The sequence below is a fragment of the Lissotriton vulgaris genome, chromosome 3_1 (assembly GCF_964263255.1).
Source record: "Lissotriton vulgaris chromosome 3_1, aLisVul1.2, whole genome shotgun sequence".
Taxonomy (NCBI): Eukaryota; Metazoa; Chordata; class Amphibia; order Caudata; family Salamandridae; genus Lissotriton; species Lissotriton vulgaris.
Genome location: NC_141689.1, coordinates 1,995,367,968 through 1,995,440,056, shown reverse-complemented (window position 1 = coordinate 1,995,440,056; position 72,089 = coordinate 1,995,367,968).

Below are 72,089 nucleotides of genomic sequence, written 5' to 3'. Positions count from 1 at the left end.
GATGGCATTTTGCCGAGTCCCCAGTGTAGCACTTTCCTGTGACTGCTCGCGCACACATGGTCATAGGTCCTTCCCTGGAGGAGACTGCCTCCATTCTCCATTGTCTTCGGGACAACTGGAACGGTTGAATCCAAATGCCCAGCGGACCACGTTGACATTCATGGGTCAAGATGCGCATTCCAGTGCAAGCTGATGTTTCACGGGAGACAGTCTGAGCCAGAGTGACAACTCTTTTCAACCCGGGAAGAGATGATTTTCAACAAGTACAAGTTTATACAGACGACGAACAGCTCCATACACAGCCCCTAAACAAAAAAGAAGCATTTCATTTAATATGCCTTTTCACCTTTGTGCTTGTTTGCTGCTTTCTAAACCACTGTGCAGTCCCTGTTAATGTTTTCTTTGTGAGGCGGTTTATGTTTTTTCCTCGCCACACTGATGTCCTTTCATTGTGAACTGGAGCTTAGGGTGACCAACTGGCATGGCTGCAAATTCAGGACGGTCAGTGGAAAAATTCAGGACAAAGGATCAAAATTCAGGACGAAAATTCAGGACAAAAGGTCAACATTCAGGACAAAAATTTGGGAGAAAACATGTTTTATAGACATAGAGGAAATCGCACAATAATATATAAGTAAGGCACTTTCTGCAATCAAGATTTGTGCTAATGTAACAATAAACATTACATAGTAATTTTTTTATTTGTATGTTTAAATCTTACTTTTAAATGTACAGTGCAAACGCTGTTCTAGTCCCACGACATTAAGAAGCACTTCGCTAAATAGCTTTCTGTATTCATTTTTACTCAGAATTCTTTTACCTTGCATATTTATTAAGGGATATTATTTTCAGGCACATTAGAAACTGAACTGAATACTATTTTAAAAGTGGTTCTCACTTATACCCTTCGCAAATATCCACCTTGACCATGTGGTAAATGACCTATAGATTGTGGTTTTGCACAAATGATTGCTTTGCCTCCGACAGTTATTTTAATTTTATTTTCTGCAGTATGGCACCAAAAAGCAGAATGCCTTGCCCTAGTCTGACGCAGGAGTAGGCACACCACATGCTGTCACTACAAAAGGGCCCATTGTCATTCTATAAGTGCTAATCAGCTGCAGTCTCAGAATGACAATGGGTCACTCCACAGTCTGCGCGAGGTCCGGGAGGGGGTTGCTGCAAGCAGCCTTTTCAGATTAAAAGATAAGTACCACAGGCCCAGAATTGAAACTTTTAAACTCATGGGGCCTCTCACAGGGGAACAGCATACCTTCCTGAAGTTTCCCAATTTGATTTTCGTATGATGTCTGTAAGGCGTCCTGGAATTTGGGGGCCCCTAATTACGGATGCCTTACGGACATCATACTAAAATAGCGGATGGTCCGTGAATTTTACGGACGGTTGGTCACCCTAGAAGAGCTATTGCAACAGCGGCCTACTTGTGAGAGGCATGACGATTGCAATATAGAGTAATGGCGAAAGTTGCATCCAATAATTAACTGAGGTAGATAGATCCCAAGCATACCCACTTGGGGAGGCAGGATATATGAATATGGCCTGTGCATAAAGTGAAAAATAAATATCAGTCATTAATTAATAAGAGGAGAAGCACTGCGGTAGATAGAAATTCAAACATTTACATCGTACAGAGCTAAGGTGATACACTCTTGGCATGACAATTATGAAAAAAATCTTCATCTTCAAAATCGCGATTTAACATATGAGAGAGCACCACTTAACAATCTAACAACTCTACACACTTTAAAACCAGTGCGCTATGAAGATGGTAATAACTCAAACGGGTGTAGGATCACAGCGACAGGATGAACACTGTCATGCACAACTTTCAATATATTTCTAAATTAACTACAGTTCTCATTAAAATCAGTGAACAAACATTAAGTGACATTACATGCTGGGAACTGGTCTTAAACAGTGAGTGGAAAATGTGATGTTTCCCTGTAATCAAGGTTGGAAAAGGCGAAATGCTTTAATGCTGTCCACTTTGGTGAAATAAAAGACATGCATCTACTTTCAAGAAGGGCAGGTTCTTTATTTTTGCTATGCCGTGCATTACATTTCCCAGTTAATACAAAACGGCTGGTTCACCTGGACTTCGCACCCCCAACACTGTCCCAACAGTGCCTGAACCAAACCTGAACTGCCATCTGGGTCACATATTGTTGGAAGTTACCCTCTTTTGCGTTGTACGCCCAGATTTTTTGCCTTGACTATTTTTGTTTGCTCTAGAACTCTGAATCAATTACCGCTGCTGACTAAGTGGTAAAGTGCATGTGCTCCCACTTTCAACATGAGGAAATTGGCATACACCTAACTACTAGGAACACAGTGACCCGGGAGCTACACCATCGGCGCACACATCGCGTTTCAGATCGCACGAAATATAAAAAAGGATTAAGAGCTATTTTCTCTCCACCCTTCCCTCCGCTTCAATTTACCGACTTGGATGGTAGATTGGGGTTATCCGCTCCACTACTGGTCATTTAAAAAAGCTCCTGGGATTTCTGTCAGATTACACGTCTACGGCAGTGTCCGTCTCTACTTCCATATTCTCACTTGAACTGGTCAAGGGCACCACTGGGTCGGAAGTATCACCGGCAGAGCGACGTTCGGCGTATACGCAGTCATTTTTGAGCCCTGAAGATTCGGGCAAGCGATAAAACACGTGTCAGCTGGCTGCTGTTAAGTACATGAAAATTAAAGAACGGAAGACTACCTTTTGTATTTTGGAAATGACTGTTTTTCTGCAGCTTTACCTGTATTTCTTGTTGCGTGTCTAACTACCTATGTTTACTTGGATATCAGATGTGTGTGCATAGGGTTTGCGTTTCCTTGAATCCTTGTGTTTACCAGCTTGCTGGTTTAACCTATGAGTGGTTATTGGTTTTTTCCACTCACCTAGTTGCACCACCTAATTGTACTTTTGTGCATCTATTATTGGCAGTGCGCCCATTGCTCCGCTGACACTAAAAACCTTTCTGCAATAACTTTAGGCCTCTGGGCACTTTAGTACTGGTGTCCAGTGTAAAGTGTGCGTGCTCTCTGTATTACATATGGTAAAATTGGCCTGCTCTCCCATAGGAATGCATTGGGGATTCCCTGATAAGTGTTTCAGTGGTAATTCCTGATATGAGAGGAGCAGTGTGGTCAAGTTTAGTATATTTAGAATTGTAATAATAAATGATGCGCAAAGGTGTGCGCAGATTTATTATAACTATTTCAGAAATGCCACTTTTAGAAGTTGGCAGTTCTGTGTGCTATGTGTCTGCATGCCTGATGTGAATTGCATGTCTGGCTTTTGAGTCACAGGGGCTGAGAGGTATCTGTGGCTCCAGGAGGGACAGGGTGAGTCAGCAGGCTGAATGGGACTTCTGCATTGGGAGTAGTGGGAGGAGTAATCCCCTACCCCTAAATAGGTCTGTGCCTAGCCTGTACAATGTTGGCTCCGCCCCCTGGGCCTGCGGTGTGTCTGATCACTGAGGCCCCAACTGACAAAGGGGAAGAGGAGCCTGGTAAACAGAGTGCTCCAATTCCCCCTTAACCAGTTATGCTGGTTCCCCCAAGCCCTGCACTGCAGACAAATGAGAAAATTAGTATAAATGTAGGGACTGTGACCCCATGAATGGTGTGCTGTTACTGGACTTGTTGGGGGCTTGCTGCTGCTGGAGGCCCAAGAGGAGCCGCCACAGGGGTTCGCCTCCCTGCTGGAGGGCCCTGTGTGCTGGCCTCCCTGGACCAAGCTATGGCCCTGAAATATGAAGGACTTTTTGCGCCCCCTGAGTGCTATACTTTTATTGCTGGTGCCCCAGGGAGGTGGACTCAAGCCTTGCCAAAGAAAAAGGAGCACGAGGGCTACGCAGTGCTGATCTGCGATATAGCCAGAAGGAATCCCAACGTGGGGATTCCCCATAATTGAGGGTCGAGAAGCGGGAGCTCACCCCGCATACCTGCCTGAAAATGGAGTGGGAGCCCACCCCGCATTGGTACCTTTAAGGTGGGTGTCCACCCCGCATTGGTGATGCTATTTTGGCGAGCGTTTGCCCACCCAGCTCTTATGCTATTTTAAATGTGGCTGCCCACACCGCTTTGTGCTTGGATGGTAGCGGGAGCCCACCCTGCATTGAGGCCAAAGGATGTATGACGTTATAACGCATACCATTACAACTACCTACCATTACAACGCGACCATTACAACGCATACCATTACAACGCATAGCGCTTTGAGGTGCTGGATAGTGGTAAGTATAATTTACTATTCCAACTCCAGTCCCCGTGGACACTAGGGAAGGTGTTGGATAGTAAATTAAACTTATTCCCTATCCTAGAGCGCCCCCCAGCGCAATGCGTTGTAATGGTATGCGTTGTAAAAGTTGCGTTGTAATGGTAGGTAGTTGTAAAAGTTGCATTGTAACAGGTGTATACCAGGCCAAAGGGAAAGGACGCTGCCTAGAGGAATCGCCCGGCCGCTGCCAAGCTCAACCTGAAAGCCAGGCAAGCTGGCTGGTTGTGGGCGGGGCCTGCCACATGCCACCGGAAGTGAATGGGCTCCCGTGAGGTGAGGGAAGCCCCGCGCATGCCGCAGAGGATCCCCAGCGCATGTCCACAGCGAAGAGAGAGGAGTCCAGAGAAGACTTTGCCCCAGCAGAGAGCCCGGTGAGTGAGGCTGGCTGAGGGAGCAAGAACGAAGCACAGTGCCATTGGCAGCATTCCCTGACATTATGGACATTGGGCATTTGAGCCCTCTGAGAAGGCCAGTAGGCCAGGGGTTCAGTGCGAGTTTAGTTGGGCGCCAGGCCCTAATGTGATTTAAGTGCTAATATGCTAAATGTGATTTATGCACCCTGATTTATGCCTCTAATGTGATTTATGATTATGAGGTTATTTGAATACTGTATTCGTGATTAGGAGGTTATGTTCCAATATGTTTAGGCTTATGCGGTTGGCGCATTATGTATTTTACGCCTGATGTGATACTGATTGCATAATATGATTTATGTTGCAGTATATAATGCTGAGTACGGTATTTTGCCAGTCATTACTGGTTGTGTTCTACATTTATTATTTGTGCTTGTGATGGTTCTGACAGTCGCCCAATTGACGCTGTCTTTTAAATACATTTTTTATTGCAACTACACATGAGTCATTCAGCGATACCAGAGTTATCATTGCATAAAGGAACATAATCATTATAATACAAAACAGAATACATGATAGGTTTATATACCCTGAGGCATTGCAGGTAAGAAAAGATCATCCCAGTTGAGGATAAGTGAAGGGATTAAAGGAAGAAAGAAAAGACATAGAGGGCACAGGAGCAGGTTTCACCAGGAAAATAACCATCAGAGACCGAGAGGTCCCCAGATCCTTTCAAACCTCAATATTGCCTTCAGGCCCCTTAGTCTGGCTAAAGAAGATGCCATACCAAATATTTCGTTTAACAAAGCCCACCACTCAGCGATCAACGGGGGGTTAGGGGAAATCCAGGCATGTTCGATTGTAAGTTTGGCGCAGGACAGCATAATAGTAATAATAGCCTTATGTAGAGAGTTAATGATATTAATATCCAATAGGACTGAGGAAGCTGTAAGTGAAAAAAGGCAATTCAGTTTTTGATTAATTATCTTACCCAAAATACTCCAGAACTCTAATAGCATTGGGCATGAGTACAGCATGTGTACGAGGTCCACTGCTACCAGCGCGCACTTAGGGCATGTAGTTCGCTCATTATTATTTGATAAATTTACAGCCCATTTAGAGATTCTTTCAGGAGTGTGATAAAGCATACAAGTTGTTCTAAATTGTTGGAGTCTTAGACTAGATGAAGAAACGGCATTGTTGATATTGCACAATGAAATGTTAATCATCGCCGTTGTAATGTTACTGTTTAGCATTTTGCTCAATTTTTCTGCTATTTTATGACATTCGGTATTTTTATAGGTATTAAGGCATTTATAGCCAGCACTAATTAACCCCTTATTTTTATATAAAATGGAGAAGTGTGGCTCAGGGGTTAGAGGCGGCAGACCCGGAAGCTGAGATCGGTCCTGGACCAGGGTTCAATTCCCCGCCTCGGCGGGTCTTGGGCTAAAAATTCCACGGACTCGATAATTCTCGCTCCGGTGCCTTCTCGACTCACGGGTTCACACTCTGCGACTCTGGGCAATAGTTTGCTTAATCTCCACAATGGCCCCTCGCGGCGGGATGCCTGACTTTCACCTTGTGGATACCCGCTGGGGCTATCACACAGGGGAATATGAGGACGGGTTCCCTAAGCAAGCGCCGGGACACCCACTGCGGGTAGCTGTGCGCTATATAAGCTCAACTACATTTACATTTACATTTACATATATCCGAATCCGAAATATTAAAAAGTTTCATCTTTTGGATAAGGAAATCGTGTATCTGTATGTATTTGTATCTCATACAATCGGTGGCTTTATAAAGAAGTTTTAATGTGTCAAAGCTCAGAAATTCATGTGCTCCATATAAGTCTCCTAGTGTCCTTATACCGAGTGCTGACCAAGTGTTTATTGCACCAGTACTAAAAATTTCCGGAAGCCCCGGATTGCCCCACAGTAGTAATTTAGGATGGAAAAAAGAAGTGTGACAAAAGTCCAAGATATGAATTTTTTTTTAGGAGAAACCCTTTTATGAAGAGGGAGAGGTTTAATAAGGATTAACAAATTTACAATTTTACAAGGTAAATATATTTCAAATATTTATATCAGACAAGTTGAACCAATGAGAGTATGGAGACAAAAGGATTTTTTTGAGGTATATCTCTGAAATTTATTGTCTATTTGTACATGTATCATGGGTTAAAAACATCATATTTATTCATAAAAACACATTTCATAATTTAAAAACAATATTCACTTGGACAAAGAAAAATATGTCGACGCAGTGTTTCGGTGATATAGATCGTCACCTTCTTCAGGACAATTTTTCATTTAAAAAAGCACTCTGAATTTAATACAAAAGCATAAAGTACTTGTTATACACAATGAAATTTCATCATGGCTGTTTTTACAGAGATAAACATTTCTGAAGTTAACCAAATTATAGTCTCCACATTCCACGTGATATACCTCAAAAAAATCCTTTTGTCTCCACACTCTCATTGGTTCAACTTGATGTCTGATATAAATATTTGAAATATATTTACCTTGTAAAATTGTAAATTTGTTAATCCTTATACAACCTCAGATAAAATCCAGTGTTTACCCATTGTCTTTCACCAGGATCCCTCAGAGACTCCAGTCTCTTTACTAAAGAATATATGAAAAGGGAACCTTTGTATTTGTTTTGTAGTTTTAAAAGTCCAAGATATTCCGCCATATTTTAACTAAGTCCCTAGCGGTCTTAAACCTGACCCTTTTAAAGAAATTGGGATCGTTCACCCTCCAGAGAAACATATTTGAGTCCATGTCTAACATAAAAGTGAAAAAATAAAATTGCCAATTGACCCTGTCATGTGTATATAATCCCCTGTAAATATTGCCAAGTGCCAGTTACCACAGTGTAGATAGTGTGATTACTATTCTAAATTGTTTATGATAATACAAAGGCTATTTTTATATATAACCTTCTGTGGCATTCCTTTTGTGGCATGCCTAGTGTGTTGCTGCTGTGTGTGTGTTGCGCAAACGCTTTACGCATTGCCTCTAGGACTGCTCATTCCAAGCAACCAACGGGGTGAGCAGGGGCTGTCTTCAGCGTGTAACTTCCTTGCCCTGACTAGGGTAGTGGCTTCTGCCTGGCTTAGGTGCAAGCCCTAGCCAACCAGAAATCCCATTTCTAACACCAAGGCATGTAAATTAAATGCTGCTAGTGAGCCTGTTAACAACAACAAGATTGCCTAAGCCACACTTTCTTATTTAAATTTATATACTTTTTGCTTGACGGTCAAACAAGACTATTTCTGGGTTTGTACCAGTATTTGATTTATACCTTTTATTTTCAAAACGTTTTTTTTCTTTTTTCATTAAATTTTTCATGTGAAACGAAAAGGAAAACATAATTTCACTCTCTTATACAATATATACAAACATTTATACAAAACTTTTACAACCATCCATTTTAGATCCACATATTCATTACGACATATATTCAACAAACTACATCTAAATACACAATTTCACATTAAACAGGACTTTTAATCTCAATACAATACAAAATGAGTAAATCATTATCAGACTTATAAGACCAAATCCTTATAATCAATAGTAGCAATAGAATATTAATGACATATTTCATCAAAAAGCAAATTTCATTCAAGCTGTTTGAAGACAGAATGATGATTCCTTATTTTGCTCCTTAGATATGCCTGCTAGTGAGTCTGTGGCATGTATTGTACTGTCAAGTGCCCAAGTTAGGCCCAGTAGGAATTAGTATAATTTTTGCATGTACACAAATCTTTTTTCCTAAAATTGCGTTCTCTTTGCCACATTAACATTTAACACACATTTTGGATTTGTGACGCTTGGACTGGTTTAGTAGAAACACCAACCATGCTGACACAAAAACATTTTGTGAGAATACTATCACATTGCTTTGGCATTTGGTGCAAGGCCTCACACTGCGTAATACAAATATGTTTTATTATTACATCCATATGGTGACACAGCTATCTGTAGAACACAAACAATGGTTGCCTGATCACAATCGCTGATCTTGAGGGGTCCCTCCATGCAGAAGTTTTCACCTAGCAGCTGACTGACATCTCTGTGAGGGGTGTCCAGTTCATGGCGAAGATGGGGGACATACACACTTACCCATCAGGCAAAAGGGCTACATCATCCAGACAAGGGTTTTCTTGGCAGAATATACATTCACACCCTAGTCACATAGGTTAGGGTTTGCAACATAGGAGTATGCTAGACTATTAAAATCTTTTATATGTATCCATACATAACCTAGATGGTGGAACTCATTGTTTCATTAATTGTGTTGACACCTATTATAATTTTTCTCTGCTTCTGTCTATTAATCACTGCAGCCCATATTTACTATACAAGAATCAATACAGTTCAATAAATACTGAAAATGTCCCTTCATGTATTCTTTGTATATTTCTCTGAGCACAAGCAAGCAAGAATGACTGAGCCAAAGTTTGAAGTCTGTCACCACAGTTCCTAAATGAACGGAGTTGTTATGTTCATTTTTTGCCAGAACTGTTCGCTCCCTGTTCAGGTTTAGGTGGGCTAACAGTGGCACTGCAAACTTCATAGTCTAAGGGACAACATGTCATGTGGAGGTGCATGGAATCAGTCTGGCACCATCCTAAGCTTATGTTGTCCACAAACCTACAGTTCCTTCTGATTGGTGGAAACTACACGACAGTGCCACCTACTTAAGAAGCCTTTTGAACATGTCTAAGGCCTCCCATTGCAGCCTGCGTATGCAGTTTAAACTGCCATTTCAACCAGTAAAAATAAACATTTTGCCTGGCCTAAAGCTTCCTTTTAAATACATAACAGTTACCCCTAGGGTTGGCCCTTCACAGCCCAGAAGGCAGTTAGCTGTGTCTTTAAAAAGTTAGACTTGTACTTTTACCTTTAACTTTTCTTGATAGTTAAAATCTCTTATAAACACCTGAAGGAGTAGGGAGTGATAAACGTGTCTCTATTTAAGTGGTGGTGTGTGCAGTGTCTTAATACTGTCCTCACTCACACAGTTTTGTGACATGCTTCATCATAGGGCTGGTACAAAACACCCCTGCGCAGCCAAAGCCTGGGGTGGAGCAATAGGGTTGGGGAAGACAAACACAACACAGAAGAGAAACAAATAATGTCTAAAGTGACTGTGATCAACATAAGTGAAAATGCAGTGTAGACTGAAACCAGCTCGGAGGTGTCGCTTTGCCTATACTTTATTCCTGGACCCTATGGCCAGAACTGAAAACATTAAGGATGGTGGTGATTGGGAGAGGTTATGTGCTCCTTACACCCCTCCTTACTGCCAAATTGTTGACATGTTTTGACAGTGTGTTTGTGCCCCTCGTTCAGGGTCACTCCGGTCTTCTTCAGGACTCTACCGGTCCCAGAGTATATGTGTTTTACCCTCACCTCTTTCTCCGAGATGAAAGGGTGTCAGAACACTTGTTCTGGCCCCGAGGTATCCCCTAGACGATACCCCTAAACAATGTTAAAACTGGCGAGAGGCAAGTAGACACCCCCTGTAGTCACACTCACATCAAGGTGGGTGCTCCTCCTCTTGAATGCTCATCTGCTCTCTAAGTGAAGATTCACAAGATGCACAAACACAAGGCCAAAACATGTTGACGATTTGGCCGTAAGGAGGGGTGTAATGAGCACATAACATCTCTCAATCACCACCATCCTTCATGTTTTCAATCCTGGCCCGAGGGTCCAGAAAGAAAACATAGGCACAGCAACACCTCCAAGCTAGTTTTAGTCTACACTGCACTTTCACTTCCGGTGATCCCAGTCACTTTAGATGTTATTTGTTTCTCTTTTGTGATGGGTTTTTCGTCCCCTACCATATAGCTCCACCCCATGTGTTGGCTGCGCAACTGTGTGAGTGAGGGCAGTATTAAGACACATAGCAAGCGCTACCACTTAAATAGAGACACTTTTATCACTCCTTACTCCTTCAGGTATATAAAAGTATTGTCAGGGTAGGTTAGTCTGTTACCCTCATCCCTCCTCTTTTGTGTGAATTATTGAAAAACTCTTTCTTAATTTTTCACTATTGCAAAGCCTACCCTCTCTGTTAGATTTTGGGGGTCTCTAGTTGGCGCAGGTAGGTATTTATCACACATAGGGATGCTTGCCTCTAGTCAGGGTAAAGGGGATACACCCCTGCTCACCCCCTTGGTAGCTTGGCATGAGCAGACAGGCTTATCTCAGAGGCAGTGTTGAAAGCATTTGTGACCACATACAGTAACCCACTGACAACACTACAGATGGACACCACACTAGGTTTTATATCACAATACTGTTACTTTAAGATGGTAGTTTTAGCTTAGTTCAGTTCAGTTCTTAAGATTTGACACTTTGCATCAATGTACCTTACGATGCGTTGCGCTTCCACGACAAGCAATGTCGCTGCGATGGAAATGCGGCAAAGTTCCGGTGTAAAGAAATAAAGACGTGAAGATCTTCCAGATGCGGCACGCTTCTCCGAGGATGCGGGGAGTCTCGATTCGATGCGTAAGCTGCAGTTGCGACACCCTTGTTCCGCAATGCGACAGCAACAGCTTCAGCTGCGACTCTCTTCTCTGGCGTTGCGAGAAGCTTCCGCACGAGGCGACAACTACAATGGCGACATCTAAGATGCGACGGCAGCAACTCCGAAGGCGGCGCGCTTCTCCGGGGAATCGAGGTGCTTTTCTCGATGCGTTGCAATAGGACAGCTACAGAAACCGACATCCACAATGCGACAGCAGCAACAGCGACACGCTTCTCTCTCGTTGCGAGACTCTTCTCCTGATGCAGTGCAATATGACAGCTACAGCAGCGACACCCTCCCTTGGATTTGCAACGGCAACAGCAGCGTCGGAGACACACTTCCGCTTCGTTGCAAGACGCTTCTCTCGATGCGGTGCAATATGACAGCTACAGCGCCGACATTCACAATGCGACGGCAACGACGGCGACACGCTTCTTCCTCGGTGAGTCCCGCTTCCAGCTCCTTGAGACATGCAGCCCCTCAGAAGGCCCAAAACAGCAGCAGGCACTTCCACAAGGACTCTGTGGCGCTGGGGGTGAAGTCTGTTGTCCCTGAGACTTCAGCAGGAGGCAAGCTCTTTTCCAAGCCCTTGGAGATCCTTCACAAGTTGAAAGTAAAGCACACAAAGTTCTTTCTCCTCTCTTTGGCAGTAAGGCAACCACTGCAGGCCAATCCTCTAAGCAGCACTGCAGCTTAGGAATAGTCTCTCCTCAGTTTCTTAAGGTTCCTCTCCTCAGCAGAGTTTTCTTCTTGTTTGTCCAAAAGTGATCTAATTTCATGGGATCAGGGTCCCAATATTTATACCACAAAATCCTTTGTTCTCTGAGGGTAGAGGGGCCTTTGCCCAGTCCAAACCAGTTCTGAAGCACTCTGTTTACCAGACTTCTCCTTTCCTTTTACAGTACAGGGCAGAAACATCAGACTCCCCACAGGAGGTGGAGCCAGCATTGTGGAAGGCAAGTACAGCCCTGGAGCACCTTGTTGACAGGACTCCGTCTCTTCTTTCAGTGTGCAGGGCAGAGACATCAGCCGCAACTCAGGTGCAACTTCTCTCTTCCATCTAGATGCAGATCTCTCTATTCACCACTGTGCTGACTCATCCTGTCTCTTGGAATCCCCCAGCCTTGTCACTCACAAACTCCAGACAAGGAATACACAACCTAGCAGAGGCAGGCTTGAAAGGTTAGGCAAGAAAATACCTACTTTCTAAAAATTGTATTTTCAAACACAGAATGTTAAAACCAACTTCACTTAAAGATGCATTGTATTATCCTGCGTCCAGGCATACTAAACTTGAATATATACCATGTTCCCTGAGTCAGTTAGGATTGTAAAATGTAATAATTCTAACAGGCCATTCTGACCTATGGATAACGTAGCCTTGCAATAGTGAAAAACAAAAATGGCTGTAATTCACTATTAGGACATGACACACACACTAGGGCATGTCCTACCTTATAATTACAATGCACCCTGCCCTTGGGCCTACTATAGGGGTGACTGATATGAAGAAAAGGGAAGGTTTAGGGTCTGGCAAGTGGGTGCACTTGCCCAGTCAGTGTGACAGTACCAGACTGCGCACAGGCTCTGCAATAGCAGACCTTAGACACATTTTACAAGGCTGCTTCTGTGGGTGGCACAAGCAAGACTGCAAGCCCACCAGCAGCATTTGGATTTACACGCCCTGGGCACACTCAGTGCACTGTACTAGGGTCTGACAAGTAAACTAAATAGCCAAACAGGGAACCACTGATTAGTACATCAATTTACAATAGGGAGCACTTGCACTGTGGCACTGGACAGTAGTGGCACAGTGCCCAAAGCATCTAACACCAGCAAAAATACATGAGTCAACAGCAAAAATGGAAGAGAGACCAACGCCAATGGTGCCAGGTCTAGCACGTGTCCCCTCCAACTGAAATATGGGGAGAACTACCCTAACTCATGGGAGTTCTCCTCACTATGGCTGAAAAATCTGCACAGACCATCAGCGTTGGCATGTTCTGTACCATGGCGATGTTCCACTGTAAAGTCCATACCCTGTCGGGAAATGAACCATCTCAATAGCTTTGGATTCTCACCCCTCATCTGCATTAACCATCTGAGGGGACTGTGGTCTGTCTGAATCTAGAAGTGAGTCCCAAACAGGTATGATCTCAGCTTCTTCAGTGCCCAGACCACAGCAAATGCCTCACTCTCAATAGCACTCCACCTCTGTTCCCGTGGAAGTAACCTCCTACTGATGAAGGTTACAGGTTGATCTAGGCCCTCCTCATTTATCTGTGAAAGAAAAAGCCCCCAAACAATGCTCTGAAGCGTCTGTTTGAACGATAAACTCTCTTGATAAGTTGGGTGCCAGGAGCACGGGCGTCGTGCACATGGCCGCATTCAGGGCCTCAAAATCTTTCTGACAGGTGTCAGTCCAAATCACTTTCTTGGACTACTTCCTGGAAGTCAGCTCTGTCTAGGGTGCAAAAATGATGCCATACCCCTTGACAAACCTCCTGTAATACCCTGTGAGTCCTAAAAAGGCCCTCACCTCTGTCTGGGTTTTGGGCAGCTCCCAAGCTAGGATGGTTTCAATCTTGGGTTGTAGGGGCACCACCTGGCCGCTCCCAACTTGGTGTCCCAAGTACACCATGGAACCCTTCCCGATCTGTTACCTAGTTGCCTTGATTGTGAGGCCTGCCTTCCGCAGTGCCAACACTTCTCAGAGGTGGTGCAGATGTCCCTCCCAACTGGCACTCAATACTGCGATGTCATCCAGGTAGGCGGCACTGAACTCATCCAGTCCAACCAACACCTGGTTGACCAACCTCTGAAAGGTGGCAGGGGCATTCTTCATCCCAAAGGGCATAACACGGAACTGGAAATGCCCATCTGGTGTGGAGAATGCTGATCTCTCGTTTGCCCCATCAGTCAAGGCAATCTGCCAGTACCCAGACGTTAAATCAAACGTGCCGAGGTACTGTGCAGCCCCTAGCCAATCAATGAGCTCATCAGCTCTGGGGATGGGGTGCGTGTCAGTCTTTGTGACTGAATTGAGCCCTCTGTAGTCCACAAAGAACCGGAGTTCAGGTGTGGCACCCAGCGCTGCAGCCTTTGGGACCAAGACCACTGGGCTGGTCCAAGGACTGCTGGAGGACTCAATCACCCCTAGTGCAAGCATTTTTGAGACCTCCTCTTTGATGCAAGCCCTCACCCTGTCAGTTACCCTATACGTTTTATGCTTCACAGGTAAGCTGTCTCCTGTGTCTACATTATGGATGCACCAATCTGTGACACCAGGAACCAGGGAGAACAGATCAGAAAACTGTCCAAACAACTGGCGGCAGCCATTCTGTTGCTCATGGGTCAGGGTGGAAGAGAGGTTAACACCATCCACTGACACATCTTGCTTTGTGGCAGACAGGAGGTCAGGAAGAGGCTCAGTCTCCTCCTCCATTCCAGCATCTGTTGCCAAGAGCATGCCCACTTCAGACCTCTCTAAGTGGGGCTTAAGGCAGTTGACTTGCAGGACCCTCAAGGGGTTCCTTGGAGACCGCAAGTCCACCAAGTAGGTAACTGGACTCTTGCGCTCCACAACCCCAAATGATCTGGTCCACTTATCCTGGAGCACGCAAGGTTCCACAGGTGCCATGACCCACACTTTCTGGCGAGTTTGAAGCTCCACCAAAGTGGCATTCTTGTCATACCATTGCTTTATCTCTTCCTGGCTGTCTTCCAGCTTCAGCTCAGCGAGTTGTCTGAAACGCCAAGTCTGGTTCCTGAAGGCCAGCATTTAGCTATATACATCCTGGAGAGGTTTCCTGAGAGTTTGCTCCCAGCCTTCTTTGACCAGACTCAGAGGTCCTCTGACTGGGTGTCCGTAGAAAAGCTCAAAGAGACTGAACCCTAGAGATTTCTGTGGCACCTCACGGTATGCAAAGAGTAGGCATGATAAGAGGACATCCCACTTATGCCTCATGGGTTCCTCAGGACCCATTATCATGCTTTTCAGGGTTCTTTAAACCTTTCAACCAACCCATTTACTTGGGGTTTGTAAGGAGTGGTGAACTTGTAAGTTACACCACACTAATGCCACAGGGACTTCACATACTTAGAAATGAAGTTGGTCTCATGGTCAGACACTACCTCACGAGGTAATCCCACTCTGGAGAAAATTCCCATCAGTGCTCGTGCCACAACGGGGGCCATCACTGTCCTCAGAGTTATGGCTTCCGGGTACTGGGTGGCATGGTCCACCAAGACCAGGATAAACCTGTTGCCCATGGCTGTCTTGAGGTCCAGTGGCCCCATGATGTCAATCCCCACCCGCTCAAAGGGGGTACTGACCACAGGGAATGGCTGGAGAGGAGCCTTATGCTTCCTCCCACTCTTTTCACTTGCCTGGAAAGTATGACAAGTCCTGCAATGAGTGTCTGAATTCTTGTGCATTTGGGGCCAATGAAAGTGGGGTGACAAGCCTCTCAAAGCTCTTGTTCTGCCCCAAATGTCCTGCCAACGGCACTTCATGAGCCAACCCCAGTAGGAAGGCTGTGAACCTCTGGGGTACCACCAGCACACGGGTTGACCCAGGCTCAGCAACCTTAGGCTCACTATATAGGAGACCATTCTCCCAGTAGATCCAATGTGATCCTGACTGATCACCTGCTGCCTGGCTTACAGCCTGTCACCGCAAGCCCTCAAGAGAAGGGCATTCCCTCTGCTCCTGGAAGAATTCTTCCCTGGAGTGGCCTCCTTCTTGCTGCCAATGGTTCAGCTGAGGCTGGTCCCCCAGTTCAGCTACTTGTTCCCCGGTAGGCTCCAGGGCATCCCCCTCAGGGTCTATCTCCTCCTGGGCTGTGGGAACTTCAGAGGCCGGTTTCCAGTGCCCCCGCCACTTCTCTCTAAGGCAGGTTCCTGGGCCTCCCTCTCAGGCTCCAGGTCCTCTTGAACACCCCTACTGGCTACCAGTGACTGAGTGGTCACACACGCCCTGTGAGGCAGACCCACCATCTTCAAGTGGTACTCTGTTCCACCTTCTCCCAAGGTGAGCTCTCTAAATCGTTCCCCAACAAACAGTCAACAGGCATGGCGGGCCTCACAGCTACCTGAAGAGTACCAGAGACCCCCCACCCAAAGGCAACCTGAGCCATTGGACAACGGCTCTCTTTGTTGTCGGCGGCAACAACTCGGCCAAATGCATGAGGGACAATCTGCTCTCGAGACACCTGGTGACACCTGACAGCTGTCACACTGGCTCCTGTATCTCTAAGAGCCTCTACCTTTTGCCAATTGATGGTCACCCACTGCCCATATTTCTTAGTGTTTCTGGGCAGCTGAGTTTCTGGGACCACCCCACAGTCTCCTAAAGAGACAAGGGTCATCTGTGCGGGACCTCACCCACCTTGGACATCAATCTCCTCCCCAAGGCTACACTAGCCATCTGCTGGGGCGGAGCACCAGTGGGTGCTGCTTTTCCAAATAGGCTGCACCTGGGATCTCTCGCCTTGTGACCCAGGTCCCCACATTTGTAACATTTCAGGGGTCCCTGTAGAACAGGATTACCTGTCAGACCCCTTGCTTTCTCTCAGGAGGAGGCTAGGAACCTTTCCCTTGGCTCCCTTGGGGACTACTTTGGGGCCCTTTTTGGAACTCCTTTGTTTACCCTTGTCCCCCCCACTCTTCTGCTGGGGATCCTGCCCACCTTTGGCTGAGTCTCCCATGTGACCCTTGTGGACCCGGGTACTCACCCAGCGGTCCTCTTCCTCAGCAAGCTTCCTAGGTTTAGTCATCTTGCAATCAATCAGGTGCTGGCGCAGCTCAGGAAAACAATTACGGGACAAGTACTCCCTGCAATCAAATAAAAGAAACCTTGAAAATCATTAACTATGCTGCCCTTGACCCAACCATCCAGTGCTCTGCAAAAGAAAGTGACATATTCAACCCAGGTACTGTTCTCTATCTTCTTACAAGACCTGAACCTCTGCCTAGAGAGTTCAGGGGTCAAACCATACCTAGCCATTAATGCATCCTTCATGTTGCTGTATGAATTGTGGACTTCAGAAGGCAAGTCTAACAGTGTGTCCCGCCCCTCACTAAGGAACCTTCCCCACAACCCCACTCCCCAATCTCTCACAGGGACCCGGTGGGAAGACCTCATAGGCTATAAACTACTGCCCAATATCATCATTTTTATAAAACCCTTTCACCACATCTTTGGGAATACACACTCTAGCTTCCACATGTACTGGCGGTATGCTGCCACCAGAGGGAGTACTCTCTAAGTTTTTGGCGTTCAAATCCAACTCCCTCAAAACCTTCTCATGTTCAAATTGTAACTTCTTTTCTTCTAGGGCTAACTTCCTGGTCTGTACTTCTAATTCTAACTGCACACTTAACTTCAGTCTTGTCAGCTCCATTTCATGCCTTCTACTTCTCTCTCTGTCCTCCAGTTCCTCTGGAGACAGACTTTTGTTAGAAACACTGCTACATCCAGGGTAAAGTGCATTCCTTCCTCCTTCAACCACTGGTCCTTCCAGCTGTACATCTGCATTGCCATCCCCTCCCTCAATCTCAGGGGTTTTCCTTGCTTCTATCCAGGCACTCAGTGCCTTGTAGAATTCTTCCTTTACTCTGAATCCAGAAGTGGACACATTTAATTTTTTGCAAAAGTACTTCAGCTGTTTTACTATGTAGCGTTCCAACCTTTCCTCTTCCCAATCACAATCAATAGAGGCTATGGGTTGCGTTATGGTCTGCACTCACTAAGTAGTGTTGACCAATCACTGTACATGAGTCACAAATGCAAGTCCAGAATCCTCACCACTCACCACCAATGCTAGACTTGGGGATCTCTAGTTGGCACAGGTAGGTACTTGTGACAAATAGGGACCCTTGCCTCTAGTCAAGGTAAAGGGGATACACTCCTAAAATAACCCCTGCTCACCCCCTTGGTAGCTTGGCACGAGCAGACAGGCTTATCTCAAAGGCAGTGTGTAAAGCATTTGTGACCACATACAGTAACCTAGTGACAACACTACAGATGGACACCACACAAGGTTTTATATAAAAAATAAGTATACTTTATGTAGATTTACCACAAGAACATAAACGGCAAAAATACACAATACTGTTACTTTAAGAAGGTAGTTTTAGCTTAGTTCAGTTCAGTTCTTAATATGCGACACTTCGCGTCAATGTACCTTACCATGCGTTGCACTTCCATGACAAGCAATGTGGCAGCGATGGAAATGTGGCAAAGTTCCGGTGCAAAGAAATAAAGATGTGAAGATCTTCGAGATGCGGCACGCTTCTCTGAGGATGTAAGGAGTCTCAATTCGATGCGTTAGCTGCAGCCGCGACACCATTGTTCCGCGATGCAACGGCAACAGCTTCAGCTGCGACACTCTTCTCTGATGCGTCTACAGCGGCGACATCCGAGGAGCGACTGCAGCAACAATGACGGCGGTGCACTTCTCCGAGGATGCGAGGCGCTTTTCTTGATGCGGTGCAATACAGCTACAGCACCGACATCCATGATGCGACAGCAGCAACAGCAACGGTGATACGCTCCTCCCTCGTTGCGAAACTCTTCTCCTGATGCAGTGCAATATGACAGCTACAGCGGCAACACCCTCCCTTGGAGATGCGACGGCAGCAGCAGCGACGGCGACACGCTTCCTTGTTTCTGGTCCAGGGAAGACATGGCTTGGCTAGACTGTTCCCATGAGGCACAGGGTCACGTCTCTGGTTCTACTAATTGGATTTTTGTTATTTTGGTCTGAAATAATGTGTTACATTTTACATCATTTTTCTACATTGTTGTGGGTTTTTTCTTGTGTAGTGTCTGAACTGTTGCATAAATACTTTACACATTTCATCTACGTTAAGCCTTAATGCATTGTGCTAGGCTACCAGAGGGTTATGGGGTTTTCCTTGTGTTTCATTCTGAAAATAATTGTTTGTCCTGCTTGAGTGGAGCTTCACTGAAACCTCGTCCAGAAGCTTATGATGTGAAGCACATCTTCCGCAGAGGATTTTTCAATTTTTTCATTTCAGAGACTAAATCTGAAGGTAAGTCTGCCAACCAGGTCAAACCTGTTTTCTGTATCCAACCCACACTCCCTCTCAGGGTTGACCTTAATTTGCACCTATGTATTGGGCAGAGCAACTTGATGACTTTGGTTGGTGCATAATGCTTGTTGGTGCTATTTGGTTTCCCTCATCAGATTATTGTCATTTTGTCGTGATTTTGTTTAATAAAATTTTCTCTGTTTTTCTAAATTGGTTTGGTATTTTTCTTGTGTTGTGTTTTGATTTTATTACTGTTTTGGTACTGCATAAATACTTTACATATCTCTAAATTACGCATGTCTTCTCTGTGCCATAGCTACCCAGGGTTTAGCTCAGGTTAATATAGTGAATTTACAGCTTCACTCTGACAAAGGTTGTGGTTAATATTTGAGATGGGTACTTACCCCCCTCAACTAACACCAACATTTATTACATTGGTATTTAGCTGTGAGATCCAGGACTTGTGCTCTGCAGAACAATTGAGTGATTTAAGTTAAAATCAAACATTTTTTATCTGATATAAAAAAATTAATTATTATTTAAATTGAGTCTTTGATTTTTAATAGGCCAGTTTATTTTACTAAATATCATTCTACCTTCCAAGTTCTAGCAGCTATGATTTTTACTAGGATGGCAGTGGGTCTGCCGACGACGCACCATCAACACCACCTTCAAGACCGGCACCTTCCCCGATGACTGGAAACACGCATATGTCAGACCACTGCTCAAGAAGCCCTCAGCAGATCCCACGGATCTCAAGAAATACCGGCCCATCGCAGCAAAAGTCACAGAGAAGACCGTCAACAAACAACTAACAAGGTTCATTGAAGACAACTCTATCCTCGACCCCTCCCAATCTGGATTCTGCAGCATCCACAGCACCGAGACCGCCCTACTCACCGCTACAGACAACATCCATTCCCTCCTTGACCAAGGACACACTGCAGCCCTGATTCTGCTCGACCTCTCAGCAGCATTCAACACCGTCTTCCACCGCATACTCACCGCCAGCCTCCGTGACACCAGCATTCAAGGAACTGCCCTTGACTGGATCCGCTCATTCCTCATCGGTAGAACCCAAAGAATCAGACTGCCACCCTCCTCTCCAAACCCACAAAATCAACTGCAGAGTCCCCCAGGGATAACCCCTCGCCCAACCCTCTACATCATCTACATTGCCCCCCTCACCGCTATCGTCAGACAGCACGGCCTCAGCATAATATCTCAAGCCGATGACACCCAGCTTATCCTCTCACTGACTAAAGACCCCACCATGACCAGACTCAACTTTCAGGAAGGAATGCAGGACATCGCATCCTGTATGAGAAACAGCTGCCTCAGCTCAATTCGGAGAAGACAAAAGTCCTCATCCTTGGAACCTCCCCATCAGCTTAGAACAACACCTGGTGGCCCACCTCCCTCGGCACCCCCCTGATCCCCACGGACCACGCTCAAAACCTTGGCATCGTACTCAACTCTTACCTCTCCATGAACCGACAGGTCAATGCTGTCACCTCCAGTTGCTTCAACATCCTCCACATCCTCCGCAAGACTTTCAAATGGATCGTCCCAGAATTAAGGAAGGCCATCACCCACGCACTCATAACCAGCAGACTGGACTACGGAAACACCTTCCACGCCGGGATCAACAAGTCTCTACACCGCAAGCTCCAGACAATACAGAACACCACAGCCAGACTTGTCCTCAGAATCCCTCGACACAATCACATCACCAAACACCTACTGGACCTCCGCTGGCTCTCCATCGAGAAGAGAGCCACTTTCAAGATACTCACCCAAGCCTACAAATGCCTCCACAATACCTCAACAAGAGTATCTCCTTCCCTGTACCCAAGGGAAACCTCCAATCCACCAACCTCGCCCTCACCGAAATCCTGTGCATCCACAGGGCCAGAACAGGAGGAGGAGCCTTTTCCTACATCGCGAAAAAGACCTGAAAGGAGCTCCCGATCGACATCAGATGTGCCCCCTCCCTGAGCATCTTCAGAAAGACACTCAAGACTTGGCTTTTTGGCAGAACGGAGCTGCTCACCCCCCCCCCCCCCCCCAAGTGCCTTGAGACCCTCGCAGATGAGAAATGCGCTTACAGCTCCCTGATTAATTGATTGAGCTGAGCAACATTGAGAGCTTCACCACGGCAGATAGACCTAAGGAAGATGTGCAAAGAGAGAGGGCTAAAGCTAGGAAAAGGACCCAAAAATAGGGCTTACCAGAATCCTTTAGGGCATGGGAGGAGTTCTGCCTACCTCATTCCAGCACCCAGGAGCAAGAGTATGATAAGTATTTATTTATTTATAAAGTTTTACATAGCGCAAACTAGATCCCGAAGGATATCAGAACACTTTACAGGAGAGGCCAAGAGTGTAATGACAACAACAAATCAGTAAAAGACAGGGATCATATAGTAAACAGAAGTAAGCGGGCCATGAGGGGGGAAATAATATGCATAGTAAAAAATGGGGATCATATAATAAACAGAAGTAAGGGGGCAGTAACATGCATAGTAGAAGATCCATATCAAATTAAGGTACCATGGTAATAAGAACAATCGTCACCCGATCCTGTGAGCCTAACCCACTAGGGTAAGAATTTTCTAATTAGGAATCTTTTGGTTTCCAGTTTGAACGCCGTTGTCGAGGTGAGTTTGCGTACTTCCGGTGGTAGAGAGTACCAAATCTTTGGGGCAGCACCTGAGAAAGCTCAGCGACAAGTTCTTGTTTTGCTAAGGATGCGAGGTTTCAAGAGGAAAGTAGAGATGCTTCTTGATGCTCTCCCCACAGGATAGTTCAAGTTTTTAAGGCAGGTACCTGAGAGTATTGAAGTGAAGGGCATTGTGTGCTAGAACTGCAATCTTCATCTGAATTTGTGCTTCATAGTGTAGCCAGTTGAGAGATTTAAGGACTGGTGAAATGTGCTTGTTTCGTTTGGCGCCAGTAACTAGTCTTGCCGCGAAGTTCAGTGAGGCCCTTAGTGGCGTCAAGGCGTATTTGGGAAGGCCACAGAGCGTAGCACTGCCATAGTCTGGCCTCAACAGGACAAGCGCTTCTACCACCTGGTTGAAATCATTTTGTGACAGGAAAGGTTTGATATTTCTAAGAGTCCTTATCAATTGGTTTGCCCCTTTACAAACATTGCTGATGTGATTGTTCAAATTCAGGTGCTTGTCCATGGTGATTCCGAGCGATTTGGCTGAGTCTATGATAATCGAGTGCAGTTGAAAGAAGTGAAGTGAGTCAGCCATAGATCTAGCTTTGGGATGTGTTTCGGAGGGAGGATGAGCTGGAACACTGTGTTGGCAGGGTTGAGCAGGAGATGGTTCTTGGTTAACCAATTTTGAGTAGACGTTATGATAGTATTGAGTGAGATAATATTTTCCGGGGATTACATTTTCAGGGTTGTCTGTCGTCTCTATACATGTGGAAGAAAATGTTTGTGGAGTTTAGTGCCTTAGCTAGAGGTTCCAAGAAGAGGTTGAAGAGGATGGGAGAAAGAGCGGATCCTTGGGGGGCCCCAAAATTACTGGAGAGGGCTGGGAGACGGAGTGGTTTGCCTTGAATATTTATTATCTGTGCTGGAAGAAGGATGAGAACCATTGAAGCACCAAATCTGAGAAACCCATTTTATATTGCAATATGGATAGGAGGTTGTCATGATTAACAGTGTTGAACGCTGAGGAAAGGTACAGGAGGATCAGTAGACAAGATTCATTGTGATCAAGCATCTTCAAAATGTCATCCATAACCTGTATGAGGGCTGATTCGGTGCCGTGCCCCCTCCGAAAACCGGATTGATGATGGTCTAGTAGTTGGTACTTCTCTACGTGAGCACTGAGTTGGGATTTAACACATTTTTCAAAGAGTTTCGCTAGAGTGGGAATGTTGGAGATGGGATGGAAGTTATTGAGATCAGATTTGTCAGCGTTGTTTTTTTTTTTTAGAATAGGTGTGACCTGAGCTGTTTTTAGTCAATCAGGGACCATGCCTTGCTCTAAGGAAGCATTTACAATCTTCATCCAGGTGGGGATGAGAGCGAACTTGATATCTTTGAATATGGTCGTGGGCAATAGGTTACCAAAGTGGTTGGACGGGTTGATAGTCTAAAGAATTTTGTCGATGTCTTTTTCAGTAAATGGGGAAAAGGTGCCACCTGGCGCAGTGTTCTTCGTGTTCAGGAGGGGCAAGTTATACTTTTCAAAGAGGTCAGGGGTGAGGCGGCAATAGAGGAGGGTAATAGGACCTTCTTAGAAGCGACGTCAATAGAGAGAAGCTGTGATATCTCTGTGAAGAAGGCATCAAAATCTTCACAGGAGAGAGGGTTACCAACTGGATCTGAGAGAATTGGAGTAGAAACTGATTGCTGTTTGACCAATTCGAAAAGTTTCTTGGGGCGGTTTGCTGCTTGGTCTAGTTGTAGTCTGAAATAGTCAGCCTTAGCTCTCTCGATCAATTTGTTGTAGAGGCTCCTGACCTCTCTTAGAAGTTTTAGTTGGTCTGAGGAGTGATTGGATCGCCAAGAGTGTTCAGCTGCTCTAAGGTTGCGATTTTCTGTGTTTAAGTTGTCGTTAATCCACAGTTTGGATATTTTAGAAGAGGTAATTTTAAGGTGGAGTGGTGCAATGTCATCCATGATGTTGGTAATGGTCGAATTGTAGGCGAAAGTGAGTGTTTGCACCTCGTTCAGGACAGCTTGAGAGGAGAGGACAGATTTACCGTGGTCAGCGATATTGCAGAGGTTTACTGATCTGAGGTCCCTTTTCCATAATTTTGATTTCCGAGATTGAGCCTTCTTCATCACCACCTCCCTGTTAATAAGGAAAAGGATGCTGTGGTGGTCAGACCAGTCACACACGGTTATAAAGTCTAAGGTGATAGTCTGTTCCTTGGAGATGATGAGGTCAACAGTTTCTCCTTTAGCATGTGTTGGTTTGTCACAGTGCTGAGCCAATTCATGAGCATTTAGAAATGATTTAAGGCAGGCTACCGCTGGATCATTGGGGTTAGAACAACGCAGGTTGAAATCACCAAGGAAGATTTGTGACACAGCAGAGTCGATATTGCTAGAGATGATTTCTAATAATTGTTCAATGAAAGGGAGGTTGTCCCCAGGGGGTGGTAGAAGGTGTGTTGTTTGCAGATCGGTAAGTACTTACTTGAGATGCTTAGACCTAGTTATTCACAAGAGGAAGGGGAAGAGAACTCCACGTGAGAGATCGAGAGAGGGTTCCTCTGGATACAGGCTAGCCCTCCACCCATCTTTAGAGCTCTGTCAAGCCTGATAATATCATGAGTGGGAGGAACTAGGAGGTCTAAGATAGGAGTGGAGGCTGGATTTAACCAAGTTTCAGTGAGTAAGATCATATCTAAGTCTTTGTGTTGGATGAGGTCAAAGATGTCTGATGCTTGTTTATTGGCTGATCTGCAGTTTAGTAATACACATTTGAAACATAGTGGATTAGGGGGGTGAGATTCTGTAGGAAGTAGGAAGTTGAGAGGGAGGACGAATAGGGAGATGAAAGAGATGGCTTTTCAGAGGATCCAGTGCCAAAAAAGGTGCCCTCCTTACTTAGGTCACCTGCTTAGTCCGGAGTAGGGAGCAGTGTGTCCTCCTGTAGTCTGACCTAGTGAGAAATAGAGGACAGGCATGCAGAGAGAAACTTAAAAATACAATTGGTCACCCTTGCCCTGGATAAAAAGAAAATGGCACTGGCCCTGGAGAAAATTAGCCCTGTGGGATAAATAGGCCCTGCTGACTCATCAAGTAAGCCAGGAATAACTGAATCTGAGGCAAAGAGGGCCTTTGAGTTCGGTGATGATGGTAGCAGTGACAGTGGAGTGCATAGTAGAGGTAAAAGAGTCCACATTACCAATGACTGTCTGTTGGGGAGTGACTTAGAGTACACCATCTGGAATGACATGGAGCTCAGGTCTTACAGATATTTTGAGATTGCCTGAGTTGGTGCTCATGAGCACACCACAAAGTGACCAAATAGTGTGGGGCATGGAGCCTGTTGAAGCCAGAGTCTTACCAGACCAGTGGATAGGGCCCTATGAGATCAAGGAGAAAAAGAGTGAGGTCACCTACCTGGTGAACCTCCAGACATGCGTGTGAATTGCCTCAAGACACACTTTTAAAGGTCTGAATTGACAATGCTCATGATGACAGGTGGTTGCGATTAGGAGCGTAGTGACTCCCTCCCAGACCTACTGTCCTCTAATGATCAGGATGATTCAATAGAAGAAGATCTCCTATCCCCCACACTGATAGCAGAGCAGCAGAGAGACTCATCAGTTACTGGGGCAGTTCTCCTCTCATTTCTCTCGTACCACTGAGCTCACCTACTGGTGTACTCATGATATTGACAGCATGCCTGTCAACAACAAAATGTACAGGCTGCCTGATAAGATGAGGGCCAGTATCAAGGATGAGGTTCCTAAAATGCTGGAATTGGGTGTGATTGAGCCCTTCTGTACCCCCTAGTCCAACCCTGTGGTTTTGGTACCAAATGCACCCCGCAACGCCTTCCCCGCAGGACACCTCCCCAGAAGTTAGATTCTGGGTAGACTACAGGGACCATAACTCAGTCACCAAGACTGATGCTCACTGTATCCTAGAGCTGATGAGATCATTGAATGGTTAGGGCCTGCCAAGATCCTCAGTGCAGTGGACTTGACATCTGGATATTGGCAGATTGCTCTGAGGGTGCCAAGCAGAGGTCAGCATTCTCCACTCGAAAAGGGCACTTCCAATTCAGAGTGATGGCCTTTGTTTCAAAAATGTCACTGACATATTCCAGAGAATGTTCAACTGGGTCCTACCTGGACTGGAAAATGTTAGAGCAGCCTATCTGGATGAAATAGCTCTTAGCTAGGATGACCAGTTGTACCATCTGAAAGAACTGCTTTAGGCCCTGAAATAGACATGCCTGACCAGCAAGGTAAACATTTGCCAGAAAGGGCAGGATTCAGTGGTGTACTTGGGCCACCACGTTGAGGGAGGTCACGTACAACCTGTCCAGTCGAAGATACAGACCATTATTGCTTGGGAGCCACCCCAAGACTCAGAACCAGGTGAGCACCTTCCTAGGCCTCATTTGGTACTACAGGAGATTTGTGAGGGATATGGCACCATTGTGTCCCCCTTGACTGAGATTACTTCAAAGAAGCCACCAAAGAAGGTGATCTGGACAGAGATGTTCCAGAAAACCCTGAAGGAAGCCAGGTGTTCACCACAAGTAATTACTGCACCTAACTTCAGTAAGGTTTTCCTTGCACAGACAGATGCTTTAAAGACTGGTGCTGGGGCTGTCCTGTCACAGATAGAAGAGGAATAAATAAGGGCCTGGACCAAGCTGTAGTCTTCATCAGCAGGTGGCTACTACCCGAGGAACAAAGATGGAGTACAATTGAGAGTGAAGCATTTGCAGTGGTCTAGGCCCAGAAGAAACTGAGACCATACCTAATAGGGACGCTGTTCCAGGTTCAGACAGACCACAGACCCCTCAGAATATGGGGAGAGATTCTAAACAACTTATGTTGTCTATCTCCCTACAGGGTATGGACTTTAGGTAGAACATAGCCCTCGGACTGACCACTGCAGTGCTGATGGTCTTTCCATCTTGTTCTGTTTCACAATGAGAACTCTAATGGGGGTGGATAGTTCTTCCTTCCTCTGCTGGAGAGGAATCAATGCTGACAAGGGGTATTAGGACAGGTTGAATGTTCAGTTTTAAAATTGCGCAGCCAGGCTCCACATGGTGCGCCTGTAGTCATGTTTTACACTGTCACTCTAGTGGTGGCACAATGTGTGCTGCAGTTCACTAGTGACATTTAACTATGCCTTGGGTACACTATGTATCATATCCTAGTCACGTATAGGTAAGTTAAATATGCCAATTAGGAGTATAGCCTCTTTTGACATGTTGTAGGGGTCAGACCACATGCACTGGGATCAGGTTACCAGAGTTTCAGCTCAAATGCAAAAACAAAACAGCAGCATAATTTCAAACAATGGGGTGATCACACAAAAAGAGGCATTTTCCTACCCTGTCGCAACTGTTTGTGGATCTAATGTGGGAATTTGTGGGGCCATGCATTTCAAAAAGCTCTGCCGACAGAATAGACAGCTAGCTCAGTTTTTTAGTCTTAGGCATGGTGTTTGAAGCATGTATGATATTTTACCATTGGAACTGTGAACAGACCAGCAGTTGGCGTGTTATTTCAATTTTGTGTCAAACGTTTTGAGCTGGGGCTACACATATGCAGACACCGGTTGCTATCAGTGTCCAGTGATAGCAGCAATAACCCTGGAATGGACTATAAAAAGGGAAAAAGCTTGATTTATCTTTTTAGCAATAGTAACTGAATAATATCAATTTTGTTTCTAATAGGGCTCGCTAGCATTTAATGTCAAAATCTATATTTACCTAACTGCTATTCCAAGTTCTGAGGCTATTTAAGGTATTCATTTTTGTTTTACTTTTATTGTACCACTGGGGTAAAGGTCAGGTATGTCTCACTATTTAACAGTGTTGGGGGGATTCTATCATGAACCCTAATTCAAAAAAACTCAAAGTTTTGCAGATCTGGACCCACATTCACCTGACACCAAGCAGACTCTGATGAGATCACCTAAAGTAAAATGGTATAATGCTTCCCCTGATGATAATAGAGGAGCAACATTAGTGGAGTAAGCAAGCTACTGCCAGATTATAAAATTTAATTTTCTAAACCAAATAAATGTGAATGTTGACTTAATGACATAGAATTAAGTAGGAGTGAGCAACTGCGCTCCCTCCACTCTTATTATTCTAGCCAGAACTACACTTTTAATGTGACTAATTTTAATTTTGTATTTTATGTGAATATGTGTCATAATTGTCACTACATACTCATCCTGGCAATTAACACTGTAAAATTAGACAACGAAACAATTAGTATAAGATTTACTCTATGCCTAGATATAGTCTCTTTAAATTATGGCTCTTTTCTGCTAACCCTTTTGTCCTATGTACTGTTTTTCTTTATTGCTTAACATTTTAGGTAACACAGTGCTACTGTGTATTTCGGGTGTGCATATTTTTGGATTTGTGGGAGGCTCCATTTTGTTTGCACTCTGCCATCCTTTCAGATCAAATATTTTCTTTTAAAATGTTTCCCACTGTGGTTTTAACATGTTGGATCATTGTTCAAGGGACCTGTCCAAACATCTATTTGTCCTCCTCCCTTCAGTTCTGAGCATGTGGTCACTCCTCTGCAGGGCCCTCTATTATCGGGGATAACTTTTCAGACCAGGTCTCTCCAGAGAAATTGCACTGGAGACCTGGAACATGATTTTATTGTTTGGATCTTTTCTAAATGTGTGAAGTGAGTGTGATGCAAAAGTTCCCAGATGGGATGTCAGCCTCTGAAAGAATGGTTACTGGAGTGATCTAGTATTAGGAACAGTCATCCCTTCACATTATTTTTCTGGAGGTACTGGCAGAGATCTTTGGAACCAAAACTTTTGGGAGGCATAGGACCCACTACTGCACCCTAATTCAAGTGGACTGTATACTGATGGTTAGATATTTGAATAGGCGATGATTATTCAAGTTCAGATACCCTATTACCTTGACCATGAAAACTTGGACTACTGCACTCTATTTTACTGGGCTTTCCAGAGGGACCTGAAAAAAAAATTCAATCAAAGTGTCCATAAACCAAAATACGTTTGGTCTGATGCAATTGCAATTCCTGCTTCACGCCAGGGATTTATCACATATCGGATTATATAAATTGAGTTGCCTAAAGTTGATGAGGGAAGTGAAATGATTTCTGCAATTATTCAAATAACAACATTTTCAACCACAAAATAGAAATCTTGCCTTCGTTATTTAATTATGGTCTAAAACCATTTAAGGTTCCCCAGTTCAAAGTCCTGAAGAAAATCCCCTAATAATTTTGGGTTCAAAACGCCTTGACATGTTTTAGAATTACGAGAGAGGTCTTTCTGCTAGTAGTTTATGAACCATTAGTGGATCCATGCCAATTTAACAAATTGCTGTGGTCCTTTTGGTGTGTTGAAAAATATATGACAACTGGGATTAGTTCTACTGTTTGTTTATGATGTGAATGTTGGTGTTTTTTATTTAAATGTGTCATTTATATTTAGTTTTTTGTAAAAATTGTTTCATAATGCACGTAAAGATGTATGTCATGTGTTTCATGTTTTGATGTATTTGGAATACACTTAATCATTGATTCAATTGAGTGCCTTAAATTTATACGAACAAGGAATTAAAGAAATTGCATCACGTTGATTGCAAGTCGTGACCAGTTACTTAATACGTTTTCTTTAATTATTGTCATTATTGGCATTTTCTTGTTGCATTTTTACATAGAGTGACCTACCCTTGCTGAAAATAAATAGACCCAAACCCTTTAATACTTTCTAACTTTGTGAAAGTGGCATTTTCAAAATTGTAATCTAAAATCCGATTTTACCTTTAAATTGGATTGTAAATTATAATTCATTTGAGTACAAACATGACATTTCTTCCTGTTCCCAATCAGGGAAAAAGTGTAAAAAGTTAACCCAATGCTATCCTATCAGGAAGGTAGGCCTCATAGTAGTGAATAATGAATTTAAGAGTGTTCCACTACCAGAACATGTAAATCTTAAACCCACATGTCCTAATTTTAAATACAAAGCACCCTACCCTATGTGCTGTTTAGCGGCCTTCCACAGGGGTGACTTGTATATATCGAATTGGCAATTTAAAACTGCACTATAGGCTGCAATGGCAGACCTGAAACATATTATAAATTGCTATTTTTAGCGTGTGGCACTATGAGTTCTGCTGCCCAAAAGTAGCATTTAATATACAGGCCCAGGTTACCCGTGGTATTATATACAAGGACTTAAAAGTAAATTAAATGTACCTATCAGGTGTAGCCAATTGTATCATATTTTAGGAAAACAGCCCCAGCACTTTAGCACTGGTTAGCAGTGATAGAGTGCACATAGTCCTAAAAGCCATCAAAACGGGTTTGGCAAACAGGAGGGGTGAAAGCAAAATGTTTGGGGGTTACCCAGCAGAGAGGGCAAAGTCTAGCTCCTTTCATACTAGATATTCAACCTGTACCACTCAGTTCCACTCAGATGTGGGCCACTCGATTGGTGGTGGCTAGCTTCATTTCATCAGGTATGAAAGTTCATAAAAGGGAATTAACTGTGCTCTTGCACCTAACATGCAATTCCTCGACCAGGAACATCAATGTCATTTTTTAAGGTCTCTGTCTTGCTCCCATTCACCGGTGAGTATTTTAGGCAGGTGTTTTTTAAGCTCACTGTCATGATGTTAGGGCTCTCTAGATCTAAGGCAAATGTTTCTCTTTTGAATACCATGTTTTGTATCTCTGTGTGAACCAAAAACCTCCATTATTTGCTCTTTTTTTTCCAGAAGATAACTGAAGTAACTCCCTCAGACACAGGTTCAGTTCAGGAGTTTTATTCCCAGCCTCAGCTCTCTGCCACAAAAGCAACAGAATCTCCACATCAACATTCTAATGTCCACTCCAGTGGGAGGGAAGAACCAAGGGAGGAGGGGGGAAGGAGAGGACTAAACCAAGTCCAACTAGAAGGCTAAGGAACACGGGGAGGAGGAATTCCCTACACAAAAGGTGTAACAATAACAACTGTGTTTATAAACTTAAGAAGTAAGAAACAATGACAACTAGTGAGCTGAGCCCCAAAGAGCGTGTGCTGGGTTGGTGGGTCATTTGCTTTATGGAGGTTATGGAGCTAGCTTAAAACTTCTAGATTCTCAAAGAGCTCTGGGCCCAGAACCCCTGGCAGTGGGTATTGGCCTGGAAAAAGTCCTGATAGGGAGAGATTACACCAATGGTTCTACATTGCCATTATTTCCATCAAACCTATGGAACACACTATAGAATTGTTGATCAAGATGCCGTGGGCATTTTTTATTTTGCACGTCTTGTCTTCGAGAAAAAATGCTGAAAATAGAAAACAAGATTATCCTTCAAGCCAAGAAGGCAGAAATGATATTTCCCTATTCCTTTCCTTATCAGAATTCGAGGAGATCAGTTATAAAACGTAGCTGTGGTGGTATATGTATAGTTAAGGGGCAAAGTGTCCATGGGGCAATGAGATTTTGCTAGGCTGATTTGCCCTTTCTTTTCTCTTTGTAAGTCTGGTATTTAAGAAAGTACAGCTGGTTCACAAGAATATGGTTTCTCCAGAAAAATGCATATATAATATACATAAGTATAGGGCTCCAGAGATATTGTTTCTCTTATTTATTTATTCGTTTCTTTTAAAATCTTTTATTTTCTTTGTTTATCAAAGGTCCAGCAGCTCCAGGTGCTCTGTTACCAGCTCATTTGCCTGTCTTGATGTGCCTGGCTTTTCACACCGATGGATGGAAAGCCCATCAGCAATCTTGGAATGGTGAAGAATAATAATGCATGAACATGATAAAAGTTTCTATAGCTTTTCTGAGTATAACTGCCTGCCAGGAAGCAACAGTATTGTTCAATTAAAGTTCATTGTGATGGTCATTTCTTCAAAAGTTTACAGTTTTTATTGCAAGCACAGAGCAACTTCATTTAGGAGGCACAATTTGTTTCTATTGTGGGTACCAGCTTGCTGTAGACAGTCCTCGTGGCTTCGCCGCTTATTAAATGTTGTAACAGATTGCTTGATAGAGCTAATCCCTAGTCGACCTTGTCCTACAGATGTGCCTGCCCCTTAATCATCTCACTGTGTTCCTTTATCCCAACTGGTGGAGGTTGATGACGGGATGAGGGCCCGTGACAGTCCTTTTTATTTTCAAGGTAATTTGATTCCAATCTTCCAAACACCATCAAGTTTCAGGTTTCAAGGTAGTAGTTCCATTCATGAGTTTCAAGCTGAAATATCACTTTGAGCTTCTGTGACGTGAAGCTTCAAGCCAGGATGCTATTGATGTGATGCTGGTGATGTAGGGCTAAGGGCCAAACTGTTCTGCGGCCCACCTTCTCCCTGGCTCTGCGCCTTTTTTCTGTTTTCTGCCTGTTCTGCTGGCAGATTACTCATTGGGCTACACCTCATTTTTGAAGGAACAGCAGACTGCAGACCGCAGACCTCTTAAAAAAAAAAAAAAAGCAGCCATTGTGGCAGGCTGTGGTCCTGTGGACCACGGCCTGCTACCCCGTAGCTGGTGACACCGTTGACAAAGGAGAATATCTCCTAAGGGGACACCTTCCACTTTGTGAATCAGTTACCACCTCTTTTGAAGTGTCAGTAGCTGGTCAATAATTTGCAGTCATATTTGCAGTTGCAAACCATTATTGCATGCCATACCAAATGCAACTAGGAAGGGATGCTCCTACCATGCCTCTTCTTGACTGTGTTTCCATATAGGCTGTTAAAACCAGTTTGCGAGTTGAAAAGGCTTTTCTGACTTGCAAAATGAGTTTAACGCATACCTAAAAAACATTTATTTTGCGGTCCTAGACACTGTGATTTTCAGATCTGGATGATTTGTAATCTCAAAATGACGTTGCAAAGCCCGACACCATTCCATCTCGCTAGTTGATCTAATTTGAGAGATGGCATGGCATTTTTATCTGCACATTTTTATCTGCACGTGGAGAAGTGTGGCTCAGGGGTTAGAGGCGGCAGACCCGGAAGCTGAGATCGGCCCTGGACCAGGGTTCAATTCCCCGCCTCGGCGGGTCTTGGGCTAAAAATTCCACGGACTCGAGAATTCTCGCTCTGGTGCCTTCTCGACTCACAGGGTTCACACTCTGCGACTCTGGGCAATAGCTTGCTTAATCTCCACAACGGCCCCTTGTGGCGGGATGCCTTGCTTTCACCTTGTGGATACCCTGCCGGGGTTATCTCACAGGGGAATACCAGGACGGGTTCCCTAAGCAAGCGCCGGGAAACCCACTGCGGGTAGCTGTGCGCTATATAAGCTCAAATACATTTACATTTACATTTACATCTTGCTCTGGAGCAACACAGTCTTAGGCATCGAAAAGCTGAATCTGTTAGGTGTCTGTTTAGCTGCTGCTGGACTGTTGTCTAATTTAGGCACTATTTCATTAAATTATTTAACATGAGTTATTACAATACAGCAATTTCGTTTAGAATTATAACTCCAGAGGCCTTACCGTAAGCACCTTTTGTTCTTTTATGTTCAGCACGGAAACTGTAATGTGCCTTTCTCTTTTCAGCCCAATTTGCAATGAATGTTACTCAGTAGTGGCTCTGTCTTTATTTTTCCTATTCATGTAGTGGTTGCCTCAGGTGAACTGGATATTTTTCTCATGGAGACTTTGTTGAAATACATTCCTGACCCTTGCCTAGTACCTTTGTTCCCAGCAGTCTATTCCTTTCTTCTGCTCAACAGGATCTCGGTGAGCGGATGATGTCTTGCAGTAATGGCTGATTTTAACTATTGGATACATATAAAATGCTGCCGTAGAAATTAATGGCAGTTGAGGTCCATATCTCTCCCCTGCAAACCACATTTTTTACTCTGCAATACAGTGTGCCTTTTGTAAAATCTGCATGGTTAGATGCATATACACATGTAAAGGTGTTTGTATAGAGCAAACCAAGCCAGCAAGAATAGAGTACTAACAATAATTACGAATCCTGAGGTACGATTCCGGAGAGGTAGGTAGAAGAAACGAGTCTTCAGCATCTTCCTGGAGTACTGGAGGGGTGAAGCAGCTCTAATTCTAATGGGATGTAGCACCATTTCCTGGGAGTTAAGACACAAAAGGTCTGTATTGTGGTATTGTCATTTGTATACTTTTTCATCTCCATACAGTGAGTCCTGGCTTTTGGAATAGTATTACCTGTCACAATTGGTTAGTTTCCTGGCAACGTAACTCATAGGGTTTGTTTCTGATGGCAGTGAAGGTGATGTAGGTTCCCATAAACATAATGTTTATGTACAGGGGAAGCCATCATTAGAGTGACTTCTTCTAGCTTTTCTGGCATTTTGATGAAATTAATTATGGCATATAGATTGTTTTTGTGAGGTTCTAGAGTGGTGTCTTGTAGGATATTGAGCAGAGCTTTACATCCATCTATGTGTGAAAGGCCCATGGCTTTTAAGTTGAAGGTATTAAAGGTTAAACACAAGTTTCTTGGGATGGTTTTCTATAAAACATACTAAAACAATGGAGCAACTATACCATATAAAACATCTAGCACCCCAAATACCCCCTAGCAGCACGTCGAATTCAAACCCATTCTTAAAATTAATTTCGACAGTTAATATCATCATCATCAATAAACAATTATTTGGCTTTAAGGATAAAACCATGAAAGTCAAACAACTACAAAATATCATCATATAGTACAAATTCACAGGTGTACCAAGATCCAAATAATTAAGACACAAGCAGAATACATGATAAACAAAACAAATATTAGTCGCAACTTTTTCTAAGTCTAATGGCATCCCGTAAAAAACTAAGGGTGTGCAAAACAATATCTCTAGAGAGAAGTTGTAAAACACATAAAAGCTGGTCTTACCCTCCTATAACCCAAATGTTTCAAAATGGGCATAATAAATAGTTTTCTGGGTACAACATAAAAATTACAAAACATTAAAAAGTTCATCATGTCCTGAGGAGACTCTCCATCGCAGCCACAGGGCATGAGGCACTAACCTCTGTGAGAACCTTGTGGGTATGCCAATTAATAATGAATGAGGTTGAGCCGAAACCTCGTCACTAGAAACCGTTTATAGGTACTTTTAAGCCCTAGAAGAGGAGGTTCATTGGTTTGCACACTTCAATATAACATGTTTTCGCACACTCGGATTACATAACTCTTTATCCTCTCTATCCTGGTGACAATTTCTCGAAAAACCCCTCCTTGACTCAGGTGAGGTCCCTTTTGCAAATACCCTATGGGTCCGTATAAAGGTCAGCTCTTCCAAGACTGGGAAGGCCAACGCTTACATACTGGAGCCAGCGGATGCGTGAAGAATGGTCGAGTGAGAGACAGTCCTGTATGATGTCTTTACTAGGTGAGTTCTCCTGCTTAGAGCAAATTTTAAGCCACAAGGACAAAGGGCAGAAGGCTAGGTCATCAGAAGGAAAGACACCCCCAATTCCTCTTGTACAACATAGGATGGGGTACATTGGGGAACAGAGAGGATCCTAAGCAAGAATGAGTTTTCAGAGCTCTGCACAGCCCCAAGTTCAATATGACCCCATATCTCGCTCCCATACCTAACCTTAGAGATACATTTTGCTTGATAAACCTTCAGGAGGGCCCCTATTGGTTTGCTGCCCACTCTAGTGGCAACGTTAAAAATGGCTGCAGATGCTTTCACTAGGTCCCCTTTCTTGCAGTTAATCAGGGGGGGCCTGCTCAGGGAGTCGTCAAAAACAAAGGTAGGAAAATACGTTAGTTTTAGGTTTTGGCGAAGGGTCCTAGTTCAAAAGTGGGCTGTTTTGCCTTTGCCTTACCAGGACCCACTTGCATAATATACGACTTGGAGGGGTTTACTGATAAGTCCAGCTCTGCCATAAAAGAAGCAAAGGAGTTGAGGAAAAGTTGTAAGCCCCTAGCAGTCCTCGCCAGGAGGACTTCGTCGTCCGCATATAAGAGAACCGGAAGACAACGCTTTTCTACCTATGGAGTGTCTGCTTTAATATCTAAAACTGCCTTCTCTAGAGAATTAATATATAGGTTAAAAAGAAAGGGAGCGAGGATGCACCACTTGCGCACCCCCTCTTTATGTTGAGTTGGCGCAACATTTTCAAATCCTTTGAGTATCGTACAACTGCCCTAGAGTCTCAATGAAGATCCTTCAAAAACCAGATGATGTTGTTATCAATACCAATGGAAGCCACCAACTACCATAACTTGGACCTGTTCACACAGTTAAAGGCTGAGGACAGGTCCATAAAACCCAGGTATTTAGGGCAGGCATGGGCCACTGTGTAATTGTTCAGGACAAGATACAAGTTGAGACACTGCTCCATGGTGGAACACCCAGGGCTAAACCCATATTGGATCTCAGAAAAGAAATTACTTTTGTCTGCCCAAGATATCAACCTTTCAAGTATCATGCGGCCCACCACCTTCCCCACAGAATCCAGGAAGGAGATGGGCCTACAGAGTGAGGTACTATCCCGGTTGTCCTTTTTGAAAATCAGGACTATGGTCGATAAGGCCCAGGAATCAGGGCGGCTAGCCCGAACCAAGGCGTTGATGACAGCAGTAAGGACGGGCGCCCATGTGTCTATATGGGCGAGGTAGAGATCGGGTGGGATCCCATCTGACCTAAGGCTGTTCTCTTTGCCAGGCCCAATATGCCAGCTATAACCTCTAATTCTGAAATGACGAGATCAGCCTTACCTTTCACCCTGTTCTACTTCTCACTATGTGTGGGATCTGGCTGAAAGATACAATCGAAATAATGAACCCAATCATCCTCTGTGATGTGGGTATCCAATAGGTGAGCACTCTCTTCTGAGAGAAATGGGCTATTAAAAATAGCCCACAACTTAGAGCTATTTCGCAGAGTACTTGCCTCCACTAGGTCTGACCAAGTCTCATCTTTCAGGGCAGACTTACGGGTTGCTAATGCAGCCTTACATGCTCCGCGCAAACCTTTGACCGCCACCATGTCATGGGGCTTGTCGCTCAGAGCCTTTCTCAACTTCCTAGAAGTCTGGGAGCATGCAGACTCAAACCATCTCTGACCTAAGATCTCCCTGCCCCCATCCGGGGCATGTAGTAACCTTCGTATGATGGTTGACATGGCACTGAAAGCATCCCAAGATATCTGAGGCGCCAGCCTTGCCATCGAGGCAAGTGGCGAGCTCCCAACAACACTGAGTTGTGAGGGACTTGTGGAAGGACTCTGGGGCTATGCACCCCCATTTTAAACTCCTCCCTGCCTCAGTCACTTTAAGAGAGGCTTCTCCCCTGCCACCACAGAGCGTACATATAATCAGGGCCAGCCTGTAGTGAAACAGATTGGATTGTGGTCACTAAATTCACTTGTCTGGATTAGGAAATCTGTGACTAAAGCAAAAGAAGGGGGTTGATACAAAAGTAAAATCTATGAAAGTCTCACATCCCCTGCCACTGAAAGTAGGGGCAATGCCTGTTTTCCCAGGGGGCAACTTGTTCATGACTGATGTTAAGTCAAATTCGAGGAGAAGGGAGCTGAGCTCTGTTCCATTGGGGGTGTGCTCCATGTGCAGGCCCGACTGTCGTGCTGAACCCATGGCTTCCACTCCTCCTTTTCTGATATCCCCACACATATGGATATTAAAGTCCTGTGTTAAGAAGATATGATGACAATTCTGGGCATTCAAGGTACAACCCCGTATTACTGACCCCAACTGCACAATGTTACCCTCACCCTCAAAAATGGCTCCTGTGTTATAAACATTTACCAGGAGGAGTCTGCTCCTGCCACTAGATAGTGACAATACTTGTGCATTGGGCGAGGCATAAACTAGAGATACTGCAATGTCGGAGACAGCCAGCGAAAGAAAAGTAATGAGCCCCCCCTTTGCCCACCTTGACAGGGATGGAGTTGCTGGGACAAAGATAATTTTTTGGCTGTCCAGATGATAGTTTCCCTCAGTAGCCCAGGTTTCCTGAAGGCAAATCACATCAAATGATTTCACCAAATCCAACCACCCAAGGTTATCTATCTTGCTTGCCAGCCCCGCAATGTTCCAAGAGAGGAACTTACACCCTTCGTTCTTACATGTTACCTGTACCGGGAAAGGAGTGTGCCCAAGGACCATAAAGTCCGAAAGGACCGCACAGTGTCAAGCACAGATTTCCAGTGTGCTCAGTGGGGCAAACCTATTTACAATGCTCACCCCAAAGGTCCCTTCCGTATGACCCCCATTAGGCCCCCCCCCGGGATACGCTTGCAGACAGGGCCTTAGTAAAAGGTACTGGGTCTATAAAAGAAATCTAACAGGAGTGCCAAAATTGCAGATTTCAATTTCCTAAATTCAAACTGAACTGCCGAGCCTAAAATATGATTAACAATACTTGGGTTATTAAAATTGACAATGAAACAGTACCCTTGACAAGAGTTTGGGGTGACACCAACCCATGCTGTCCGTCGCACCATAAGAATTGGATTGTCCACCCTAGGCCGAGGGCCGATATTAGAATTGAGCCAGTGCACCACCTTGTTCTTAAGCGGACAGAAATCTTCCTTATTATTGGATTCAAGGCACGGTACCTTGGCTAACTCCACAACGAAAGGGGTGGAATCAGGAGGGAGATGGACAGAGTCCGCACAGCGGGAGGAAGGTATGACATTTGACCCATCTCGCCTGTCTGCGTGACTAAGCAAAAAGCCGACGTTAACCTTCCGAGATTGACAGAAGGGGATGTAACAGAGTGCAAGATACTGCCCCTCCTACAGATGTTTGGACGAACAGGTGGTACGGGCCCATGCCTGGTCGTGGTTGATGCTGAGGTGGCAGCTAGCTTGAGGTTTGTCTGCTGGACAGCGGAAGACACCACCATGTTTCCTACCCCTGGGCCACTACCACTGGAATTTAGAGTGTCAGTCGTGGTCCTGGTCAGAGGCATTAAAGGGAGAAGACTTGTGGTCAGAGAAACGCGGTCCCTTTGCTAAAGGTCTGCTAGTCCACAGAGGTTCTTTTCCAAAGCAGTATGACAATGTAAAATAGGATCCAATTTGGTGTCCAAGGCTGACAACAGTGCAGCATTAACCATATCAATCAAGATTGTGTCCAGACTAGAAGTTACCAGGTGTACTGCTGGATTTGGCTGGGGACCTGTTCCTCTTTGCGCCTCTGGCACTCAGGCCGTTGTCACAAGGCTGACCTGATACGGGTCCACAGGCTGGTGCTAAAACTGTAGGAAGTGCGGTGTGCCAGGTGATAACTGTGGGGGAAAGAGGGACAGAACCACCCACCCTGGTCGCCGACAACTCAGCCCGATCTACCGCAGGAGACTGAAGCTGCATTGAGGTGTCAGCCTGAGGGGTAGGTGGGGGATGAGAGCAGCGCAGTGAACAGGAGAATGGGATAAACGTCTAGTGGCCAGTTCAATCTCCTTGTCCAGGACCCCTGCTGCACACTGGAGAAAAGCGTCTATGGTGCTGCTCATAAAGGAAGGCTCTTTGCTTGTAGTCTGTGGTAAAATCGATTACCTATACTTAATTTGCTATCAATAATCAATAAGAATAACTCCGAAAAATAAGAGGCAAAATCCGGGATATTGAGGTTAACTCAAAAGGGTTTTATTCCTGTAAAAGGAATTGGGTTATTGGCTCGAGCCAAGGTGGCATAACCATTCCATCACCACACAGGTTCAGGAAGGGGCAGACAGACAACATATTGTTTACAGAAGTACATATATATAGTCAATGCATTACAATGTATGAGCATGCAGGAGGCGTAACAGTAGGCGTAACAGCTGGAAAAGAAGAGATAAAACATGGAAACGTCATATAATAGGCGTGCATGAAGGCGTGTACTAGAAACGTCATTAATCATGAGGTCACAAAGTGGGTGGATACATAAGAGAATCTTGCAATGTCAGCAGAAATTCATGGCATAGATGCGCGCGCAGCAGATTGACGTGAATCTGACGTGTAACTGGAGGGTGAAGGGGACTTGACACTTAGCACTACAAGTGTAGACATAAGTCTGAGATGTCAGATCAACCTGATCCCAATATCGTATCTAATATCGTATGTTTTAAGAACTGTAGTGTCTGGAAGGAAGGTCTCTCGGGCAGAGACTACTCTATACTGTCTGCGTGTATATGTGACTACGTGTCGGCATGCAGGGTGAGGGGGCATGGGCCTACCATGGCAACGGAGTCTATGTATTACTTGCACGGAGACAGAAGAACCGGGCCCTCTGCTCCTGCAGCTGGAAGGATGTTTACTTGAGCTACGAGACAGGAATGTATTTTCGAGGAGTGGAGCAGATAACTCGAAGGTTGAATACAGTCTTGGCAGGCAGAGGTTAGGCTATGCGCTGGAGCCGCGCAAGGAGTAGGGTGGGGGCCACTGGCACAGAGGTAGCCTGGGCTGAGGCCCTCGGAGTCAGAAAGCAGGAGAAAACTCGAAGAAAAAACCCAATGGCATAATCTGGGCCTACTTCGCCAGAGCTGAAAAACGTGTAAAGTGTACCACAAAAAGACGGTGGCACGGCATATATAGGAACTGAATATTCAATCCGTTCATGGCGGAACTGAAAGAGGACATGTTAAAGATGGACGCAAATGTATTTGCGTCTTCGTAGCAGACACAGGAGGGAAATTACATGCACTGCAAGCTAGTACATGGAGACGGTGGGGTACTCGCTGGGGAACACTACTCGATCAAAAATTATATTTCCTCATTCCCTCCTTGTTCCCCACGGACCCTTCATGATACATCGATTCTCATTAATTGATCGACTTGTTCACTTAACATCAATTGTTCTTCTTGCTTTTCGCGTTTTGAATGGGAACTTGGACGTGGAACACATGAAGTGGCACACAGGCCGCAAATCGCCGGTCCACATTGGAGACACAGGCAACAACTGAGTACTACGAGAAAACCAATACCTAGGAGGGATAGGATCTTCCACCCCCAGGCTGACAACGTTGTCCAGAACCAACCGGACCAAGTCCAGGTGCCTGGAGTCTGATGTATCAAACTTGCAATTTTATGGAGACGAGTAATAGCTTTGTACACGGTTGGCGCGTTATTAGGGATGAAAACACAGCAGCTTGACCCGATGACCTTACAAGCTCCACCCCTATCTGCCAAGATGACGTCAATAACAAGACGATTTTGAAGAACAACAACCCGCATAGCGGACTGCTCCTCCGTTAAGTTACCTAAGGCTGAAGTGGTCTCAAGCACCACTGCTTCGAGGGTTCTGGTTAATCTACGGATTAGCTTACTATTTGAAACAGTACCTAGGTAGGGGAAGAAACCTTTATTGAAATCTGTATATTGTTCCCATGTAGTCTCAGTATAATCGACAAGTGGGAGATCTCGTTGATATCGATGTTTAATCAGGTTAGTGTTTCTATGATAGTCAGGGGGGGCTAGGAAAACAGGTGGCAGAAGGAATGCAATGTAACAGGTACCATCCCAATCTAGAGGCAGACGGACATATGCAGTATGACCACAAACAAAATAAGAATGACGTAGAGCCCTAAACGTGGATCTACCATGATCACTGAACTCGACTACAGTAGTACATTTACTATGACCTAAGTGTATAGAACCATTCTTGCGAACACATAGTTCACCAGTAACTGGCAGAACTGCCATAGCAGGTAGAACAGGAGCAGCTTCGGATTCGACAGATAAGATCATGAATGTAACTGTGTAATTATCTAATCCATATACTTCATTTTCTAGATCGGTTCCAGTACCAACGGGGAGTCCCTCCTTGTCAGGGTAACATACTTTGAGCAAGGCTGAGTTCAGGTTTCCCCAAACCCAGTTACCTTCGTAAATAGCAGCATCAGAGACTAGGGCATTGAGCATTTTAAACCATGCACCACATGTGCCATTGTGAGTGAACGGGTACGGAAAAAGGGGAAGAACTCCCTTGTTTTCTTGGTAGGGAGGGAGTCGACCACATATCCAACAGTTTGTAGCATTGGTAACCTGATGGGAGTGATGTAACATACTAATGAAAGTGTTGTTGCGCAGCGCAAGCCTATAGGATAACTCGTGTGGGGGTAATTCACTAAAAGAATGTTCAGCAGTAGCATTATAAGCAGATTGTGCACGCTTGAATATAGGGTAGTATATGTGTAACAAAATACTAGCAGTAATAACCAGCAAACATAGAAAAAACATAACGAGTAGTGTCACTATACAGCGACTACGCAGTGATTTGCAATATGCATTCATTTTATGTTGTCTTTGTCTATCTCTCTCTCTATCTCGATCTAGGGGATACATGTCAGATACTAATTTAACCGATTCACCTAGGGGAGGACTTAAACAATTAAACTGTCTGACTTGCTAGATCGCAATTTCAGTCTGTAATTTTCTGAAGCAGTTTTCTCAACCAAAGGGAGTTTTGAGTCTGAGTCAGTTTGTGTAGGAGGGCAGGGCTTAGAAACCAAGTCCGAAGGAAGTCCGTGAAATTTTTTGATGTGGCTGGAATGCAGCCACCCCTTCCTGCCCTCTAGTTTAACAGCAGTTCTCGTCGTAAGCAGGACCAACTTCGGCGATTGCCAGCGGGGCTCCAGTGGACTTCTCCGATCAAAATTCCTGACGTACACGTAATCACCAGGAACCACCTCATGGGGCTTCGTCTCGGTGTTGTCGGGAAAGGCTGCAGCTACCTGTGAACGACAAGATTGTAGTGCAGACATCAAGGAGGCAAGGTAATCTGTCAGCATAAGACAATCAACATCAGTTATTTTACGTGGAATAGGCGTCCCCCACATATTCGGTGGCCTACCAAAGACCACTTCATACGGGGATAGCCCAGATCGGGAATGGACCACCATCCTCATATAGAAGAGGGCGACCGGCAAGGCAACTATCCAGTCCACACCCTTCTCTCTACAGATCTTGGAAAGTCGGATCTTTAATGTCTGATTATGGCGCTCCACGAGACCTGCTGCCTCGGGATGCCGGACACAATGGAACTTCCACTGATAACCTAACAGAAGTGTAATATGTTTCACAAGTTCGGATGAGAATGGCTGACCATTATCTGAGTACACGATACGGGGCAAACCATACCGCGGGAAGTATTCACGAACCAGCTGCTTGGCAGTGGTCGGAGCAGTATAATCGGGGACTGGGTATGCCTCTATCCATCGGGAAAGAGCACACACGACTACGAGAACATACTTGAATCCTCGACAGCGTTCCATCTGGATATAATCCATCTGGAGTATTTCAAAAGGGTGGTCGGGAGGCTGAAATCCACCTTGTTCTACGGGGATGCTTTTACCTGGATTGAACTGACCACAAATCATGCAAGTACGCACTTTCTGTTTGGCTGCTGCCCGTAAGTTTTTATTGGACCATATGTGTTGAATACTGTCTAACATTGCCTTCTCACCTAGGTGTGCGGGACTATGTATTGTGTTAATGATGACTTGTACCATAGAATCGGGGAGAAACCATGTAGATTTTCCCTTTGTCATCCATCCCTGGTCTGTTTGGACCCCTCCTAGTTTAGTCCATTCCTTAATTTCATCTGGTGTTGCATGTGATTGTATGTCAATTACATCATGTGCGGGATCTCTAACTGACATGCAGTGTGGTGGTACCACTATTTGTGTCTGGTCAGTTACATGAGTTCGATTCTGAGCAGTTTGCTTTGCTGTTCGGTCTGCCAGGTCGTTACCCTGGGAAATGACATCAGTAACCTTGGTATGTGCCTTACATTTCATGATAGAGATTGCAGTAGGTAGATGTATTGCATCTAACAGAGCTTGAATGAGGGGACCGTGCTGGATGTTGGCCCCATGAGAAGTTAAGTAACCTCTCTCTCGCCAGAGGACTCCAAAGTCGTGGACGACTCCGAATGCATAACGTGAATCAGTATATATGTTGACTTTCTTATTTCGGGCTTGAATACATGCTTGTGTCAGAGCAATAAGCTCTGCGGCTTGGGCTGACAAAGTGTCAATACAATTGGTTTCAATAACTTCAGTGTCTGTCGTGACAGCATAGGCTGCCACTAATGCGCCTGTCTTTGTTCTCATACATGAACCATCCACATAAAGTGTCAGGTCTGGATCTGGTAACGGGACATCTGTCAAGTCTTGTCTGGGTTTTGTTGTGATAGTAATAACTTCAATACAATCATGTGCCAATGGATCTACTCCATTTACTGGCAATAACGTGGCAGGATTTAATGTGCTGCAGCGTCTGATTTCAATGTGTGGCTGAAACAATGTCAATTCATAACCTGTCAATCTTGCTATGGTCAGGTGTTGGGTCTGAGTTCGATTTAAAAGGACTTCTACAGAATGTGGAACCTGTACTGTCAATGGATGTCCTAACACAATAGCATCACTCTGTCTGATTGCTAAAGCTGTTGCTGCAACTGATTTCAAACATGCCGGAAGGGCTTGTGCTACTGGGTCTAATGTGCTAGAAAAATAAGCACAAGGCTTGTGTGAACCTGCTTGTTCCTGAGTGAGGACTGACAAGGCAGTACCCTCACGTTCTGTGACAAAAAGTGTAAAAGGCTTACTGTAACATGGTGTTGCTAAGACAGGTGCTTGACATAAGGCTTTCTTTAAGTCTTCAAAAGCTTGTGTATGTTCCTGAGTCCAAGGGAGGACAGTCGAAGTCGCTGCCTCCTGTGTCGTTAACTGAATGAGTGGTTTTGCTAGAAATGCATATTGGGGAATCCATTGTCTGCAGTATGAGGTAAGGCCTATGAAAGCCCGTACCTCCTTTTGTGTTCTGGGTGGTGACATGTTTGCAATTAACTGAATGCGATCAGGTGTGAGCTGCCTCCCCACTTTGGACAGCAAGTGACCCAGGTACACAACTTGCTGAACACAGAATTGTAGCTTCGAAGGAGACACCTTGTGTCCCTTGTCGGCCAGAAAGTTCAAAACAGTCAGTGAAGCATTTTCACATTCGGGTTCGCTTCGAGCGGTGATCAGCAGATCATCGACATATTGAAGCAGGGCAGTGTGTACTGGCATGTGGATACAATCAAGTTGCTTTTTCAATGCTTGACTATAGATGCTGGGGCTTTCTGTGAATCCTTGAGGTGCACGGGCAAATTTAAAAGATCGTCCATTTAAACTGAATCCGAACAAATATTGGCTCTCTGGGTCAATAGGGACACTGAAGAAGGCGTTCTTGAGATCTATTACAGTAAAGAACGTCGCTTCTGAATCAATAGCATTCAGCAATGAAGAGATATCTGGGACCACAGGGTACTGCGGTACGATACATTTATTCAATTCGCGCAGATCAATAATTAATCGATAAACAGGTGGAGCATTTGGGTCAGTACGTTTAAGAACAGGAATGATAGGAGAATTACACACATTGGAGTCGGTCTCCACAACCACTCCTTGTGCAATGAGCTCGTCAATGATTCTCAGTAAAGCCACTACAGCATCTGGGGGTAACTTGTATTGTCGGATTCGTGGTAATACCACTCCTGCTTTGAGTGTGACGCGATACGGGGTGATGTGCATGCAACCTACATCAGTGGGGCCCTGCGCCCACAAATGTGCAGGGACGTTCTGTAGCCGGGGATCCATATCTCTCAATACATAATGGCCTTTGAAATCTCGCAAAAATAATCGTACTCCCTCGGGAGAACAGCAAATAATGGCTCCTAGAGCCTTCAGTGTTTTTATGCCTAATAGATTTTCGGGACATGACTTCGTGAGCAATAAATCTGTAGTCCGTGTCAGAGGACCTACTGCAAGAGGGAGGGGTTGTGATACTTCGTTGATAATGGGTTTTCCTGAAAATCCGAGGGACACGTTCTGTGAGCCTGAGAGGGGTGCCCCTGGTACTTCATTGTGACTTATCGTGGTTCTGCTTGCCCCTGTGTCAATGAGAAACTTTCTGTCTTTCCCTAATACTTGACTATGTACATAAGGACCATTCTGATCTACAGGAACTTCAATAAGGGGCAAGCGGAATTCACTCTCTAGGCTGTTTCATGTGTATCGTTGGTAATCAGGGTAATCGTTCTGTGCATACTGATACATTTGCTGTGTCGTGGTTTGTGTTGCAGTAATGGGCTGTTGCTGAGGTATCGCTACTGTCTGTGAAGGAGCTGGCATGGGTGCGCTCTGCTGTATATTCTGGGGTATTTGTTGTGAGGTCTGATCTTGTCTAGGAGGACGCGGTCTCTCTTTTGTCTTGCCCGTGGCAATATTGTGTTTCAGTACGGCACAATCGTTTATATAATGACCTGGCTGTTTGCAATAATTACATACACCCTTTACGGGAACTGACGTATTACTAGATTGGTTCGCACCCTTTTTCTGACCGTCGGCAGGAACCGACTGAGCAACTAACATTTTCATTTTCGTATCTTTCATACGCCTTTGTTCGTGTTCTTGTTCTTCTCTAAGTCTATTCTGGTGATACTGTAACATTTGTAACATTTGTGAAGGAGTATTAGCTTGCCAAGTACTTTCTACTTTCAGTACTCTATTCTTGACCTGGGGTAGGGAATTCTCGACTAATTTCGTTACAAAAAGATGTGGATATGACTCGCTACTTGCTTTCAGACCGCTATTTATACCAAAACATTTCTCAAATCGTGTATAAAAATCACTAGTGTCTTCATCAGGTTTCTGTTTGCATGCTGAAATAGCACCCCAATCTTCCTTTTTCGTACTCAATAAACGTGGCAACACTTGTACTAATAAACCTGGTAACGCTTTAACTTTGTCTCCAAGCCCTAGGCCTGGCACTCGGGTATTCTCTTCATCTAGTAATGCAGCCCAATCAATCTTTGCGTCTCCCACCTCCCACTCTTTTTCCTTGAGTTTCTCGTATATGCCTGGGGGTAGTAATACTTTCAGTATTTTCATAAGGTCGGGATAAGTGTAATCGCCCATTAATAACATATCTTTTATTTCGCGGTGAAAACCTGCAGGGTCTTTATCGTGACTGGGTACTAATTTCTTCATTTCCAACAATTCAATTTTAGTTACAGGTGTGTACACGAATACGCGTCTAAGCGTGTGGTCTGCATTCTGTACGGGGTGCACTTCTCGCAACGGATTCTGTCTATCCATATAATACATGGTTTTTCGCTCCCTAACGGGTGCTGAATTGATCTGCGGACAAAGGAATGTACTATACTTGTGGCGGTGTTCTAGAATTACTTTAATTAGATCAGTACTTAGACCTTTCCATCTGTTCGTGACCAGTTCTATTAGTATGTCAGGCAGAGGACCTGGATCAGAACGTTGGCTTTTATACAACAAGAGCAGATGTTGTATCATGTACATACCAGCTAAGCGCTGTTCACTTGGTGTCAAGTTCAAGAACGTATGTGCTAACGCATCATCACCATATTTCTCAGAGCTGTCAGCCCATTGCACGGCTGACCTGGCTAATTCTTGTTCATCCATAGAATCGAGTACATGGTACCCCATGCGCTCTTGGAGTACTCGGTCGGTGGCTTGGAATAAGTGTTCAGGAGTTCTAGGATTACACATGGCTTCCTGATATATTCTTTTACTTTCTGGGCGCACTGGGCGCATCGAATTATTGAACGGTCTTCCTTTACCTACGTAAGCTACCATTTCCCTGACCGGCAACTGTGAGTGTTCTGGTGTCTCGGCTTCCTCCTCTGGCTCCTCCTCTGTGGATTCATGTTTGTCGGAATCAACTTCCGGCACGGGCTGTCTTCTCTCATGCATCTTATTAATTGCTGTTCTGATTCTTCGGTACATATTATCTATACAGGCCTCTTTGTCATGCTGTCCATCTGTTATATTCTGACCCCATCTATGGAGTGCTTTTACATCTTCCGGGTTCATACCCGGCCTGTCTACTTCTCTAATGAAGCAGTTTATAAGAAACCGCAATATCTTGGCTTTAGTATCCACTTTCTGAAAGGCCATGGCCTCCTTAATACTGTCAGGACCTACTCCTGTCTGAACATACTGATATATTCTATCTAGGTGCTCTGTCATTCCAGGTAATGTCATTAGGAAGTTCGTGACTCGCCGTAAACGTATTGACGCGAGTAACATTCTCTCGTCATTCTTTCTACCGGGCACAGGATCATATCTGCAGTCTGCAAGGCGATCTCCAAGAATTGCAAGATCTGTTCTAGGTGTACGCTGTTGCGCTATTTCTCTAAAACTCAAGCGATGGAGTTGTGGCGGAGTCTGGAAACCTATCCCTCCGGACGCGCCTCCGGAGGCGCCGGCTCCGAAAGGGTTATTCGGGTTCGTGTCAAGGGAAGTAGGGGGTGGAGGAAGATCAGGAGGAATCGGGGGAGGAGTAGCTTGTCGGGGAGGAAGAGCATACGGATTCTGACCATTTGGCGCAGGTACCGGCACTGGCACTGGCAATGCGGTATTAACATATGCGGGAGCTACATCGTCTAAATAAGAAGAAAGGAAAACGTCCTTTGCTGTCTTCTGGTGTATTTTAGTCGGGAGCAATGGGGGTGGTAGGTCCTTCGGTACTTCTGGAGAGGCCTTTGGCAGGCCTTTTGACAGGATGGGGAACATGCCATTCATAAGTGTATTTCGCTGTCTGTCTACTTGTTCTAATTTTACTCTGATACCTTCCTCAACTAATGCGTTCTCTTGGGCCTTGTCAGACTCTTCCTTACTCTTTTCTTCTAATCTGTGTGCTTTTTCGGTACGCCTATGCGATTCTTTACGCCATAACTCGATGGCATCCTTCTGTGACTGTCTAGCTTTCTTTTTCCATAATGCTTCTTCTACTCTCATGATGCAATCTGCATCCCATGTCCCAGCAGCGGGCCATCTCTGATTCTCTGACAGTTCTTTCGTATAATCCACCCATAAGTCAAGAAACAAAACGGCATCTAGGCCGTGCTTATGGTACATAAAGTACCCTGGAGTGTCCCTAGGTGGAACGGGAACAGCTTCCTCTAGAACCCCTTTACGGGTTTTTATTTGTCTTAGTTTGGAAAACAACGGCATTCTGAAATCTGGCTACTTGGTTCTTACTCGGATATAAACACACTACACATAAAACACGTATAAGCACAACAATGAAAATCGAACATTCACTCATACCACGACATTTGAATGACACATTAAAACATTTCAAGAACGAACCACATTAATTGAGTACAATGACATATAACAGGATGTACCGCTAAACGGCACAGATACACCTTGTGCGGGTGCAAACTAGATATACTGCTAAACAGTATAGATACACTGCTAAACAGTGCAGACCAGGCTCGTGCACCCGAACCTGTCTTGACCGGCACAAACTAATGCGCACGTCAGGATGCGTCCCTAGCAACGGTACTCACCAGGAAGCACGGAAACAGAAGGCCTCGGAAACCCTGGACTGGACTGGATTCGGACTGAATTCGGACTCGACTCGCGACGTAGGTACTTCGGAACTTCGGAATCTGGTGGGCCTCTGTATACCTCGGATCTTGCTCTCTCAGCTAGGCTCAGGTCGGGATCCTCCGCACTCCTCACCGCCTCGTCTGGGTGTCGATCGCAGCCTCAGTCACCTCCGTTGGCCTGAGGGAGATACAGGAAATCCTGCGGGTACGCGTAGTTGTCCGTCCGGCTGTGGCAGGGGGCTAGGCCTGCAACGCACCTCCGGCGCGTGGGGTGGGGGAGGGGTCCCTATTCGGGCGCCAGAACTGTGGTAAAATCGATTACCTATACTTAATTTGCTATCAATAATCAATAAGAATAACTCAGAAAAATAAGAGGCAAAATCCGGGATATTGAGGTTAACTCAAAAGGGTTTTATTCCTGTAAAAGGAATTGGGTTATTGGCTCGAGCCAAGGTGGCATAACCATTCCATCACCACACAGGTTCAGGAAGGGGCAGACAGACAACATATTGTTTACAGAAGTACATATATATAGTCAATGCATTACAATGTATGAGCATGCAGGAGGCGTAACAGTAGGCGTAACAGCTGGAAAAGAAGAGATAAAACATGGAAACGTCATATAATAGGCGTGCATGAAGGCGTGTACTAGAAACGTCATTAATCATGAGGTCACAAAGTGGGTGGATACATAAGAGAATCTTGCAATGTCAGCAGAAATTCATGGCATAGATGCGCGCGCAGCAGATTGACGTGAATCTGACGTGTAACTGGAGGGTGAAGGGGACTTGACACTTAGCACTACAAGTGTAGACATAAGTCTGAGATGTCAGATCAACCTGATCCCAATATCGTATCTAATATCGTATGTTTTAAGAACTGTAGTGTCTGGAAGGAAGGTCTCTCGGGCAGAGACTACTCTATACTGTCTGCGTGTATATGTGACTACGTGTCGGCATGCAGGGTGAGGGGGCATGGGCCTACCATGGCAACGGAGTCTATGTATTACTTGCACGGAGACAGAAGAACCGGGCCCTCTGCTCCTGCAGCTGGAAGGATGTTTACTTGAGCTACGAGACAGGAATGTATTTTCGAGGAGTGGAGCAGATAACTCGAAGGTTGAATACAGTCTTGGCAGGCAGAGGTTAGGCTATGCGCTGGAGCCGCGCAAGGAGTAGGGTGGGGGCCACTGGCACAGAGGTAGCCTGGGCTGAGGCCCTCGGAGTCAGAAAGCAGGAGAAAACCCGAAGAAAAAACCCAATGGCATAATCTGGGCCTACTTCGCCAGAGCTGAAAAACGTGTAAAGTGTACCACAAAAAGACGGTGGCACGGCATATATAGGAACTGAATATTCAATCCGTTCATGGCGGAACTGAAAGAGGACATGTTAAAGATGGACGCAAATGTATTTGCGTCTTCGTAGCAGACACAGGAGGGAAATTACATGCACTGCAAGCTAGTACATGGAGACGGTGGGGTACTCGCTGGGGAACACTACTCGATCAAAAATTATATTTCCTCAAGTCCCTGCCGCCACCCTACGTCTGCCCATGATTGGAACTTTAGTGTATCTGTTCTTGTAGGGGCAGCATGTAAATCTCGAGAGATCAGGCTATTAGTTAGATGATAATAAGACAGTCCAGTCCAGGCAATACAGGCCACGAGGGAGATGCAGGAGTCAAGCCCATAATTACCAGGTTGTATTAGGACACCAAATCCTTAACCGGTGACCAGCTGTAAGTCTACCCAAATAGTTGGTACATGTATGAGGGGCAGTAACAAAATGCAGTAAAGGAAGAAAGTTAGCTCGCTACCTGGTCATCTGCAGCTTACGTGTAGAAGGGGGCTCAACTTTGCAGGGTAGGTGAGGGATGATCCTGCTGGGCATGACAAAACTAAGAGGGTGGGCCCAGCCGGGTGGGCCCAGTCCAGCCTCCTCTGGTTTCGAACGGGGCGCAGACGGGCCCGCCCATGGCCCAGGTGCGCCTGTGTGCGTCCCGCTCTGGGGTAGACCTGGCAGGCTGATATGCGCCTCCTGGAGCAGAGAATAATTGCTAACGGCATACGTGCCGCATTGCCCCTTGGTGGTTGTGGTCCTGGCAGTGAGGCGATGAGGCAAACAAGTGCGTTAGGTTACGGCTCCTGCGCTGCGGGAGCCCGGGCAGGCTGATATGCACCTCCTTGCGCGGAGAATAATCGCTGGTGGCGTACATGCCACGTGGACCCCTGGTGGTTGTGGTGCAGGCAGTGAGGCAAGCAAGTGCTGTAGGTTACAGCTCCCATGCTGCGGGACCCCGGGTAGGCTGATATGCGCCTCCTGGTGCGGAGAATAATCGCTGGAGCCATAAGTGTCACATAGCCCCCTGGTGGTTGTGGTCCTGGCAATGAGGCGCTGACACAGGCAAGTGCGGTTGGTAACGGCTCCCCACAGTTAACAAAAAATGAACACTCTCAATTGTCACGTCAAAGTAATACTTTTTAGATAACAACTTCAATGCTTTCGGCCTTTGAAATGGTTGGCATTTTAAAAACAAGTATCTTAAAAACGTAATACGAGCAGAAATGTAAAAACACATACTACAAATAAGTGAGACAAAGAGCATTTTAAATTCATGGAGAATATGCAGAATCCATTACCATCCCTAATGACACTTCCCCATTTCTGGGATGAGAAATCTGGGTTATACCCTACTCTCACTTTTAAAATGTTGTTTCGTGATCTGGAATCAGGCATCTGGGCCCAATAGGGGAAAGCCATGTCCTGGCCAAGAGTATTAATTGAGAAGCTAATGGAAGGTTTCTTCTGTAAATAGGCCATGTCCAGAGAGCCATCAACCATCCTCAGAGAAACTCTCAAAACTAATTTAATGGGAAGGGAAGAACTGTTTTTCCTTATACCCCAAAGGGAATGCATGTTTAAATCCTCTATCCTCTTCCTTTCATCCTCTGCCTACCTTTGGTCACTACCACAAGTTTTTTCCAAACACAATTTAGACACCTTTGGGATTTCATTATCCATAGTTAACTCATTAAGGAATCTTAACACATGGGAAGTCACCTGCGAGTTCCAGGAAACCAGGTTTTAATCTCTTCTCATATAATGAACCATGGTTCCTGGTGGTAGCAAAAGGAGTCTCCTAAGGACTGCACCCTCTATAGGGTCTCAATCGGAGGAGGGGTCGGAAGCAAGTACCTCTGCCCCATAGAACCCCAAAGGAGGTATTTTCCCTTCACACGCTTTCATTAGGGGTGTGAAGGCAAACCTCCATTATTCCAATTACATTTAACCAAACACCCGGCTAGAAGAATGGACCTCTGCTTAACACACTGCATACGAATATCCCATTTTAGAGTCCTATTGAACGTCAGCCCAAAATATTTATAAAAATTCACAACTTTCACCTCCTGGGCATTCAAATACCATTTAAATGTATTCACTTTTTCCCCAAATATCATCACCTTGGTTTCTTCCAGATTAATTTTAAGTGAACTCTGTATACAATATGCTGCTAAAGAATCTAATTTCTTTGCAGACCAATGAGGGTGTAGTTCAGCAGAACCAAGTCATCTGCATATAGCAAGTATAGTAAGTAGAGAATGTATGGTTTCCCAAACTTAGGGGCGAGGGAATGTGATAATTGTATAGCTGCTGGAAGGTCTGCCAAAAATAAACTTAATAGCAGGGGAGCAAAACACCATCCTTGATGAAGACCGTTCTGAATTGGAATTTTTTGTGATACTCTACCAGATTTATCCTGAGTGACCTGTGCATGAAGGATTATTACAACAAAAACACTACGGTGGGGGAGGACCTCGGGGAGGTTTATAGACCACAATCTGGATACAATCCCCAGAGAACCTATAAACAACACTAGGTACCAGAGGGTCTCAAGAAAAAGTGCCCATGAGTGTAAAGAAATTACCCAAGTCACCCGCACCACTCAATCAATGCAACACAGGAATTTCTCAAAGGATGAGGAAATTACCCATCAGTCACCATTCGGATCCGCCCTTCATCATTTGGGATTTTATCCGAACCACCCGTCTGAGAAAAATCAGTCGACATGTTTCTGCAATATGGGGACTATTACGTCCTTGCATTCATCAGGACCAAAACTAAACAATTAGAGCTACTGCACAACGTGAAGTAAATAATAATAAGTGAAGTGAAAAAAAGTGACACAAGGAAATCTAAAACAAGTGCTTACAGTCACCTGAATAATCCGAGTGCCCTTACAGTCAGTATAGATCACTGTGGAAAGAAAAAAAGTGGATAAGGGGTATGGGTAAGACTATCAAACACTCATGGGCTATGTAGTAAGTCCATAATCTATGGATCAATCTTAAAATCACACTCTAGGAGTTGATCTAAGCGCTCTTAGGAATAGAGCCAGATGTTGTACAATTGGGAAGAGACTTCAATTGCCAAATGTCGTGCAGTCCTTACCTTGATCTGTAAGGTGGACTGGCCTCACCCCACCTGGCAGCGGCTCAGGGGAAGATGAAGCACCGCTCTAAAAAACATGTAAACCACATGTCAAGTACAGTATGCACAGAAAATACAGAACACCTCTCTTTGTCGGTGGCCGGTTATCAAATGGGACTTGCATCTCTAATTAATGGTACCTTTCCCTAGAGTAAACGAGAAAGGTCTCCCCCGCATCCACAGAACTCGTCCCAGTATGGAATAGTATAGCGGGATACGGAGGGGCTGCATAGCGGAAAACGAAGGGGCTCGTCTTACCTTTCCGTCGGTACTCCGGGGCCGGCGTCCTAGCCGACTGGGGAGGTACCGGACAGAAGGCGCGAGACTGGTTATAACGCGCACTGCCGTTGGACACGTAGTCATGTGGGGCGCATGAACGCGCGATGTCATTGGTTAAGATGATCTAGGAAATACAAAGTGCGCGCTCATTGGCTGCTCAACCTTAGGCCAATGATTGGTCATTGACCGACCACGAGGGGGGAAGGAGGTAAACAATAACAGAAACGAGCGCAACCAGAGCGAGATAGAATGAGGAAGAAACTGCTAGACGGGTGGCGATTCATCCCGTGCCGCTGAATACACGACAGTCACAAATATTATGGAGAAGACCACCATATTTGATGTGCACATGAAAAAAACGCCCTAGCAAGAAAAAAATATCTGCAAAGTGCGTTTGTCACATAGGTGTCAACAATGTCAACAATGTAAAACCATCTAGGAGGTGTATCTCCAAACTACTAATTTCTAATCAAGTCCAACTATGATGACTTTATAATTGGATGTTAAAATGAAAAGACTCAAATGAACGTTACAAGTGAGAGTGTCATATTGTGAACAAGCCACTAAAGGTATAGTCTATGGGGCCAGTGTGTTAATCTATGGAAGAGGACAAAAGTATGTATCCTACTGCTAGTATTATCATATCTGTGGCAGTGGAACCAAACGTTTCAAGTGAGAGTGTCGCCTACAGTATAATGATCATGCCACTAAAGGTATAATTGATAAAGCCAGTATGTTGATCTATGGAAGAGGACAGAAGTATATATCCTACTGCTAGTATTCTAATATCAGTGGCAGTAGATCCAAAACAGTGACAAGATGTATAGCGGCCTATGGGTATCAAAAGAAAGACTATAATGTGGACCAAGGGATATCATCGTTTAAACCCTCGGTATGTGTCTTAAGTTTTAGTACCCATCTTTGCTCTTTTTTCAGTAGGTACTTGGCCACATCTGCTGTATGAGTTGGAATAAAAGGTTGTTCCAAGACAGTCCACTGAAATTCAGTGGCTAGATGTTTTGCCTCTAAAAAACTGAGCAGTTAGTTTTGTGGCTTGTCTGGCGCAACGGATGGTACTCTTATGTTCCGATATCCGTATACGGACCTTCCGTGTGGTCATGCCCACGTACTGGGTGCCACAAGGGCAGGTAATTAGATAGATCACATGATCGCTGTTGCAGTTAGTAAATTTTAACTGCTTCCAGGGTCTTGAAGTACCAATATCAATCTCCAATGATTTTGTAGTTTGGGCACACACCTGACAATTGCCACAGGGGTGGTGTCCCTGAACAGGAGGGAGATTCCACAGTGAACCTATGGCTCTTGGAAGGTCTTCACGTGGTCTGGTGTGCACCAGTCTATCTCTAAGATTAGGGCCCCTCTTAAATGAGACCAAGGGGCGAGGAAGAGTTAGACGTCCCGAATTTAGTATTGGCCAGTGTTTCTTGACCATACTTTGAATACCATTGGAGAGATTCCCAAAAGTATGAACAAAGGTGAGGCGATCCAGAGAAGCCTTAGGGGGCCTCGGTTCCAGCAGAGCTTCACGATTGTTATTCATTGCCCTTTTCATGGACCTTTGCACAAGTCGAGGGGGGTATTTGCGGGCAACCAACTGCGTGCTCAATTCATCAGAATGTTTTTTGAAAGCTGCCTTTGTTGAGCAGTTCCTATGAACCCTTAGGAACTGGCTGAAGGGGAGGCTCTCCTTCAGTGCTTTCGGGTGGTTACTGTCGAAAAGTAACAGAGAGTTCCTGGCAGTGGGCTTCCTGTAAAGTTCAGTTTGTAGCCCCTCTGGTCTAGCAGTGATTAGAAGGTCAAGAAAAGCCAATTCATGTCGACCGATTTCGATGGTGAACTTGAGATGGTTATTTCTGCTGTTCAGCCAACCCAGAAATTCCAAACAACTTTCGCTTGAACCTCTCCACACAACAAAGACGTCATCGATATACCTTTTCCAGGTCTTAAGGTTATCGATGAAGGGATTCAGGTCATTCAGTACGTGATTTTGTTCGAATGAATGAACGTATAGATTCGCCAAGCTGGGGGCATAAACGCTCCCCATGCTGGTACCCGATGTTTGCAAATAGACCTGTTCTTCGAATTGAAAGAAATTTTGTTTCATGGCCAAGGTGGCACAGGCCATTATGAATTGGACAGGAGTGATGCTGTTCATTTCCCTGGAGTCAAGTAGTTGGTGCACAACGTTCTGTATTTTCTGTGCATACTGTAATTGACATGTGGTTTACATGTTTTTTAGAGCGGTGCTTCATCTTCCCCTGAGCCGCTGCCAAGTGGGGTGAGGCCAGTCCACCTTACAGATCAAGGTAAGGACTGCACGACATTTGGCAATTGAAGTCTCTTCCCAATTGTACAACATCTGGCTCTATTCCTAAGAGCGCTTAGATCAACTCCTAGGGTGTGATTTTAAGATTGATCCATAGATTATGGACTTACTACATAGCCCATGAGTGTTTGATAGTCTTACCCATACCCCTTATCCCCTTTTTTTTCTTTCCACAGTGATCTATACTGACTGTAAGGGCACTCGGATTATTCAGGTGACTGTAAGCACTTGTTTTAGATTTCCTTGTGTCACTTTTTTTCACTTCACTTATTATTATTTACTTCACGTTGTGCAGTAGCTCTAATTGTTTAGTTTTGGTCCTGATGAATGCAAGGACGTAATAGTCCCCATATTGCAGAAACATGTCGACCACTCCTACCTCAGGCACTCTACATAATCAGACTGCTTAAGGTCGCACGTATTTTTTAATCTTGGTGTCTAAGGCACGCATAGAATAAATATTATCTTGTGCCTTTTCTAAACCAATTTTAACACACTCTTTTGTCTTGGTTTCTTCTCTCACTCACTTTTTCTTGCACTGCACACCCCAGTCCCATACTTTTTTCCACTCATTATCATCGAGTGGTAGACCACACTGTTAGTGTCCATAGCCTCTGAGGGACCCCCTTACCACCGGGTTGACCTCTGAGTGTGGCACTGATTTTTCTCAGACGAGTGGTTCGGATAAAATCCCAAATGATGAAGGGCGGATCCGAATGGTGACTGATGGGTAATTTCCTCATCCTTTGAGAAATTCCTGTGTTGCATTGATTGAGTGGTGCGGGTGACTTGTGTAATTTCTTTACACTCATGGGCACTTTTTCTTGAGACCCTCTGGTACCTAGTGTTGTTTACTTGAAGGATTATTACCTATGTTATAAGAAAAGTTCATAAGCGTACCCATAGAGTCTGAAAATGTTTGGAACCTAGTGGATATAACTGGACCCCAGGACCCTTGGCAGTCAAAGTTTATACTGAGGTAAGAAAAATAGCTAACCGACTCCACCCTTTTCCCCTTAATCAATCAATCAATCAGTCAGAGTACTTATAAAGCACGCTATTTACCAGTGAGGGTCTCAAGGCGCTGAGTGGGGGGGAGGGAGGGGGGGGTGGGCTGCTACTGTTAGAAGAGCCAGGTTTTGAGGAGTCTTCTGAAGGCGAGTAGGTCTTGGGTCAGCCGTATTTGAGTAGGGAGGGTGTTCCAGGTCTTGGCAGCAAGGTAGGAGAAGGATCTGCCTCTGGAGGTCATTTGTTGGTTGCGGGGGACAGCGGCGAGGGCAAGGCTGGCGTAGCGGAGCTGGCGGGTGGGGTTGTAGAAGCTGAGTCTGCTGTTCAGGTAGGCTGGTCCGGCATTGTGGAGTGCCTTTTGTGCGTGGGTGAGGAGCCTGAAGGTGATCCTCTTGTCGACGGGGGAGCCAGAGTAGGTCTCTCAGGTGGGGGGGTGATGTGGCTGCGGCGGGGGACGTTGACGATCAGTCAGGCGGAGGCGTTTTGGATGCGTTGTAGTCGTCTTAGGTGTTTGGCTCGGATTCCGGCGTAGAGTGCATTGCCGTAGTCCAGTCTGCTGCTGACGAGGGCCTGTGTCACAGTTCTTCTTGTTTCGGTCGGGATCCACTTCAGATCCTTCGGAGCATGTGGAGGGTGTTGTAGCAGGAGGAGGAGACGGCGTTGACCTGCTTAGCCATGGAGAGGGAGGAGTCGAGGATGAATCCTAGGTTGCGTGAATGGTCGGTGGTTGTTGGTGCTGTTCCCAGTGTGGTCGGCCATCAGGAGTCGTCCCAGGCTGAGGGGGTGGGTCCAAGGATGAGTACCTCCGTCTTGTCTGAGTTCAGCTTCAGACGGTTGCTCCTCATCCAGTTTGCGATGGATTTCATTCCCCTCCTGGAGGTTGGTTTTGGGGGTGTGTGGGTCCTTGGTGAGGGAGAGGATGAGCTGGGTGTCATTGGCGTAGGAGATGATGTTGAGGTAGGGATGGCGGGCCAATTGTGAGAGGGGGCCATGTAGATGTTGAGAGGCGTCGGACACCACATGTGCCCAGGGCGTGTAAATTAAATGATGCTAGTGGGCCTGCAGCCCTGCATGTGCCACCCACTTAAGTAGCCCTTTAAACATGTCTTGGGCCTGCATTGCATTGCAGCCTGTGCATGTCGTAATTTGACAATGACTGGGTTAGCGTTAAGCTTTGCTACACGTTATTTCCCTTATCTTGGCCTTAGTTGTTACACGCCATTTTGTATGTTACAGCGGCCATTTTAGAGAATGAGTCGCCTCGTGGTCAGCATGCCCTTTAGTCCTTTCTCCGTACCACTGACCACTTGAGTTTGCCTAGCAACAGGCTATTTTTAGTAACGGTCAAGCCCGCACATGTGCAGTTCCGATTGACCAGTCATCACTTAGGAATGTTCCGCCAAACTGACCAGTGGTGTTGTAACCCCTCCCATGAGTTGGCTGTGTTCCAAAAATGACCATATATGTACCTAAAACCCTGTAACCATGTACCGCCCATCTTCTAATGTCTGTAAAACTGTATAAAAGAAGGACTTACACCGATGTTCGGTGTGATAATTCTTGCATTGCCGAAGGGTGCTGTAGGAATGTACCACCACCCCATGGGGTCTTAATAAACTTGTCTTTTACATTTTCTAGTTTCCGTGCCAACAGTTCTTATGGTGTAGAGGGTATTCTGCGGAGTATGTAGGCCTGGAGAACCCAAAACCACAAATTGGCGACCACGAAGGGACTCATCGGCAACTCGGATGCCCGAAGGAGAGGTCGTGACGAAGGATTGGAAACTCGCCATGGACGCGTACGCTGCCACTGAGTGACCCGAGTCTTGGCACCCACGGTGTTTTCTTCCCTTCCTTCTGATCTGACCTTCCAGGTGGCGCCGGTCCCCGACTGAGATCCTGCTCATCTGCGTTGCTGTACAGTGCCTGTTTGGCTGATTTGATCAAAGACCTTGGCAGTTGGAACCTGGATATTTGAGATTTGGGTAAGAATTGTGATTGGTAAGGTAGTCTGCGGACGCTTACTGTGGTTCTATGAATATGAATATGTTTTGAGTTAGCTAACATTTGAGTTTGTGAATTTGATTCTATATGTTTAGTGCACTTCACATAGGCAGGCATGTAGAGATGTTTCTCTAACTTTGTTTGTATTTTGACCGGCACATTTGTGTGAAGAATAGTAAGTGCCATTTTTACGGTATCACGTTTCCGTGGTACTTTTTGAACATGCCTGTTTTAACCACACTCCGAGGGATGTGCTGTCTTGGGAATGGTACCACATACAGATTAAACGAATCTCAGCCGGCTCCCCCAGAGGGGACCCCTAACCGTGAAATGTACATCAAATTCGGCCTTCCCCCTATATTGTACAGTAAATTATGGAATAAATACACCAAGTCTGATCCCGAGTTGCAATGGCCACTACATGGGTCGTTTGATTTACGAAAGGTTCAGTTTGTGGAGCAATGTTTGTTTCAACGCAAGTCTAGACAGGATATGTTTGATTGTGTGCGAATGTGGGAGAAAGCAGTGCGTGAACGTGTGAAGCGTGAGATTGCCTTGGCGGAAAAAGAGCAGCGCAAGGCTGCTCGAGATAAAGCTTTACAGCTGGAGGAGAAGGAGTTGCAGGAGAAGAAAGAGAGGGAGGCACGGGAACGTAATTTGCAAACGACCGGTCAATTTCCTATTCGACGTCCGCTTTATCCTGTCCTTACTAATGAAGTTGATGATTTTTCGTTATTAGATCGGTCTCCGCCTCCGTATGTTCAGCCTACGGCTCCGGACGAGGCCTTCGGTGATGAAGAACAAGATAGTGCGGGTACAAGGTTAACTGCCGGTAGAGCCGCGGATTTGCGCAGTTTCGCTAGGAAACCGAATCTGAATAAAATCACTATGCCAGAACTTAATGCTGAACGGAATAAGTGGTCAGAACGAGAACAGTTGTGTTTTTTAAGTACTTTTGCAGATGAAGTTGTTGACCGATTTCGTAAGAATTCAGAGGAATTAGAATCTAAGGATATATCAGTTCATCATGAGACTATGCGTAAAGGTCTATTTGATATTTCAGATGCGGATGCCTTTTTCCTACGATTGGTCCAGCTACGGGATGAGGCGTCCAGATTGCGGGAAGCACGAAAAGCAGCAGAGAAGTCCGTGCCGGAGTCGACGGAGTTAACCAAAGAGTGTTCTATCTTTGGAGCAGATAAGAGTTCTAAAGTGCATGTTATGCCTATGCGTGAAGTTGCACCTTTGTATGTTCCCCCTAAAGGGCAAAGTACCAGTGATGATAAATTGTCTGGGGATGCAAAAGGGTATTTCATATATAATTGGGTGTATACGCCTTGGAATAGAGCCGATGTTATGGCACTGAAAAACGCTTTGCCCGATCCCCGTAAAAATCCGGCAGCTTTCTATGAAGGAGTGGAGGGGGCTATTTCTTCTTGTGTTATGACGCTTGTTGATATAGATCTTTTCTTTGGATTAATACTCCCCCCTGATATGTGGAGAGCGATTCGTAAGTTTGATGATCAAACGATGTTCGGAGCAACTTGGAAAGATATAAGCCAAGCTGATTTAGACAGGGAGCCTGCATGCAAACCTTGTCAGTTGATATTAGATCTTCCAACAGCTATTTTGAATAAATTGAAAACGCTTGTTCCCCCTAAAAAGATTGATTGGACTATGCTAGCTTCGTGCAAACAGAAGCAAGACGAGTCGGTATCTGACTTCTTCACACGTTTTGAAGAAGCGTTTCATGATTACAGTGGACAATTGTTAACAGATGATACGGGTAGGCATCTGTTTGTCGACAAGTATGTGGCTAATCTCCTACCGGAGATTGCAAAACGGTTGAAAACTAGTGAAAGTTCCTGGACCACGGCGACCCCTGCGTCTTTGTTAACTATGGCTCAGTATTATGAGCGGCAGGAATTGGAGGCTAAAGAAAGTGTTGATAAGAAAGCGAAGGAGTTGAAGACAAAAGTGATGTTGGCACAGGTTCGCGGTGCGCAATCTAGAGGGAATGATAGAGGCAGGCGAGGAGGGGGTAATGCGCCGTATGGTCGTACCGATATTGCTGAGTACCAATGTGCATATTGTAAAGAGTTTGGGCATTGGGCCGAAGACTGTCCGGTGCTTCGTGAGCAACGTAGTCAGCGTGGTCGAGGTGGTGGAAGGTCACGGAATAGTTATTCCGGAGCGAGGGGTGGTGGAGGTGATTGTGGTAGGTTTGAGGCAAGGGGTCGTGGTCAGGACGAACGAAATACTTTTGATCGGCGTAATCAGTATCAGATATCGGAGGGTGAGAACGTGGAGAGTCAGGATTATGTGCACGCATAGGATTGTGTAGGATGGGGTGTGGAATCGGTTGAAGTGCCAGTAGATCAAAGAGGTCCATATGTATCAGCGGGCGTTTTGGGTTCTGCTGATCAGTTTTTAGTTGACACAGGAGCTACTCGTAGTGCTTTGTCTAAAAACTTGGTTCCAAGGGCTCCCCTGTCTGGCGAAACGATAACATGTATAGGGTTCGATGGCACACCCTCTCCAAGCCCATTATCACAACCTCTTGCATTTTGCATTGATAAATTTTTTGGTCTGTGCCCATTTTTGTTGTCGCCCCACACTCCAGACAATATTATGGGCATAGATTTGCTCAAATATTTTCGAGCAACGATACGCTGCGCTCCTGAAGGAGTGCGGGTTATTTTGAATGACAATTATCCGGATTCAGGCAGATTCTGTACCATGCAAGAAATTGAAGCGTTAGCCTCTCTCCCACACATGTTATGGGCGACATCAGATACGGATGTGGGACAGATGCTCATCCCGCCTATTAGAATTACTGTTAAGGAGGGAGTATCTTTGCCACGTGTACCGCAGTACAAGATATCCAGAGAAGGTGAAATTGCCCTGACGCACATCGTTCAGGATTTGATTATTGCAGGAGTAGTGGAGGAAGTTCCTTACAATGTCTGTAACAGCCCTATTCTTCCGATCCTTAAGAAAGATACTGATGACAAAGTCTATTGATTTATTATTGACTTGAGAGAAATAAACAAAATTGTCATTCCCCAGTACCCGGTGGTGTCTGATATCACCACCTTACTTACTTTGGCCCCCCCCCACTGCCACGACTTTCTCTGTTATTGATCTCAAAAATGCGTTCTTTTCCATTCCCATCCACCCCGACAGCAGATACCTATTTGGCTTCACGTTAAATAATAAATCATATAGAACTGAGGCCACGCCCACTCTCAGGCCACGCCCACCCGCCACAGTATAAAAGCGCGATGAACAGCGCTAAGTAATTAGAACTGCTAAATCTCCTGAGGCGGAAGCCGGGAGACGACCGAATTTTAAAATTGTAATTTTTGTGTCACTCTTAAAATAACTTGTACTTTTAACTGCGCACTCACCCGGCTGGCACCTCTGCAGCGGGCTTGAAACACGCCAAACAGCGACCCCTTCGCTGCACCGAATCAGGAACAAAACAAACATTTGGACGCCATTCACGGCGAGGAACTGAGGCCACGCCCACTCTCAGGCCACGCCCACCCGCCACAGTATAAAAGCGCGATGAACAGCGCTAAGTAATTAGAACTGCTAAATCTCCTGAGGCGGAAGCCGGGAGACGACCGAATTTTAAAATTGTAATTTCTGTGTCACTCTTAAAATAACTTGTACTTTTAACTGCGCACTCACCCAGCTGGCACCTCTGCAGCGGGCTTGAAACACGCCAAACAGCGACCCCTTCGCTGCACCGAATCAGGAACAAAACAAACATTTGGACGCCATTCACGGCGAGGAACTGAGGCCACGCCCACTCTCAGGCCACGCCCACCCGCCACAGTATAAAAGCGCGATGAACAGCGCTAAGTAATTAGAACTGCTAAATCTCCTGAGGCGGAAGCCGGGAGACGACCGAATTTTAAAATTGTAATTTCTGTGTCACTCTTAAAATAACTTGTACTTTTAACTGCGCACTCACCCGGCTGGCACCTCTGCAGCGGGCTTGAAACACGCCAAACAGCGACCCCTTCGCTGCACCGAATCAGGAACAAAACAAACATTTGGACGTCATTCACGGCGAGGAACTGAGGCCACGCCCACTCTCAGGCCACGCCCATCCGCCCCCTTTCCACCCATAAAGATGTGCAATCACCGGACGCGCAGCGGACGGGCGCAGCGGGCGCGCCGTCAGCGCGCCGAAGGCGCGCCAAAGGCAAGCCCGTCTGGGCCCGTCCGGGCCAAGCCGGCCTTAGGCCCAGTCACTCTGGCCGTGACAGCTCCTAACAACTTGACCTACACCCGGGCTGACTTGCTAGCCTTGAACACCAACAAACATCCCTCCTGCTCGCGCATCCTAACCGGAGACACACAATTCTCCGGCTGTGACCGCTGTAACCCCGTCAATCAGACCGTGGCATCAAAGGGTTTGTACTTAGGCCTACTTAACTGCAGGTCGCTTGTGAAACATGCACAAGAAGTGAACCTCCTAATTACCAACAATGCCTTAGATATTCTGTTTTTAACAGAAACCTGGCTTACCTCTAGTAGTGGCCCAGACATCGTTTTAGCACTCCCCCCCGGGTACGTTATGTGCTCACAGAACAGACCAGAGGGTAGGGGAGGTGGACTTGCAATAATCTTCAAAGACACCTTCACCTGTAGAACGTCTGATGGCAACATCAAGGGTTATGAAAGCTGCCACTATACCATTACAATCTCCCCTGTCACCTCAATATCAGGCACGCTGATATATCGCCCACCAGGCAATTTAGGGGACTTTCCGACCAAAATTGCTGACCAGATCTCCATCAAATGCACATCCACCACTAACTACCTATTATTAGGAGACCTGAATGTACATTTCCTGGACCCAGACGATAAACTGGCCAATGAACTACTCCAGGATCTCACCTCAATGGGCCTAGATCTTAAAAACCCACAGGCCACCCACGAAAAAGGGCAACTGCTTGACCCCATTCTTTCCAACATCCCTAACCTTAGATCCCTTGACCATATCCCCCTTCCCTGGACGGACCACTTTTTGGTTCCCTTGATATGGGACATTATTACTGTGCCTCCGCCACCCCCAAAAATCAGAACGTATTCCAGACAATGGCAAAAATTGGAACCAGACGTCTGGGCAGCCAAACTCCGAGAAAACGTTCCTCATCCCCCCAATAACACCTTGGTAGGGGACAAAAAATTCAGTACCTGGATTGCCCAATCGCTTGACGCCATTCTGCCCAAAACCCACTCCCTTAGACACATCAAGAGAGTTAATCCCTCACCCTGGTATACCCCGGAACTCAATCTGCTACGTAAGGCTTGCAAAAGAAATGAACGTATCTGGAGGAAGGAAAAAACTGAGGAACGGAAAGAAGCATTCCGCGCCGCGGTAAAATCCTATAAAAAAGAGCTCCGTAGCATCAAAACTAGTTTCTACGAGGACAGAATTAAAAACGCGGCCTGTTCGGCTCATGAAACCTACTCAGTTCTAAAAGAACTACTCCACGCCCCCGACCCCCCACTCAAACCCCTCGATCCCAAAGCAGCTGAAACCAAATGTCAAAAATTAGCTACTTTCTTCGATGAGAAGATTCAAAACATTCTCCTAACCATACCCCCCCCGAACAGGACCCCACACAGCCGGATCCTACCATCACTACCGCCAATCCTCCACTGCCGCCAGCCCCCCAACCCTCCCTGGACACCTTCGGTCCCGTAACAACGGAAGAAGTAGGAGCTACGCTGGCCGCAATTAAAAGTGGTTCTCCCCTTGATCCTGCCCCCCTCCGTTTCCTAAAAAAAGTGTCAAGTACCATCATCTTCCCCCTCACGGCCCTGATCAATTCCTCTCTCTCAGAGGGCATTGTCCCCCCCAGCTGGAAAGCGGCAGCAGTCAAAGGTCTGCTGAAAAAACCCTCTTTAGACCCGCAGGACTTCGCCAACTACAGGCCCATATCCCTTCTCCCTGGAAACAGCAAGATCGCAGAGAAGCTGGTAAATAAACAACTATCGCTCTACCTAGAAAGCAACAACCTCTTAGCGGCCTCCCAGACAGGATTTCGTCCAGGTCAGGGCACTGACATCGCCCTCCTGACAGCAGTGGAGAAGGCCAGAAGCATTCTGGACACAGGAGGATCAGTGGCAGTGATCCTCCTAGACCTCAGTGCGGCCTTCGACACTGTAGACCATCCCACCCTAATCCACCGACTGGGAGAGATCGGATTAAAGGGTCTGGCCTTGAAATGGCTAGAATCCTTTTTGACTGGACGCTCCTTCCAGGTGCGGGAAAACGACAGCTGCTCATCCATCATCCCCCTCCGGTGCGGAGTGCCACAGGGCTCATCTCTGAGCCCTACACTTTTCAACGTGTACATGGCCCCACTGGAGAAGAGGGTCAGCTCGTACGGCGTGTCAGTCATCAACTACGCCGACGACACTCAGCTGGTCGTTACCCTTTCCCACCCTCACCACGCCCCATCCGACCTCCACAGCTGCCTTTCCGAAGTCCACCGATGGATGAATCTCTCCTCATTAAAATTGAACGGGTCTAAGACTGAGATCCTCTTGATGGGCCACAATGGGCCCTCTCTACCATCTCACCTTTGGCCCAGGTGCCTAGGGGACCCTCCCGCACCCAAGGAAGAGGTCAAGAGCCTTGGTGTGTGGATTGAGAAAGACATGAGTTTTAAAACCCAGGCAAAGAGAACCGCAGGGACATGCTTTGGACTACTCAGAGCCTGCAGGAAGATCTTTCCCCTGCTCCCAGAGACCGCAAGGAGGCTCCTTATCCAGGGTCTAATCCTGGCAAGATTAGACTACTGTAACGCTATATACTTGGGAGCCCCTGAAGCCACCTTGAACTCACTGCAGAAAGTCCAAAATGCCGCAGCCCGTCTACTTACGGGCACACCTGGAAGATCCTCCGCCAGGCCGGCCCTCAACTCTCTTCACTGGCTCCCAGTCAGAGAAAGGGTCTTGTTCAAAGCCCTCTGTCTGGCCCATAAAACACTCAACAACAACGGTCCCCCTCTTCTGAAAGAACTTTTAATCCCATACAAAGCAGAGAGGGATCTCCGGTCCAATGCAGAAAATCTCATTGCAGTCCCTAAAGTGAGAAAAGCCAAGACCGGTGGCCGTCGCTTCTCGGTTCACACGGCGAAACGATGGAACCAGTTACCCCGAAAACTTAGGACAGAACCGAACTATCTCCAGTTCAGAAAGACCTTAAAGACCTTCCTTTTCCTGCAAATATAATCCCACTAGTTGGCTAAAACCCCTGGAGAAGCAGATCAGCGCTGGGATGCTCTTCGGAGTTACTACGCGCTTTACAAAACCATTAAATTAAATTAATATAGATTTTGTCGTGTTACTCAAGGTTACACAGAGAGCCCTAGCATTTATAGCCAGGCTTTAAAAAGACAGCTCGATTCATTTGAAGTGCAATCTGGAGTAGCTCTTATTCAATACGTTGATGACCTCCTATTGGCTGCAGACACCTATGCACAATGTGAGGAGAGTACTCTTGCCTTGCTCTCCTTTTTGGCTCAGAATAATCACAAAGTCTCTAGGAAAAAGCTACAATATTGTAGACCAAAGGTGACCTACCTCGGTCATCTTTTGTCTAAGGAGGGACGTGCATTAACATCTGATCGAATTCAAGCGATTTTAGATACACCAGTCCCCCGCACTCAGAGAGATGTACGCGCCTTCATAGGACTAACGTCCTTTTGTAGACAGTGGATAATGGGGTTTTCGCACATTATAAAACCTTTGTTAGCGTTACTGTCCAAAACTACACCAATGCCCCTTGAATGGACAGATGAATGTCAGAATGCTTTTGAACAATTGAGACAGGCCCTTTGCTCTGCACCCGTGTTAGGTACACCAGATTATACAAAGATTTTCACGTTGTATGTGCACGAGAAAGATGGGTGCTCATTATCAGTGTTAGTGCAGACACACGGGGATAAGCAGAGACCATGTGCGTACTTTTCAGCCATTCTTGATCCTGTAGCACGAGGGTTACCTGGGTGTTTCCGAGCAGTTGCAGCAACAGCAGTAGCTATACGGCAGAGTGAGGGAATAGTTTTGTCACACAAATTGTTGGTGCTAGTTCCCCATGCAGTGGACGCTCTGCTAAATCAAACGAAAACACAGTATCTTACGAGCGCACGTTTAACAGGATATGAGCTTACACTTCTGGCGCTACATATCACACTAAAAAGATGCGCTACCCTGAACCCTGCCACTTTATTGCCGTATCCGCTTGCTGAGGGCCAGGAGGAAGAACACCATGATTGTGTTTTCCTGACCGAAGAACAAACAAAGGGTCGCGTCGACTTACAGGATACGCCACTTCCAGATGTGGATGGGGAACTGTGGGTTGATGGATCGTGTTTGAGGCTGCCAGATGGCACAACTTCTGCAGCATATGCGATCACGACACTTAAGACAGTGGTAGAAACAGCACGAATACCACAGAAATCGGCCCAAGCAGCGGAGCTGATTGCTTTGACAGGAGCCTGCGAACTGAGTGCTGGCTTATGTGTGAACATCTACACAGACAGCCGGTACGCCTTCGGAGTAGCGCATGACTTTGGCCTACTCTGGAGAGAGCGTGGGTTTTTGACTTCGCATGGAGTACACATTATGCACGGAGAGCTAGTACGTGATCTCCTAAATGCGTTACTTTGTCCAAAGAAAGTGGCGATAATTAAATGCAGCGCACATAAAAAGGTCACTGACAAAGTGGGACAAGGTAATGCTTTTGCAGACAGTATAGCAAGACAAACGGCTATGTCACGAAATGACTCCCCAATGTATGTAGTGAAGTCGCAGGCCGAGCGATGGCATGATGCTAGAGCGGAGATATTAGACATTCAGAAATCAGTGACTGAAGCAGAACTTGCATCTTGGGCAGCAGAGGGAGTACTGGATGACGAGGGTTGTTGGAGGAGCAAAGATATGGAACAATGGAAATTGCCTGCAGCTTACTTGCAAGCGATGGTCCAGATGACACATGGGTTGGCACATGTTGGAGCTCTTGCAATTACTCGATTGCTAACGCGTGTTTGGGAGCATCCTGAGATTGCCAATATGGCCAAGAGAGTAGTGCAGACCTGTTTGATATGTTTACAGCACAATCCTGCAAAAGGGACGCATACTCCGAAAGGAGGGTTTGTTCCACCTTCTGCACCGTTTGAGGTTCTACAAATGGATTACATCCAGCTTGAGCGTTGCAATAACCTTAAGTATGTCTTAGTGGTGGTGTGTGCTTTCAGCAAATGGGTTGAGGCCTTCCCCACGAAGGATAATACAGCTTTAACAACAGCTAAGGTTTTGCTCAAGGAGTACTTCCCTCGATATGGCATTTGCAAATTTTTGTGGAGCGACAATGGTCCCCATTTTGTTGGGAAGATTGTGGAGTACGTGTTGAAGGGATTGGGAATCCAGCAGAAGTTTCACGCTGTGTTCCATCCTCAGTCAGAAGGTCTTGTTGAACGGTACAATGCTACTTTGAAAATAAAGTTGGCTAAGATTGTGGCATCCGCGTCTTTGAAGTGGCCGGATGCCTTGCCTTTAGCATTACTCTCTATTAGATCAGTGCCCCATTCTCGAACTGGCCTCACACCTTATGAAGTGGTGTTTGGAAGGCCGATGAACATATGGGGAGTTCCTAAGCCTCGATTGTTACATGATGTGCCTTGTATAATGATGAACGATTATTTGGCACGATTAACAAATGATTTACTTTCTATTCACCAACAGGTTCGAGAAGCGCTCCCTGACAACTCCATTGGAGAGGCTCACAATCTTCGCCCTGGGGATCATGTTATGATCCGCTCGTTTGAGAGGACGAACAGCTTGGAACCGAGGTGGCGTGGCCCCGAGCAGGTACTGCTCGCAACTCGAACGGCTGTGCGAGTTACCAACAGGAAGCGGTGGGTGCACTCTACTCACTGCCGTCGTGTTTCTCCGGATCTGGTAAGCCCGACAGCGTTGTCCGACTACCGAGACATCTTGGACGAGGAGAAGAGCCCAGCTGTAACGTCTGCCGAATCGGAGGGAGCCTTCCCGAACCACACTGTTTCTGGGCGACAGAGATACAATCTGCGACCATGATAAGAAGATTTTTTTTTGGTGCGAGACTGGTTGAGTTGCCGCTCCAGGTTTGTGAAACGGAAGCCGGGAATCTCAAGGGGGGGGGATCAGTTCTGCCAAGAGTAGCGACACCCGTCTTGACCCCGGAGAAGAAAACAACGGCTACCTCGGAGCTCAGCACTCACATTTTTATTTTTTAGTTGTACATTTGAGACATTGTGAACTTTTGAACTATGGCGTCTTCTGCAGCACGAGACAAAAGAATCCTTGGTGCTGTATTATTTGTGCTGACAATTGTAGTAATAGCTGTGATAGCCTGGGTAGTAGAACTTGTGGTACCTGTGCGAGAACATTTGCTGCCGACTACCCCGGCTCCATCTGAACATTTTCATTTCACCCTACCATACCATGAAGAACGGCACTGACAGACTTACTTGAACAATAGCTTCATTCAAATTTTGCATCACACCCATAATATGACGAACACTTCTAATTGTTGGGTATGTGGGATGTTGCCTGGGCATCAAAAGAAAGGAGGCACACCGCTTATCCCACTCCCGTGTTCTCACAATGGGTCTTGCAATGCCTGGTACACTCTCCTGTTCACTTTGCACTGGCCAACAAAAGGGGGGCTTCTTTTCCGTTTGAACAAAATCTGTTTTAATGATCGAGACGGCTATCCCCAAGCTGAAGGTACTAAGTTCGAATGGGAAGAGTACCGCCCGGACAATGTGTCTGCACCACGAGTTTACAGCAATCAACGAAATATTAACATGTCCAATTCTCATGTTATTAATGTCATTGATACAAAGGCCGATCTCTGTATACGTAATAAAGGTACAATCCCAGTTGGCAGAAGTGAATGTAACACCACTCTTACCTTTGATACCCCGAATGGCATTTCATTTGTGGCCTCCCGAAATACGTACTCCATATGTGGTAATAAAGGTTATCATCGTCTTCCTTTAGGATGGTTAGGAACATGCTACATCTCTTTTGCATTGCCCCCTGTATTTATTGCTCCGCCAATGTATCATAACGACTATGTGTTGTATCATGATTTTGTATTGAACAGAGTTAAAAGAGCAGTAGTCCTTGACGATATTGATCAGACAGATACCGCACTGCAACAATATGTAGATTTCAATTTGGGTTTGTTTTCTTTTGTGGGAGCTGCTCTGAATAGTGGGAAAATACAACGACTAACTCGTGTTGTTGAAGCTGTTGCCAATGATACTGCTTTTGCATTGGGGAATCTAACTGAGGAGCTTCAGATCTCTAGAATTGTAACGCTTCAGAACCGGATGGTTCTAGATGTAGTTCTAGCCGATCGGGGGTGGGGGGGGGCATGCCGCATTATCGGAAGTAGTTGCTGTGTTTACGTGCCAGATAATTCACCATCTGTATATGATGCCATATCCAAATTACATAAATTTGCTGCTGAGATACATCCGGACAATGGTACATGGACCTTTTCGGGGTGGTTTTGGTCAATGCTTAGTACATGGGGCTGGAAGTTACTGACAATCTTATGTATAATAATTGGGATATTATTATTCTTATGCTTATGTATACAATGTGGCCCTGCATTATGTTCTATGTGTTTATCAGCTTGTATTCCATCTAGGCGAGCTTTTGCCCAAAATGAATTAATGCTTCATAAAAAAGTGGCCCAGATTATGTCCATCGATATAGAAGATGAGTATCCCGATTATGTCCATTATGAGGTAGCTTCAGCTGAACGCTAAAAGGGTCGTCTGTCGTAATTTGACAATGACTGGGTTAGCGTTAAGCTTTGCTACACGGTATTTCCCTTATCTTGGCCTTGGTTGTTACACGCCATTTTGTATGTTACAGCGGCCATTTTAGAGAATGAGTCGCCTCGTGGTCAGCATGCCCTTTAGTCCTTTCTCCGTACCACTGACCACTTGAGTTTGCCTAGCAACAGGCTATTTTTAGTACCTGTCAAGCCCGCACATGCGCAGTTCCGATTGACCAGTCATCACTTAGGAATGTTCCGCCAAACTGACCAGTGGTGTTGTAACCCCTCCCATGAGTTGGCTGTGTTCCAAAAATGACCATATATGTACCTAAAACCCTGTAACCATGTACCGCCCATCTTCTAATGTCTGTAAAACTGTATAAAAGAAGGACTTACACCGATGTTCGGTGTGATACTTCTTGCATTGCCGAAGGGTGCTGTAGGAATGTACCACCACCCCATGGGGTCTTAATAAACTTGTCTTTTACATTTTCTAGTTTCCGTGCCAACAGGTCTTATGGTGTAGAGGGTATTCTGCGGAGTATGTAGGCCTGGAGAACCCAATACCACAGTGCATGCGCAACTTAAACTGCCATTTCGACCTGGCAAAATAAAAAAAAAATCAGGCACAAACCTTCCTATTTAATAAATAAAAGTCACCTCTAGACAGCCCAGAGAGCAGGGTTCTATATATTCAAAATGTAGGACATTAACTTTTAAGTTTTACATGTCCTGGTAGGGAAAAACTTTTAAATGTATTTTTCACTACTGCAAGGCCTA